Source organism: Ambystoma mexicanum, chromosome 6q (assembly GCF_040938575.1).
Source record: "Ambystoma mexicanum isolate Mex_15411 chromosome 6q, UKY_AmexF1_1, whole genome shotgun sequence".
In the NCBI taxonomy this organism is placed as follows: domain Eukaryota; kingdom Metazoa; phylum Chordata; class Amphibia; order Caudata; family Ambystomatidae; genus Ambystoma; species Ambystoma mexicanum.
In genome coordinates this window covers 22,584,960-22,657,048 of record NC_090937.1, presented here as the reverse complement: position 1 = coordinate 22,657,048, position 72,089 = coordinate 22,584,960, and positions in this window count along the sequence as shown.

Sequence of the window (72,089 nt, the reverse complement as noted above, 5' to 3'; positions counted from 1 at the left end):
CTTTTCAGCCAATATTGTCAACATTTTTAAGGAGTCCTCTCTACATTTACTTTCGTTTGTACTGCAAATTATTATGTCATCCACATACTGTAACACTGTGCTTTCCACCTCAACGTTACCCAAATCCATCTGTATTACTCTATTGAAAATTGAGGGTGATTCACAATACCCCTGTGGTAATCTGGTATGTTTCCACTTTGTATTTCGGTAAGTGAAGCTTGTCAAATCTTGTGAGTCTGGGTGTAATGGTATTGAGAAAAAAGCATTTTTAAAGGTCAATCACTGTAAATCGTGATGCTTCTGCTGGAATGCCACACAATATTGTGGCCGGGTTTGCTGTTACTGGATACTCTGCTTCTACTATGTTGTTCAAGGGTCTGAGGTCCTGTATGAAGCGCCAAGACCCCCCTTTAGCCTTGCGCACCGGGTACACAGCTGTGTTACATGGTGATTCTGAGGGGACCAATATGCCATTGTTTATAAGGGCCGTTATGGTTTCATATATGCCCTCATCTGCCTCTTTTGACAATGGGTACTGTTTCACTCTTGGTAGTATGGCACCTTTTTTCAATTTTATCCTTACACCCCCTATGCTTTTTATGCATCCCACGTCATAAGGGCTAATAGTCCATAATGATTTGGGCACCTTTGACATATCCTCCTTAAAAAATGGGACTGGGGTGCCTGCGGGTGCCTCAAGTGCCATTGCAATTTTCTGTGCTACTTGTTTGTGAGCCACTCTTAGCCATATTTCTACACTCATCATGAACACCATTTCATCTTCCTCCTTTTCTTCTGAGAACAGCTCTTCATCTGACACCTGGGTCAGCCTACATCCTTCTGCTAGTGCTATCACCGCCCTCCATGCTCTCCCTTCTTTATCTTGGGCGTGCACAGCAACATAATCAGCTGTTGCAATAATGCTCTCAATGTCCATTACAAACACCTTCCCTTCCAGTTCATTAACTGGTGTTTCTGGTCGGAACAGATAGGCTGCTGGCCTCCTCCATATTTTCCCTTCTATCCCTGGCATCCATGCAAATGCCATGTCTGTGCCATACTGGAATAGCTCGCCATCTACTGGCTCCGCCCTAATCGCTGTCTGTCCACAGTATGCTTGCAAAATCTGTCGTGCTGCGAGCATGTTAATCCCTGGAGTAGAGCAAATTATGCCATCCTCTGTAAAGGAGATCGTCATATTCAACCTGTTCATTATGTCTCTCCCCAGTATATTTACTGGTGAGGCACTATAATACAAAAGTGGGACTGACAGATCATAATCTCCAATAGATAAGGGAACGTTATCAGTAAATGGAACCAACCCTTTAGCCCCAGAAAATCCTTGGGTGTTCATGGCTTTGCCTGACATCTTAAATTTACCTTCCCTTATGCAAGACCGGGTTGCCCCGGTGTCAACAAGGAATGATAATTTTTTGTCACCTATCGTTACCTCTATGCGTGGTTCCTCCGCACTATTAGGTGTTACTGACAGGATGGGACACACCAAGGCCGTCTGTGGGCTGACCTATTGGGGGTACAATGATTGGCCATTCCCTGTGTAAGGGTTGTGTCCCAACACCGTCACCCTACCCAATTGCGTTTGTTGAGTTTGGGGTGGTGGTTGTATTAACGCTACTTGTTGTTGTGGCGGTGGCAGTTGCTGTGTTATTTGTTGTTGTGGCAGTGAATAGGTTTGTGGCTGTTGTGTTGTTTGTTGTTGTGGGTCACTCCCTTGTTGTGACATCTGCTGTCGTTGTATGCCCTGCTGTTCTTGTGAGGTCCTAGGTTGTGCTTGTTCATTCCATGCTGGTGTTCCTGGCCTGACCCTACATGTACGTGACATGTGTCCTAATAGTCCGCAGCTCCAACACACGGGTGGTTCCCTGCTTTGCCATGGGAAGCTCCCTGTGTTGTCCTGGTATACGGGTTGCCCTGTGGGGTAGTAATTTCTAAGTCCCCCAGCCTGTTGTTGGGTATTATATCCGTATCCTCTCCCCCTCATAAACCCTCCTCTCCCTCTGTTATAACTATAATACCCAGTTCCTTGCATTGGGTACCCTCCTCCCATGTTTGGTGCGTGTAATTGCAGATGCGGCACTTGCTGTATTACACCTTGTGGAGGCGCTATTTGAGCGGGATCTTGTGCAGCCACTACTTGCGTTGGGCTTTGGGCCACTGGTGTGGGCGTAGTTATTAGTGCCCCTTCCATTGTGTATTTAGTAAGTTTTTTCTGTACTAGTTTGGCCTCTTCTGTTTTCCTGTCCTCTTCCTTTTGTTTCATTTTTCCTTGCCATGTCCTGCAGTGATGTACTATAGTCAGTTGTATTTCTGGCCATGGTTTTGCTTCCATCCCCACTACTTTCTTTAGTTGTTTCTGAACTCCTTCTGGGAGCCCTTGTACTAATATATGATAAAATATGGCTGGTGTTTTGTCCCATTGTTCTCTAGTTTCCATGCGCCACTTCTCTTGAATATCCTGGATATAATCAACAGGATCCTCATTTTCACCCATCTTACGGGAAGTAATGGCTCCTATGTCTGATGTGTCTGGGTACTGCACTCTCAGTGCCTGCCATAGCGCATGTCTGCAGTTTGCAAATGGTGCCCCATCATGCGATGTGTTCGTTATTGTTACCCCATGGAATCCCGCTCTTTTCCAAATGTCATCCGCTCTATCCCCTAATATTGATATTAACAGGCCCTTCACATCTCCTACTGCTAGTTTCTGTCCTGCAGTGTGTTTTTCCATTTCATATATCCACTTACCCGCACCTCCACTTAGTGATGGGAGCCTACATTTTATATTTTCTTTATCCGTATGTTTCCAAGGTACATACTGTGGTCTAACCCCTCCTCTCTCCAACAGTGGCATTAAATTCTGTCTTGTGTCACCCTTTACGCTCCATAATATTGAGTCTTCACACCCCTCCTCTTCCCCCGTTTCCTTTACTACTTCAAATTCTTCCTTACTACCTCTGCTCCTACCTCCCTCTTCTTCCTTTCCCCTTTTTTCGTCAATTCCTGTGTTCAATATGGGTATGTTTATTTGTCTGTCTTGCCTGCGACTAGGGAGGTCCCTAAGCCGACATGCATAAGGTGTAAGTTCGTTCATGAAGGGCGCGAGCTTTATTCTGTGCAGTGAGCGTGCGGTGGTTGAACATGTAGGGTGTGACGTGGGAGGGCGTGATGGGGATGTGGGTGGCGTGGTTTCATGGGTTTGTGTTTCCCCTATTCTTTTCACTCCCTCCTTACTTCTCTCCAGCTCCTCCCATCTTCTACTCATCCAGGGCGAATCTATGTTTGTTCTAGTGAGGTATAGCTTATCTAAGCTTTCCCTTTCACTCTTTCTTCCATCCTTCTCCACTCCTTCTTCCTCCTCACTGCAAAAGTCATTCATAAATGGCACCCCCCACTCTGCCTTTTTTCCTTTTATTGTTACTGTTTTTAAGTCTATTAGGTCTCTTTCTCCCCTTTCGTTGTTACCAACTGTTCCCCCTAGTGCTGATGTTGTTGCTACCTCTCTACTTTTATATACATCTCCCCACCTTTCACTCTCCCTACTCCTCCCCTCTCTTCCCCCTTCACTTCTCTCCTCCATTTCCCTACTATTTTCCTCCCTTTTCCTTTTCAATTCCTCCATTACTTCGTTGCTCATCTGTTCCAATATTCTTTCATCCTCTTTCTTCCTTTCCCATTTCACCCTTTCTCTTTCTACTATACTCTCTATTACCTTCCCCTCTTCATATTTCTTAGCTGTCTCTGATAGTACTCTCCTCCTCCATATTTCCATTTCCTTTTCCTTTTCTTCTTCTTCCTTCTTCTTCTTTCTCAGCACTACTCTTGATACCCTATCTGCTGCTGCTTTTACCCTTTCAGCTTCTCTCTTTTGCTCCTCATTTCGTTCACTTAATTTTTCCAATTCGTTCTTACCTTCTTTCCTTTTCCTCACTCTCTCTCTTTCCTCCCTCTCAAGTTGTTTGATCAATTCGTTCTGCTCATCCCTTAGTTTTGCTAATCTTTCCTCCAAAATCTCTTCCTTCTGCCATAGTAGCTCCTCTCCCCTCATTTCACTCTCTCTGGCACTATCCTCGTTTGTTCTCTTTACCGCCTCCCTTTCTTCTCCAGTTAGTGAGCCTCGTAATTTCAATAATATCTGTGCAGCTACCCACTCATCGTTTCCTATCTCTACAGTCTGCTCTTCTCCAATCCTCCCTTCCCCCATTGGTATCTTCCTATGAGCCACATATGGTGGAGGGCTGTATGCCGGGTTCGAGTATCCTTCAGCCGCCCTGAACTGTCCTTCTATTTCTCCTAATTCTCTTAAAGGGTACAACCCTCCTCCCTCTGTTTTCACTCCCGGTGTTATGGGTATCTCATTGTTCGGTTCCTTTTTTATGTCGTTTGATTTATCAATCTTTTCTCCTCCCTGTCCTTCATTCCCCGTATTCTTTGTCCTTTCACACCCCTTTTCCCCATCCGTTCCTTCTTTCTTAATCTCCTTTTCTTCCGGTGTTTCCCCCATAGTGAACATTCCATTTGGTCCTGGTCGGGACCCCTGGAACATCCTCCATAAGTTAAACACTTCCACATGGTTTGCCAACTTCTTCCCCTTGTACGTATTGTGCAGATGGTTTAGTAGTGAATGTTGGGCATATGGATCGAAACTACCATTAGGCGGCCATGGTGTTAACATTTTGTTGTCTGTCCCCTGGGTCCACTCTATGCTGTACTTAATTAATTTCTCCCTATGTGGTGGCAGTGTGGTGCATATGTGTTGTAGTGGGGTAGTGAGGGTATTCCCCCACCCTCCCGACCCTCTCCCGTATGACATAATGGCATACCTTGTTACCCTTCCCTTTACTAGCAGTTTACAATATACAACCTTATATTGCTTACCTTGCCCCGCAAGTGTGGGGACTTACGACAATCCTTTGACAAATTATGCAATACTAATAATAAAAAAATAAAAAAAAAAAATAAAAAATAATAATAATAAAAACAAATATATATGTATATATGTATGATGTTAGATTATATTCCTTCCCCTACGGCCCCCTGCGGCCGAAGCGCACGCAGCCCCCCGCGGCTGCGTACCCCTTACGACGATCTTATACAGTCGTCCTGTTTCTCCGTTCTCCTCCCCCTTTTACACTTGCCGTGGCCGGCGTTCTCCGTGCGCAGCCACGCCCCTTTCCCCTTCTCCTCTTTCGATCCACTCGTTTATCGTTTATCTCCGTATCCGCTCCTTTATCATGTTTCTCTTCCCCACCACTCTCAAACCCAAAGTTTCTTGTGCTCGCGATATCTTATTAAATCCCTACTGGTGACGTCACCGATTTCTTCGAGCTACTGGTACATTCTTGTTATGTTCTTTAAGTTCAAAATACACTTGCAATCTACCCCGCTAACCCTACAGCTGTCTTCCTGTCTCTCCTGGAACAAGGTAATCTCATCAATAATATAACCGGACTGCGCACGCTGCGTCGCCTCGCGTGTGATACGCCCCTCAACAGGAGGGCTTAACCAGCCAATTATCTTCCGTTTTGGGCAACTATGTAACTAGCTACCGTCCACAGGGAAACGTCATCTACCTATCGAGTTTCTTGCTCGAACAATAGGGAACCTCATCTACTCATTGATCAATAAATGTCAAATCGTAGGAAACCACACACACCCACCCTCACACGTAGTCGCAATCTAGGCCATCAGTGTCTTACGAGCGGCTGCACGTGATGTTTTCGTGCCCCGCCCCCCCTCTTTCGCGTAACTTAGCCGACTGCTCTCGCACTCGTCCGCTACCATTCATTCCATTGGCAACCCTCAGTTAAACCTTCGCCGCACATCTGTACAATACCTCCCTCCTCCCTTATTTACTTCCTCCCCCTCCCTCACAATTTCGCATTGCTTGTTGTGCGTGTCATGCTCACCAAGTTCTCTCGATGCAGGGCCGCTCGACTGCGTGCACCCCTCCAAGCGGCTCGCCACCTCCCCTCGTTTGGACCACGTCTGGACACTCGCCGACCGCGGGCGGGATACTTCTCAACCGGCTCCCGAGGGCCAATATCCGGATTGCGCTGTCCGGTCTTCTCGCAGCTCCGCGATGGTCCTGTAGTCCTCAGAAGGGGGCAACGGCAGAGGGGGCCGCGCCGCCGGGCCTCCTCGCAACGGGAGTGCCTGGAAAAATTAAAAATAAAAGTCGATCTTAAACAGATCTCAGCAGTGCCTCCAACTTGTCGGGGGGAAATTCTGCCGGGGTCGGCCGGGCCGTCCGCAGACCTCCGGGCAGGGAGGCCCCAACTCCTCCCGTATATCCCAGATGAGATAGAGTATGAGACACACACAAGGAACAAGGTGACTCTGCTGTTTATTTAGACAAACCGGCAGGGATGGGTCAAGGAGCGTACGCGTTCGTCCTGACACACACACAATCGTGGGGCTCGCAGGCCCTTTTTACTGCATTATGACGCGCTACTTGCGTCACTTCAGAAAGTTAACAAAAAACCTATCGCCACTCTTAATTGGTTGCTCGAGTGGTAGGGTTAGTATAGTACACATATAGAGAATGATATTAGTGGACAAGGTGTAGTCAGGTGGTATATCTGGGTTGTCCCTACAATTAGATACATAAGAATTGTTACATGAAGACTCCTGAGGATTGGCTAATATTACTGACGTCTGAGATAAGAGCCCCATGTTCTGATTGGTGCACTCGTGAGCTTCCCAGCCTGGGACCACCGTTGTTCCCAGCTCTCGGTGTACCTGTGATTGCAACAATGTTTCAATATGGGTACGTGCAGACAATGTGAGGATTTATTCATAGGTGGAAGGCTGACCGCTCCCACTGTAGCAGATGTCCATTGATCCTTTCAAGTGTATCGGCCTGTGTCTCGTAGCGAGGGACCCAGACGCCTTTTCTCTCCTGGGTTTTGGCATCTCCTCAGGTTCGGCTTGGTCACGTGGGGAGGGACCGTGAAAGAGGCAGAATTCTGCACAATTAATATTGTTTTTTATACTGCGCGTCTGGTTTAATTTGCCGGCGTGACTTTATCGTTTGGGGCGCGGAGTGCGAGGTTGCAACATCGTGCCTTTGATGATTTGTTCTTGGAATGTGGGTTTGCAACATTGCGACCTTGGCTGGTTGCTCCTCCGGGTTCTTTCTGCAGGATCAGCAACCTGACTCTTGCTTTGTTAATGTCCATGGGAGCTCTTGGTTGAGGCCTACTTGGGCCTGGTGCATAAGTAGTCCGTTTGGTGCATAGGTGCTTTTAGGGTATAATAGCATATATTTCCATGACCAGTATCGTGTTTCCATTATACCTCTCATGGTGGTAACGGGTTTCAAGAGAAGCGTGAGCAAGCGTTATAGATGAGTTCATGATGCGTCTTGCGTTTCTGCATTCTGAAAGCCTATGTAAAAATAATAAAGATGCACGTCCGTGAATATGCCTGTCGCCTACGTCAGAGCACTGAGTATGTTCTTCGTGTAGATTGGTGTGGAGATGTTCAGTGTGTATATTTGTACAGATGTGCTTCCCGTTGTCTAGGTCGTCATGGCATCTCTAACGACGTGTGGATTTTAGTCTAGCTGATCCGAGCCGCAGGTGTCGGCATGGCCAGTGCGGGCTGCTGGGCAGGCAGATGGACACATCCGTATGTTCCTGTACCAGGGTACCTGGTCGTCTGGTAAATGGACAAACTCTTCTCGCGGCGGGTGTCTGGGCCGTGACCCTCTAGGCCAAGCGCGAGAGGTGAAGGACGGGGGCCTGGTCTTCCATTCTCCCACTTCAATACTAAAGAAAGAAAATGTCCAGTTTACCTGTCCCATTGTGCTATAAATCCAAACCCCAAACCTTTCTGCTCATATTAACATTCATCAAGTTGGCTTTGCCCAAAAATACCAGAAAAACATGTAAGAAAATGTCCATGCTCCAGCCTTGCAGGCATACAGCCATACCCATTTACTCACTAGTCACTCAGCCATTGGCGGCTCATGAAATCTATTTAATTGGAGGGGTGTAAACATTTCCCACAAATATGCCTGAGCTGACTGTGCCCATACATGCCAGTATTACCATATATGGACCGACTAATGTGTGATTTGTGCATATTGCCAGTAATTATACTATAAGAAAATATGTCCAAGCTGACTTTGCCAATATATAGCAGTCCCTCCATGTAAGGACATACTCTTTTTAGCTTTAGCATTCAAAACACCAAGTCACAATAATAAAACATGTCCAAATTGGCAGCATCAAAATGCCAATCCTAGCCAAGTAAGGACACATATCATACTTGGTGTATCATAGAAGCCCAGAATATAAAGGTAATGCCAAAGTAAGAAAGGGAAAGACTGGCTGTACCAAACTGCCAGTCTAGCCAAGTAATAACAGATATGCCACAGTAAAAAATGACTGGACTGGATGCACCAAAATGTGTGTCAAGCCACAAATAACACATACCATTCAGACACAATTTACACATGCACCATATACTCACAGACATGCACACCCAGCCACCCATGCATCATACACTCACTCATTCACATATATACACCCCTACATGTCCCCTCTTCTTCCCCAACCCCCATAACAGCTACTTAGGCCAGCATCATACATCATACACTCACATTACACAAGATGCATATACATCGATTCAAGTGCCCTCTCCCTGCCATGAGCTTCTGAAGCACAAATACTCTCCTCAGCACAGTTTTAAACACAAGCCCACACAAATTCACACACCAGTCACAAATGTACCTATTCGCCTAAAACTTACAGAAGGGCACACCCAGTCACCCACACATCATACGCTCACATTAAAATATACATATGTTCCCTCCACATGTCCCCTCTCCCTCCCACCCCTTCCCCAACATAGCTCCTCAGCCCAGCATTAACCACAAGCATGCACTCATTCACACATGCACCAAACCCTCACACAAGCACGCCCGTACACAATACACTCAAACATTCACATACATTACATAATACACAAATACACCCCCACACTCAAAGAAACGAACAGCCATCCACTCATACATCAAACACTCACATTACATAATATACATATACACTCTATGCATCCCCTCTCCCTCCCGTCCACTCCCCAAGCCTCAAAAGGTTTCCCAACCCAGCCATAAAACATAGAACACACACATTCATACATTCATCAATTCACCATAGACTCACAGACATGCACACCCAGCCACCCACCGATCATACCTTCACATAACATATTATACATATACACCCCCACACGTCCCCTCTCCCTCTTACCATTTCCCAACACAGCTGCTCAGACCAGCTTTAAACACAAGCACACACTCACACATTCACACACCAGTCACACATGCACCTATCCACCATATACTCTGAGACACGCACAGCGAGCCGCTCATACATCATACACTCACTAATGTGCATTACATAATGGAAATATGCACACACCCTTGCATGAACACACACACAGACATTAAAAATAAAAAATAAATGTTCTTACCTTTTTCAGGGCATGCGTCACTCCAAGGGACTCATCCTCTGCAGGCAGATGTCAGGCCTTTAGGTCCGTGCTCCATGCAAGACAGGAACACTTCCTGTCATGCATAGCGCAGAGTAGCCGAAGGCTGCCATCCATGTCCTCTGTGTGGGGAGTGGACTCTGAATTATAAAAGAAATAATTTCTTTTTTAAATCTGTCTGACTTCAAAAAGAGATTATTTCCATTACGGAAAAACAACAGAGTGACTTCAAAAAGAAATCAATGTAAAGAGGCTTCTCGTCTGAGTACTCTACCTTGGGTTTCTCTCTGCCTCTGCAACCCATAACCAAGGGTGGTAGAGGCAGTGCCAGTGGCCGTACAGGAGTTCCCCCAAATGACGTTCCTGGTGTAGCCATCAGTTGGTACATGTTTACAACGGGAAGATGGGCAAATGTATAGAAGTTCATCTTCCCAATTATTTGGTGGACACTGAAGGATTACAGGAATGTGTCAAAGTTACTTTTCCAAATTAAAATATACCCAGTTTTATATATGTTTCTACAGTTTCAGTGTCTGATGTTCACATCAGAAACAATTATAAAATCACTAATGACGACCACCATGCACATGTGACAATGATCATGTGGACCAGTGGATAGGCAACAGATACATTTGCATCACAGCTCATTGGGTTTCTTTAAAGGAGCTGCACAATGTTCAGGAAACCACCACTACCTCAACAGTCATACCTAAAAACATTACCAGCAAGGAACTCTTTCAATGTTTACCATGAAGAAGGCACACAAAGAAGCAAACATCCTGGTCTTATTTAATGTCAATATTTTAGGATATATTAGACCAATATCATTGACTGTTTGTTTTGTTGTGAGCAAATATGGTAGAAATATTGCACCTGCAATGTAAAATGGCAATTACTACAATGTGCCCCATTTTGTGCATTGTTTGAACTTCACATAATTCTTGAAAAAAAAGACAGAGATTATCAATGTAATGGCCATACATACCAAAATCAATGGTCAGTTTACCCATTTTGTTAAAGGCCAGGAGATGCACAGAATATTGCATTCTTTCAATGGCCTTCCCCAAATAGGATACATACAGAAAATAACAACACAATGGGCCTCATTATGACCCTGGCGCTCCCGGAATGAAGAGGGCTGGTACGGGACGAGCCCCCTTCATTCCGGGAGGGCCAACTATGAGTTTCCCTTTGCGGGACCCGGATCAGACGTCTGGTGAAACCAGACGTCTATTCCAGGTCCCGCGAGGGGAAGAGGGAGGTAACAACGGGACACTTGTAATGTGCCCGTTGTTACCCCCCTCCCCATTCCCATTGAGCCCTATGGGGGCTCAAATGGGAATGGGGAATGGTTCCTGCAAGGGGGAATTACCGGGTCCTCCAATGTCGGAATGACCCGGTTAATCCTCAGCGCAGGAACCCGGTAAAGGAGCCCAGTTTGGAGGCAGCCATGGAGCTAATAGCTCCATGGCTGCCTCCAAACTCGTAATGAGGCCCAATGAAATTTGACTCTACATGTCCTTCAATGTCTCTTAGACCAGCACAAACCAATTAAAGGGCAAGCAACATCATGAATGTCTTTGACTTCTTGGCAATGGAGTCTTGTGAAATGGCTCATCCAGCGTATAGCACATTTTGAATATAACATGAATATAAACACGCCTGCAGGCTCTTCAGAATGCAGCTGCTGGTCTTGCATTGGGAGCCCCTGGACTGTCACATTCGTGGGACCCACTTCGTCAACTGTACTGGCTTTTGGTTAGGAGCAGGGTCAAGATTAAAATCCTGTGTCTTGTACACTGAGCCACTCACAAAGCTGGTGCAAAATTCCTACGGTCTAGGCTCACCGCCTACATCCCTAGTAGGCTTCTTCATTCCACCAGTCAAGCTCTGCTGTGTATCCCCAAGTTCTGCTATGCAGGGGCTGAAGGAAGATCATTTACAGTGCTGGCCCCTAAAATTTGGAATGCTCTGCCACCGGACCTCTGCAACATTACCAAATATCTAAATTTCCAAGAAGGTCTTAACATCCCACACATTCTAAACCTGCTTTGGGTCTATCCTCATCTGCTCCTCACTAGTGCCTTGATGCCTTTCTGGTCTTTTTCTGCGCTCTAAACATTTTCATACAATACAATACACACAGGCTGTCAGCAATGATGATCCTGATGATGGGGCAGGAAAGTAGAGCAGAAGATTTTGAAGCATTGGATCTGGCAATGGCATACACCACTGCATAGCAACACATGTCTGGATCAGCACAAAATGAGTTGCCTTCGAGGGGTATTCTTTGTTACCATTTTAAACATATGCAACAGATCTCAGCTGTTTGATTTGTTTGCCTCTTTCCGAGGATGATATATAAAAACACATGCAGATCAGAAATAAATAACAGCACTGAGAGGGACAGTTCTCACTTGCAACTTCCCATGAAACAATTTAGGGGAAGCCCTCTCCTGACGCCTCTACAAAAGGCAGTCCTGGTGGGATCACCATTACCCCTACCACTGCCACAACACCCCTGGAATAGTACAAATGACTAGGCTCCCGATTGTCTCCATCTGTTACCAGTGAGCACAGCAGCAGAATTTCAAGCCTGCCATCTACAGGAGATTATCAGGTTCGGTCAAAAGGTCAGAACCCAATTTGCAAAGGCTTAGCCAAATTGGGTAAATGATCAAGCAGTATCTTGATGACAATGTACAGGTGACTACAGATTGCAAGCCTTATTTATACTGCTAAATGGAGCAGTGGTCAATACTAAGTAGGCTGTTCATCAATTATATATTGTACCCTACCACCAGTGGGAACTCTGAATGTGTTTTAGTGCAGCATGGGCAATCATCCACAACATAAGGACAAGTCAATCAGCCAAACATTTAGAAATGCTAACCATGCTCAAGATGAATCAGGACTTCCAACCCTATACATGTACTGTAGCACATCAAGCAAACTCTGAACATGATCCTGCTGCTGCAGATTCCAATTAAGCAGATGCAGAAGAAGGCAATCACAATCTATTAGTGCTGCTTTGGACTGGATACACTAGGGTGCTTTAGGACTTTTTAACACCTGTTCAACCCAGATTGATGAGTTGATAAACCTTCCCAAAAAATGATACTCTCATAGAGAACATTTACCTTGTAGGAAATTGTTAATTTGTTCATGGAGAAATGTAGAGCAGTGCCCTCTAAGAATGACAACACACACTGTACGACAACCAAAGAGGACCAACAACCTTAGGTTGAGTGTATGTCTTAATCTATCAGGATTCTTTATAGAACTCTAATGTACTCATCTTGAAACAACTACATTCTACATATTTGCCTCAATGTTTTGTTACAATACATTTTTTTAATGCACATTACACTTTACCCTACTGCTTCAATTCACTTAGTGATCTTGGTAATGTTGTGTGGAAATGGAAAATGAAACGCACCACAAAAATAAAAATATGAGCCTTGTAGAACTGTGGAAGAAGTGATCAACATTCACCACTACCACAGCCCGCATGACATAGTTGCCATAGCCTCTATGTTACCCATACCTCCTGCTATTCACTCACCTAGACAATGAGGCACTTATCTAGTGGCCCGGCTGAGCCAAACAGCACTACTTAACATGACAGTTTCCTCAAATGGCTGCAAAAGAATTTGTATTACAAAAGAAAAATAATAGAATCTATTACGTCACAGCAACAAAAAAGCAAAAGCAAAAAACAGTGTCCAAATATGATTAACATTCAAAAAAGCAACATAATAAAGAAAAAAGAAGAGAACTATAAAACCATGCAACTCTTGCGGAATACTATATCTAGCCTATTTTTTTTGTTTAATTAAACGTACAGTTTTAATACAAAAACGTTTGTTTCTCTGTTTATATCCAAGACTCAACATAAAATGGGAGTAAAACAATGCACATTTTTCACAAGAACACAGCTGTCCACATCTCAACATATTAACTGGCAAAGTTGTTCCGATACCAATCAGATCTCAAAGGTTAAAAGAAAAGTAGTTAAAAGAGAAAAGAGGTTTAGGAATCGACAGAGTAAGGAAAGATTATAAGAATTACGATCTTCCCAGGTCATCCTCGCTATTTGCCCCACCCCCGTTTTATGTTAATTGGAATGTTCCATGCTCCTTGCAGGGATATTCTCAACACATCCTGCCATGTCTCTGAATTCCTTCTTCAATATTCTCTCTAGAAATGTTAACAGGCACCTGGTTATGGACTGGTTAATGCCCCCATACAAACACACACACCAAAGTTCAGCATCAGTTCCAGCTATATTCTTCATTTTTTTGTGTAGTATTAAGGTTCTCTCTAAACAGAGTTCCGGGCAGAAGAGAATCAAATGTTCCAAAGTTTTCTTTTGGTGGTTGCATAATCTGCAGTTCTTATCCTTAACCCTTTTTCCATATTGATACAAAACTGATTTTGTATGGAGAACATTAAGGCAGAATCTTAGAAGCATGTCACGAAAGCCAGTATTTGGAGATTTCTTCAAATACTGTGGCACTATGTTACTGTGATTAATCACATGTTTTGAGAGATTATGATGTTTTGAGGCTGATCTTTTTGCCTCTGTTTCCGACCAATCAGCCGCCCATAGCATTTTCTTGACCAGTAATGGATTTTCACAAAGGGTTTTTACTGACAGGTCCAGTTGGGTCAGGATTTCTTGATAGTTTGAATTCCATTAGTTGAAGATCCATTCGTGTGAGCCTTCTGCCCTCTTTTTGATGATATCGTACTTTTTGATGATGTCGTACTGTGAGGGGCAGTTCCAGGACTTCAGTTTACCAAATTCCGAGAGAGATTTCCAGAGAATTCTAGCATGCATAGCAGTCAATCACAATTCATGCCTTATGCTTGCTATAGGTACAGTATTTGGCAATCTTAGTAATCTTTTCCAAAATGTACTCTCAAGCTTTTCCCAGGTTTCCCATGCTAGGCCCAGTCCTGCTTCCCCACCATATATTAAAGCTGGCACAACTTTATGGTTGTAGAATTGGATCACTGGCAGCAATGAAAATTTGCCATATTTTCTACAGATCACAAGAGCTTGCGCTGTCAGCTGGTCAGTTTTCAAAATCTATTTTTTGACCCAGGTCATCTCCATTCTACTGGCACTCTTCATGATTCCCAAATATTTGGTGGAGTTCGTTTGGGGTATTATGTTGTTTCCCAGGCTCCATTATAACGAGCTTCTCCTTTTTCCACCAGAATTATGTATTAGCAGGATTTTCTGTGTTTATTTTTTGGTTATTCAATGTGATATATGTCTGTAAAGCGTCTAACTTTTTTTGTAGCCCGAGGAGGTCCGACCTAGCAGAATTAGATTGCGTATAATAGCCATCTGGCTGAGCTTGTATTGATTTTTGGTGGGCAAGATCTTTGTGGATCCAGAATATTCAGCATGTCTGTAATCAAGAAATTATACAGAATGTGTGCCCCTGCTTTAGGCCCTTAGTAGTTGGAATTTCCTTTGTAAGGCACCCATTCTTGTTCAGCCGGATTTGTAGAGTTGTTCCTTAGTAAAGATCTTTTATTGCTGCTATCAGATCTTTCGGGCAGCCTCTTTCCATCAGTTTTAACCAAAGAAGATTTCTATCTATGGAGTCAAACGCTGCCTCCATATCCACACAGCCACATAAAGGCACTCTTTTGCTTTTAATGATTTGGCTTTTAGTAGACTACGGATTGGCAGGTTTAGGCCACAGTCTGCACCACTCACGAAGCCTGTTTGCCTGGAATCAAAAGATTCTGAGTTTTTGATCCATTCCTTTAGTTGTTTGAAAAGGACTTCAGCGAATACTTTTCCAAAGATGTCTATAGGCCTAAAGTTCCGGGGATTCAACCTGTCTCCCTTTATAAATATTGGAACTATAATTGCCCGCCTCCATTATGGTGGAACTTTTCCCCTGTACTAAAATTTACTCAAACAGCTTCATGCAGAAGTCCGGGCCATAAGTTAGGGGCTAATTTCAACATTGCATTGGTCATTCTGTCCGGTCCTGGAGCTCGGGACGTACCAACTTTTGAGATGATATATTTGATTTCTGTCCTATCAAGCTTGATGTTACATGGGGCGGGCGCTGTTTGTAAGGTGGAATACTCTTTGTTGAACTGGTGGGTGAATAAAGTCTCAAAGTGCGAAATTCATCCCGACTCATGTATAGAATTGAGTTTGAGAGCACCATTTGATTCTTCCCTGCCATTCAGCAGTTCCCAAGTGTTCTTTCCATTATTGGACGTGATCGCATGTAGCATGTTTTCTGAGTCCCTTTGAAAAAGAATGGCTCTGTGAGAAGCGGCCCAGTTTCAAAATTGTTGTTTCAGTTTCCTTTTTTCCTCTAGTCTACGTTGAAATGGTAATTTGCCCAGTTGTTTGAGGTCTCTCCTTAATTGGCTGTTTTTCTCTGCCATGGAGATGTCATATAGATGTTTAGGTTTAAAGAATGGTTTATCATTGTTTCCTGGTCTTTCTCTAAAAATCGTCAGGGAAGATTCATAGTACAAGCCCTCCGCCCAGTTTGAATGCCACCCACTCAAGACATTGGTCAAGGTAGGAATTGATTTCTGATTGATTCGTAACCTACCTCTATTTTGTTCCAGGGCTATGTTATAGGGCCCAATTGATCTAATGCTCTTTTTGGTATATGTTGTTATTGTTCTTTGGCAAGTTAGCATCATTGGGTTATGATCACTCTTGTTTGAGTCATATACCTGTAGAGAGACAACCCTAGAAAACTTCCTTGAGTCAGCAAAGAAATAATCCAAAGTTGCACAGGCCAGGGGCGAGTGCCATGTTATTGCTCCCTCTCGGTCACCATTCACTTGGCCATTTAACATGCATAGGTCTCTAATTTCAGCATCATCCCACCAATGTTGGGCCCTTGATGTTTTTGACTTCTGTGACTGATTCCTACACTTTGGAGGTCGTTTTGTGGCCAGTGAGAGACAGTTTATGTCTAAATCTCTGCACAGTATGATCCAAGAGTCAATGAATTATGCTCTCTAAGTTTGGCTATCCATTTAGTTATTTCTTGGATGAATGTGTCAGATTCTTTGGTCTGCGGGTTCCATTAAAGGTTAAGGAGAATTAAAATTCCCTCCTTCTCACTCGTTGAGTCCATCAGTTTTATGAGCAGTATTTGAATTAAGGGGTTCAGGTGAATACGCTTGATGGCCCTGCCCATGGAGTCGTTTTTGATCATAGTTAGAAGCCCTGAGCTAGGTCTTCCCCTATTTCCCTTTAAGGCAGCATTCAGTTGGTCAGTGTAACTGTCCAAGAGAGGGGTTTCTTGCATCCATGTTTCCTGGAAGCAAAGAATTTCCAAGTAATTCAGCCTGGTATCAATTGCTCTCATCAAGTGTGTATATCCCCTTGTGTTACATGAACCTATTCGAAACACTTCACCCTTTTTCATTCTAGGTTCTCATGGGATCTGCCAAAGTTCTCGCCATCCAGTTCCATGAATCCTCGTTGGAGATTTTAGTAATCTGGGGCAGATTTTTCTTGGTTCCCGTTAAAGCCTGGTATTTTTTGTGAATCCGTTGATGGTAATTTTTAGGGCCTCCGGTCATTGCAGATCAAAAGAAGTGTCTCTGGTTGGCTTTGAGAGGTAATCTTTGTCCATAGGAGGCCCAATCCTGTACATCATCTCCATCTATTTCCTTTGTGCCGAAACCAAGGGCCCTCAGCTCATCTGATGTGTTAAGCAGCAGAGCTATTAATAGTGGGGATGTCATATGCAACAGGAGCCTGTCATCCTCTTCCTCACATGAAAGAGCCACTATTTTTATATCATCTGACAAGATCACCCTTAACTGGGCGGTATTGTAAAAGAGGTTTATTACATTTGTTTGATTTAATGTCAATCCATCATTAGCTTTCAGGACTCGATCCAAAAGAAGTTTATCCTGAGATTTGAAACCCCTAGCTGGTGGTCTCACACAAGCTGGCTCGGTGCTCCTGATGGAATGTTCCCGCCTCATAGTCTTGTTGGATGTTCTAGCTTTCATTGGTGCATGAAGACGTTTACTGCTATCAATTTTAGATCTTTGGTCCATTTGAAGGTTAAATTCCACCACGTTTTGTCTTTTCGCAATTATTTTTCTTCTTCTTTCCTGTAAAGTTTCAAATGTCCCTGATTTTGTGTAGAGTCTACAGAATATATTATCTGCCCATTTCTGTCTAGGAGATTAAACAATTGGGTACTCCCCTATTTTTGTTGACGGGGGGTCGGATCTGTGCATTGGGAGAGAGTTACACATGAAAAATAGCAGTAGAGACAGACCGACTACCCCTCTCTAGAAGTCCCATTTGCACAACAGGCAGGGGGATAACAAACTACTTTATAATTTATTAGATGAACCACCTATTGCCCCTTAGCATGTCTCTATGTCACAACATTTTACTACAAAACAATTTTCTTTATTTTCATTTTTTAAAACAATGTAAAAAACATTTCAACTTAAATTGACTACACAACTTTTACCACTTTCATACAACAATTTTCTTCACATAAGGGGTAACTTAATTTTGCTTTTCTTTGATAACACAACAATTATTTGGTTATGCATAGGAGATAGGGAAAAACATCTCAGGTTCCCTAAACGGTCAAAATATGTTTCGCCCCTTTTGATGTGCACTACACCCTCTCGAAGGTTGTCACTCAGTATAATTATTGGGCCATCTTCAGGACAAATATTGCTTTGTCCTGAAGATGGCCCAAAAATTATAGTCGGTAGTCGGTCTGTCTCTTCTTCTATTTTTAATTTCTGTCTAGGGTCAAAGATTGTTCAGGAGCCTGGTATAAGTCCTTGTCCTGTATTTCCTCGTCGTGCTCTTCGTAAGTAGAGAGCAACAACACATCTTCTTCCTGTGTATCTGAATCTTGAACCCCTTCCTCGTCTGTGATATCCAGTTCAATGTCCTGTTCCCTAAGGTTCTTTTGGACAGGTGGGAAATCCCCCTTCTCCTTTATCTTATGTTTGACCATACAAGGCTGTTGAACAGGGTGGGGTCAGAGTGATAGTTCTTACATTTGGAATGAAGTTTGTGGAGCCTCCTCCTCGTACTTCTTTTGTTGAAGGCACATTTTTGGTATTTTTTTGTCATGTTAAGTTTTGTTCCTTTAGTTTTAGTAGGAGCTTTCATGTTGTTCTTTCAATCCTTAATGAAAATAGAGAAGTGTTCTGAGTTCTCACGTGCATCTTGGTTGCACTCCACAGATATAGTCTCTATTATGGGTGCTCTTTTCCAGGGTGTTTGTCCACTTAAGGGCATTGTGGAGGATTCCACGATGATTGGTGGACACTGCTCTACGGTGTCCCTCTGTAACCCACTACATGAAGCTCTCATAGCTTCCTCTTCACAGGCTGCCATGTGAGTTACTCTTAAGGTGCTCTCTACCATACTTGCATCAGGCCTGTTTTGTTAGGCAGGTGCTGGTTCGTTAAGTCAATCAGTGCTCTTTGGGGCAAGATTTGAAAAAAACGAATTTATCTTCTCCTACGTCTTCTATCAGGTCAATTAGGGTTTTAAAGATAACCCCCTCAGATTCTCTTTCTCTAGATCTTTTTTCTCTTGAGGCTTCTATGTACGTTTCAATGAAAACCAGCTTTGAGTGCATCAAAGCAAGCAGCGTTGATTGAGCCTTGTAGTTTTCACTTAGGTTTTCGTACAGTTTTAAGAAGGTGGAGAGTGCTATGATAACCATAGATCCAATTGACGCTTGTAATTGAGCACACTGCTCCGGCCACTTTTGTTAATCAGATGGTAGGGTTTGAGGTTGAGAGGTTGGAGACCTTTGTATATCCTTGTTCGCGGTAGCCCCTGTGTGTAAAGTTCCGTGATCTGTGTAGAATTCCTCATATTCTGATTCTGAGTCATCCGACTTGTCTACCGATGATGGTCGTTGGGCCATGGGTTTGGCAGTCTGGTTGTTACCTGAAGGGACAGTATTGCTTAAATTGCCTTTTGGCCTCTGGGTCCATGGGACACATGAACAATTCAGTGAAGTTATCTTTTGTTTTTTTGTTGGGGCACTTATGTCCCTTGGGTCGTCATCTTCGGACTCCATCCTACATCTTTTCTCGCCTCTGTTTAAGTCGGTAATGGGGGGGTGCTAGGCAGAAATCCAGCCAAGGTTGGCAGCAGTCCTTCCACTTTTTCCCTCAAGCCAGGGCCATCTTTCTGTGCTTTGCCATGTGCAGTGGGTTGGAGAAGTAGATTTGTGCTTGCTCGTGGGGATGGCTGGACCACTGACCCTACCTGGGCATCCAAGTCCCTTGAGTTCTTCGATTTCCAGTGATCAGTATTTTAGGTGCTGTTGTATGGATCCTCCAGGTGACAAAGGGCTTGCAGCTAATTCTTTGGACAGGTCAAGGTTTATGGCTTCTTCCAGTATACCACTATCAGTTAAGGTCTCTTTTATAGCAGCGATAGGTTCCAAGAAAAGATCTTGTGATATTGCCCCCTGTGGAAGCAAGCAATGGTCAGAGCCCTCAGTAGGTCCAGGTCTGAGAGGGGAACCCAGAAATCTTTTCCTTGTTGGTGGGTTTCCTTGACCAGTTGGGAAGTGGCCGTAAATTTTGGCTTAAAGTTCCATCTAATAGTGCTATTTTCTGATAGTGATTCCGCTTGCTGTTTTTGTATTTTCATGCCACTTTCCTTTACTTTTGGGGCCTCAATACCTTTAATGGGTGAGGTATTGGGCCGTAGCATCAGTAGAGAGACACCCGTTAGAGGCACAACGCCCCAGTCTATTATGTCCTCCTGCATCCTCTCGCCCGCCGTCAGGTGCCTCTCCAGCAGTCATAGCTCTTTCCAGCTCATGCTGCCGGTCAGACGAGATTGAGACTGCCAGGCTCACCGCCTCCATAACTCTCACAGGCGCCTCCCCCCAGAGCCCGACAAAGATAGGATACATGCTGTTGAGTAAATTGCATCTTGAAGTATGTCATCTGTCTGGTCTGTCTGTTCCCTCACAGGATTACGGATTCCATTTTTGGGGTTCAGCTGGCTCATGAGACTCTCCAGCCCCTCGGTCTGTCATTATCGGCCGAATCCACCTGGTTCGGGACACTAGTGGCAGTGCACCCGGATGGGTAGGGATGGGTGTAGAATGTTTTTCGCAACATAAATATCTTTAAGCTAAGTAAGTGGTCCAGGTTTCAACTAGGGTCTGCCCCCCACCACCTTTACCTCCAGTTAGCAGCTTTGCTTGACTTTGAGTCCGAGATGAGGCTCCTGCTTCTGCATCACAGGGCGGGAGCCGCTCCATGTTCTTTACTGGAGGTTCTCACCAAGAAAGCTCCTGGGCCTTGACAAAGCTGTGCACCCCAGGAACACACGGTAACACACTCCTCCCGCACTCGCTCCACTTTGCCTAATACAACAAAATAGTACTAGTAGTGTGTGCTTTGCCATAAAGTTTTATTGCATGAATTGATGTCAAAGAACATGCACCCTGACTTTGCAGTGTGTTGAGCCTGCATGTGTTTCTACACTTTTTCAAGGCTGACAATGAATGCAGGTAGTTACAAAAGTAAAATATATAGGCATGAATTTGATGACATATCAAGATGAATAAACAGATGATAAAGAAAACAAATAAATAAATGTATATACATACCAGAGACAGGATGGGTACGCAGATAAGGATTACAAACGAAACAAGGACAAATAGAAACTAATATTTTAATGGTTGTTAACATGATTAGCTTAAAGCATCAAAAGATTACTTCATGTCTCATGTTTGAGACTTATTGACCGCTGGACTTGTTAATATATAACATGCTTATTAATATTTATTGTGCACATGTGGCGCAACCTAATGCTAATACATGTAAAACCATTAAATTCTGTGCTGGATTTCCCCTCATCTAGATTTATCATGTGTTTGTCGACTGAATAGTGAGTACAAATTGTTTAGTACTTCGTTAGAACAAATATAATTCTTTAGAATGACCTTCATTGGGCTGAATTGTATGAATGAAACTCACCCTTGTATCAAATTAAGGTGATCTGCAATGTGAATTGAAAAAATGATTAGTTAAAGTTAATTGTACTGGCTGTATTAAGGTTGGTAGTAGCCGATAAAAGTGCCTTATAGCTTACCTCATGCGGTGATAGCTTCCAGTATGTTGCGCCCATAGAAGTTTCTTCGTTAATCATTAATTACTGAAAGAATGGAAAGAATGGATATTATCACTGGTATGGTATTGACATCATAGTCCCCCTCTGCCTAAGTTTTTGATTGATTGATATTTTATTTCTATTTCGCTCGTACACAAGTGTTTCAGAGCGCGACAAGGCAAGGGAGGGGAACAGGGGAGAACAAAACAGCGATCTTACTAGGCCCAGTGACATTGAGAACGCGCAAGTGCATGGGAGAGGGGGGAGGGGAAAAGTGCATGGAAGGGGGAGAGGTGGACAGTGCGAAGCAGAGGAGAAACAGATAAATAACAATAAATAAATAATAAAGGCAACAAACAGTGGTAATGCAGCCAGCAATTTGCAAGTGCTAGGTTTAAGGCAGCAGACAGGGTAGGTCTGATAAGTGCAGGAAGAAAAAAAGGGGGGGGCTGTATGGGTGCCGATACAGACCCCAGTGCAAGGGGTGGCCCGGAGGCAGTGCGTGAGGGTGGCAGGATGAGCGGGTACCTGGGGTCAAAAGACAGAGGATGGCCAGGTGCACGGTGCCAAGAGAGAACAGATCAGCAGGGGAGAGAGGGAGCGAAGGCAGAAGAAAAGAGGAAGGTCTTGAGGTGCTTCCGGAACAGGAGATGGTTCTCCTCAAGTTTTAGAGTGGCAGGGATGCTGTTCCAGAGGAAGGCCCCAGCCGAAGACAGAGATTTACCCCCAGCTCGTTTCTTAGAAAAACGACTGACCCTGAGTGAGTTGGAGGTAGAGGAGCAAAGAGCTCGAGAGGGGAGGTATTTGCGGAGGGATAGCTGAAGGTATTTTGGACCCAGGCCCCAGAAAGCCTTGTGGACAATGCAGAGGGTTTTGAATTTAATCCTTGCATCCACTGGGAGCCAGTGGAGAGATTTCAGAGCTGGAGAGATACGATCCCAGGGCTTGAGGCCAAGGACAAGTCTCGCAGTCCTGCTCTGGATTAGTTGCAGAGGGCGGAGAGTAGAGGCAGGTAGATTTAGAAAGAGGCTGTTACAATAGTCCAAGCTAGAGAGAACCAGAGCTTGAGATACCATGAGCTTAAGGGGGAAGGAGAGGAAAGGCAGAGTACCTCTGAGGAGGTGCAGTCGGAAATTTGACTTTTTAGAGACCTCAGCGATGTGGGCAGAGAAGGAAAGGGTGGAGTCAAAGATGACCCCGAGGTTCTTAGCCTCGCAGGTGGGGGTAGGAGGAGGGCCAAGGGAGGCCGGCCAGAGAGTGAGGGGAAAGGATGGTGAAGGTGTGCCGATGAGGAGGATCTCCGTCTTGCTGGCATTCAGACAAAGATCATTGGCGGCACACCAATCTTGAATGGCAGTTAGGCAATCCGAGATGAGAGAGTGAGAGGAGGTGGCAGAGGGCAGCTTGAAAAAGAGTTGAGTGTCGTCAGCGTAGCACTGGCAATTTGAGCAGAAAATGGCAATGCAGTGGGTGAGAGTTGCCAGGTATTGGTTGAAAAGCCAGGGCGAGAGGTTAGACCCCTGGGGAACACCACAGGTAGAGAGGAAGATAGATGAAAGGAAGGACCCAAGTTGGACCTGGGAGGGTCGATCTGAGAGGAAAGAGGTCAGCCAGGCCAGAGCCTGATCAGTGATACCCAGGTTTTCACGGAGACGGTTGAGCAGGATCGTATGGTTGACCGTGTCGAAGGCAGAAGAGAGATTGAGGGGGATGAGGACAGATGGAATGTTAGAGTCAAGGTTGGTGAGCAGATCTTCACGGATGTTTAGGAGAGCAGTTTCCGTGCTTCTGGCAGCTCTGAAGCCAGACTGGTGGTCATGGAGACAGCCAACAGAATTGGAATGAAGGTTAAGCTGAGAGATGGCCAACTTTTCCAGGAGTTTGCCAAGAAAGGGAGTAATGGAAATTGGGCGATAGTTAGCTGGACAAGAAGGATCAGCTGTGGGTTTCTTGAGAAGAGGATGCACAAAGGAGTGCTTCAGAGGGGAGGGGAAGGATCCAGAGGCAAAGGAGTCGTTGCAAAAATCAGCACGGGCCGGAGCGAGGGTGTCAATGTGGTCCTTGATGGTTTTAGAGGAACATGGATGAACCTGTTTTGAAGAGGCTTTCATAGATCGGACTAGTCTAGCAACCTCGTCAGGGGTGAAAAGAGGAAAGGACGAGAAGGATGGTGGGAGGGTGGCTAAGGAGGGTCAGCAAGCACAGATGGAGAGGGAAGAAGAGGAGAGTGGGTGGAGAGGGTGGACAGGATGCCCTGGGTTTTTTAAATGAAGTGAGAGGCAAGGGCATTGCAAAGAGCCTGGGAGGCAACAGGAGGGGTAGAGACTGCAGCATGGTTGGCAATCTCTTTGCAGATTTTAAAGAGTTCAGCCGAGTTGTTAGATGCCGCAGAGACACGAGTTTGAATGTGGACTCTCTTCTTGGTTAGGACAGAGAGTCGGTATTGCCTTTGTAGCAGTCGACAGGCCAGTTTGTCAGAGGATGAACAGAAAGTCCTCCATTTCCTCTCAGATGCCCTACACTTACGTTTAATGTAGTTGGTCAGGGTCATAGCAGGAATTGCACTTGGCTTTGGACTTCAAACGGATCCTCATGACAGGGGCAAGAGCAACAAGCGTATCAGAAATTGAAGAGTAGAGCAGAGACAGGGCTGTCAAAGAGACAGCCAAAGGTGGTGGGGGGGGGAAAGTGGTGGCAAAAGCCTCAACTGACACACGCTTCATGGGCCGGATGTCCGAGAAGGTAGGTGGCAGTGTTGGGGTAGGCTTGGCTTGGGGGGAAAAGAGGGAGAGATGAGATGAGAGGAGGGAGTGATCGCTCCAGGAGAGAGGAGTGGTCAGAGGGATGAAGAGGGGGAGGTCAGAGGCGATCAAGACATCGAGTGTGTGCCCTACAGAGTGAGTCGGGCCAGAGGGGAGGATGGACAGGGAGAGGGAGTCGCAGATGTCACGGAAGAGTACAGAGGAGGAGCAAGGAGAGTCTAAATGTATATTTAGGTCACAGAGGAGGAGGAGATGAGTGGTAGAGGCCAGGAGGGAGGAGGAGAGGTCTGCCCACTCAGAGAAAATTAGGTGATTTGACCAGGAGGCCGGTAGATGGTAACCACAGTAAGAGAATGGGTAGGCGAGAGAGAAAGCCTACAGACAAGGCATTCAAAAGAGAAGTAGGTCTGAGTGGGAATGATAGAGGCAGGAATCAACTTAGGAAAGATCAGGGCTACCCCCCCACCGGACCAGAGGATTTGGGTGCTGAGAGGATTTTGTAGCCATTAGGGAGGAGAGTGTCAAAGCTCGTGACTGAGCTGGCCGTGAACCATGTCTCAGTAAGACCAAGGACATCAAGGTCTAATTCTTCAAGGAGGTGGCAGATGTCAGAGGAGTGTTTGACGGCAGAGCGAGAGTTGAGAGTGTCAATATGAAGAAGGTTGCCAGCCTTAAAGACCTTCCAGGAATGGTTACAGATCAGAGGTTCGCCCTGTGGAGGAGAAAGAGCCCTCGGAGGTGCAGAGGAGGAGGAGGAGAGCGAGGGCAAGGTAGCCAAGGAGGGAACAGCAGGAGATGAAAGGAAATTGATGAGGCGAGGGAAGCGCCTATCAAAGAGGAGGAGATTGGCCTGAGGGCCTTGGACCATGACAGTGCCATTTAGGTAGATATTAATGATGACTTCAGAGGAGTCGAAGGAAGCCATGAGAACTTCCCAGCGAGTGCCACCATTAATGGGAAAGGAGGAGATAGGGCAGAGCACAGAGACCATATGAGGAGTCCATAGATCTGGCGAAGGAACGACAAAGAGGATGTCGGTAAGGGTCTGTCTGGTGGAAGCATTGGAGTAGGGGTCGGCGATAGGAAGACCAGGATTAGAGGCCAAGATATCCTTTTTGAACTTCTTCCTACCAGACTTAGTGAGAAGGGAAGGATAGTCAATGGAGAAGCAGTTGGAGAAGATAGGAGAAACAGAAAGTGCCATTTGGGTGGGACTAAGGATAGGATGGAGATACTGGGGGGGCTAAGGCAGGTAGGTGTGAGACAAAAGAGAGTTGTGAGATCACTGGGCTGGCAAGTTACAGAGAAGAAACAGTATACAAGCAAAATACAGAGAATTTCGCAATGGGCAGCAAGATTTGACTTTGTTGCACAAAGCAGAAACAGCAAGATTTGACTCTTTAGTACAAAGCAAAAACAGCAAGATTTGACTTTTTAGTACAAAGCAAAAACAGCAAGATTTGACTTTTTCAATCTTGGAATCGGATGTTAGCAAAGGGTTTTCAGAAGCACTGCGCAGCAGAATGACAACATGGGAGCAACAAGCAGAAAGAACAGTGACAGTCAAAGGCAGTAGAAGTGAATCCATAAGGAGGGAACTAACCCATAGTTCTGGAGGTGGCAAAGTCAAGGGAGAGGTGATTCAGCACAGCCTGCCTACACAACAAAGAAAACCACGGTGGCCATCTTGGAAGGCCCAAAAACAGTCAAATAAGCAGCAATGGTAGGAAAAAACGAGTGCTTTCAAAATAGCAACACAGCTCCAGGTATTAAAAAGCTCAAAAAATGGCTGCACTATGAAAATGCCAAATAAAACAGTCCTTTCCAACAATATTATGCAAATGTTCTCTATTTTTCTTTTTCTTCCTTTTTTTCAAATTTCGATTTTTCAGGTTCAATAATTCCCCAGGAGGTGCAGTAATGCACAGAAAGTGCACCTACCTAATGGAATGATCAGCAGCCAGGCACAAACTCCACATGTGCAAGAGAACAACAGATGGCCAGGAGGGTGGCAACAGGATCTCACTCCTAGTGAGAAGCAGATGAAAGAAAAAGAGCTTTCCCCTATCTTACCTCGATTTAGTGTATACTTTGATTTCCCGATCAGTATGTCGTCCCTATTTTGTCACCAGAATGGCCGGTCCTAACTCAAAATTTGAAAAGAATATTGAAATAAATATAAGCGTCCCATCAGTGCAGTTCGAGTCGAATAGTATTGGCTAGATATTGAGATTGACTAAATCACAATTATTGTTCGGTATGCTGACACTTGGTGAGTTCACATAATATAGGGAATCGGGACCTATATCTTAAGAGTGATGCTTGTAGCACTTTAAAGAAAGTGAGACTCACTTACTATAATTATATGGCAGATATCCTGTCGGGAGTCATCTGCAAGGGCATCCATGTTACTCAGCACGCGGGCGCCATTGAATTAAAATGTTTATACTTTTCGTGCGTGCATTGTGACATCACAGAGTCATTGCGCCTGACGTGCCCCTGCAGCTAGAATGCTTGAAATGTTGTAACTGGACCGCTTTGCGTTGCAGATTAATGACATGTAGTGTTACGAGTGTGGGATGTTTTATAATTAATTAGTATATACATTTCTGCTACATGATCGAAGGCAACTGGGAACTAGTTTGAATCTGGACTAAAGTATAGTCATGCCAAATAGGTTGTTCCATGTCTTGTGTAGTGCACATGAATTAGCCTGCATTTTGGGTGTGCAACAGTGCAGTTTTGATCTTTAATTATAACCTGAAACAATTAATATTTGATAATTGGAGATTTTCATATACTCATACACTCATATACTCATACAAAATAAGAATATGTCCAGGGACATGTCATCTCATTGTTTTAAGTTTTCCATTACTTGTGTTTTACTTTACTTGTGTCAGATTGAAAGACAAAAATAAGTACATCAAAATGACAGTTAAATCAGAAGGTGGTCCTACTGCAAAAAGACATGCATCTCATGTTCTGAGCTGAGACCCTGAGTAATACACCATGATAAACAAATACATATGGATTCTAGGCGTTTCAGTAGATGTTTCAGATCACCTCCACGTTTATCCAGTTTTGCTTGGAAAAACCCTATGAATCTAATGTCACATTTGTCATGCATCTGGTGACATTTTTGCCAGTGTTGTACTAGGGTTAGACTAAGATCGTGACTACTGAGACTGTGTAAATGTTCCCCAATTCATATTCTTAGTGGTCTAATGGTACTTCCCTCCCACGTATAATTTTGTACAAACACAGATGATGATATAAACTACATATGTCGTTTTGCAGTTGATAAAGTCTTTAATCTGAATTGTGATACCTTCTTCATATGTGAATTGGTCACTGTCGCAACTAGCATATTGGCACATGGTGCAGGCACCACATTTGTGAAACCCTCTCAAAATCTGCACCCAGTCACTGCCCTTGATTACGTTTGTTCTGGTGTTATCTATAAATGATGGGCACAAGAGTTTTCTGATAGTCAGTGCCCTACTGTATACAAATTATGACTTTTCAGCTATGTGCATTTTTAAGTATGTGTCCATATGCAAGTTGTGCCCATGGCTCGGTTCAATTCTATATATAATATGTGCATCTTTGGAATATTGGGTTACAATATCCACAATCTGAATGGTATCTTTGTCTTGTTTCGGGATGGATTGTAACATATCTGTCGTGTTTTGATTGAGAATTTTGTTACATGATTCTGTGAATTTGGTGTGTGACTACCCCTTCCTTGAAATCTCTGTGTTATGAGGTCACATTCTTTAATAAATTTGGCTCTTCACTCCAATTTCTGTGTGCTCTGTGAAATATCCCCCCTGGTATATTTTTAATAGTGGTTCTCCGCTGACAACTGCTAGCATTTAGTACAGAGTTGACTTCTGTCGGTTCACAAAATGAAATGTAGTGGTCTCTATTTTCCCATTTTAATATTAATATGCAGGTCCAGAAAATCAATACTGGTGGGATCACAATGCCCAGTAAGACTAATACCAAAATTGTTGTTAAGATAATCAGTGTATTGTTCCAAGAGATCCGGTGATCCCTTCCATATAATTAGGATGTCGTCAATATATCGTTTCCACACAACTACATTCTGATCATAAACTTTATTAGCTAAGGCATGAGTCTCTTTAAACTATGCCATGAATAAATTGGCCAGTGATGGTGTGTATTTGGCCCCCATAGCAACAGGTGATCAATGGAAGTATATAGAGCTGTCACATCTAGTGTGGCTAATAAAAATTCAACTTGCCATTCAATATCTTGTAAGAGTAGTAGTACCAGAGTGCTGTCCTTACGTAGGATGGTAGTTTGAGTACATGTTCCTTGATGGCGTTATCTATATATTGAGACAACCCTTCAGTTGCCCAACCTATGCCACTAACAATTGGCCGTACCGCTGGTAGGTCTTTAAAAGGTTTATGAATCTTAGGCAAAAGATATAGGATTGGCATGGTCAGTTTTTCAAAGAAAAAGACAGACTTTTCCTCACCCAACAGTAGCCCTATTCTATGCCATTCCATTATTAGTTTTTCTAATTCTTGTACTATTGTTTTGGGGGTTTAGAGAGTAGTTTTTAACATCTTTGTGTCTCCAGGTGCTTGAGACCGATGTGTATATAATCTATTCTGTTCATGATAACAACATTGTCTCCTTTATCAGCTTCCTTATTTACTATATTCCTTGTCTAGTCTATCCCCATAACAGCTAATCATTGCCTCCAAGAACTTCCCATTCATTTGTTTCACATTCTTACACATGAGTGTCTAAAAGATGTGTTGGTAGGGGCGGTCCTGGTGGTGCACTTTGGGCTTTTCTTTCTCCTTGTCATTCACAGGGGGACACTGCAGGCTGCTCTCTCATCAGGTACAATTCCCACACCATGCAAACTTACTTTTCTACAATGATTTCCTGTGATTTCCCTGTGCTGCTGGAAGATCCCAGCTGCATTCCTGCTGATTTCCAAATGGAAACAGGTATAATTTAGAATTTTATTTGATATAAATCTACTACATAGTACAGTATAGTATGGTTTAATATAGTACAGCATAGTGTAGTATAGTACAGTGTTTCTAAAAATACAGTATAGTTTACATTTTGGAGTCTGTATAGTGTAGTTCATGGATCAGGAGTTTGAAGTTGGAGTTTAGAGTTTGGAATATTGAGTGTGGCGTTTCACTGAGTTTTGAAAAGTTAAAAAGGAAATGGTAGACCGATAGCACAATATACTTGCTCCAACTTACTGACACCTTTAGCTGATGTTGCAGGCATGGGTTTCAGAGCCTCCCATACCTGCACACCCAGGCATGCAAACAAGTCTGTCCCATGGTGCAGCACATTGCCCCAGAGATGACCGGTCTGTTAAGATATACTTTAAATGCCAGTTCTCGAATGCATATGTAGGACCAACCTCTCCCACATACATGTATGTGATTTTGGGCTGTATATGGCACCAACCTAGCTAGTAAGTAACAGAGCACTGTACATGCAATTTATGGTAAGACATGAGGTAAAGAGGGGGTTACACTATGTGGCCTGGGTTTCTCGGGCAATGGATTGGGATGTGCAGTAGGAATGCCTTTCTTACTTATCAATGGTATGACCCCACCCAACTTCAGATTTCTGTGCATGTAATGTGGCACATAGCATGTTTGGCAAACCACCTCCATATCATTAAACCTACTACTCTTACAGGCTATATCCCAAAAAAGAAACAGAAACTCGCAGACATTCAACAAGAGAGTGAGAGCAAGAGTAGCCATGCTGAAATCAGACTTGTGTGTTGTGTGCAACCATGGACTTGCACGTCTAACTACGTCATGTGCACTAAGTATGACCAAACACACACAAATGATGTTATGAGTGTTTTCTTTTCTACAAAATGTGGTTTAGCAGAAGAAACATTTCACAATTGTAGTGCATGTTTTATTTCCTGCTAATTATACTATAGGAATTAATTGACTTTGCAAATAGAGGTGTGCTTCTCATTTCTTCAACAAAGCTGTAGTTTACCGAAAAATGTGAAGTACATATATGTGCACATTGGTCTTTAACAGCTAAGAGGGTGGGCAGGAAACTACCTCCACTTTATAACTTAAATGTTTGGCATTCAGCCCCCATTTACAAAGTTGTCATATCACCAATGACATTAGAAATCACATAACTAATAACAACACATAAAATCACGATGCATTCATTACATGTTGTCGGTCATTGCATCTGTATTCATTATACCATTAGAAAAATTGACTGAAACATATCCGGTACCGATTTCTTCTACATGTAAGCTGATGTCAACTCACCAATGCACAATGGATGTAATGTTGCTAAGAATATTTTCAATAACAAACACAACCTACACATGTACATCTGTCACTTTATAAGGCACATAATATGTTTCTTGTTACAGCAGCCAATATCTAATATATTATTCCAATAATGGCCATACACCCCCATAGATAGTGCAGGCTGTCACAGTGAACCTAGGTAATTGCTGTGAGCCATTGCCCCAGTGCACTGACACATGTTGAAAACTACCCACATACATTCAACAACTAGCCCTTTCACGGTCTGGTGACATTGTGTAGCCCAAAACTGGAAGTGAATGTCACCTTAATGACAGAAATAATGGACTATAGGTCTAAAGAATGTCATCAGTAATGCAAATGTAATTTGTGATATCATCAGAGAGGGCATGTATAAGTATATGAGCAGGTCACAGGGCTGATAAGGTATGATTGTTATCTTTTTTGTTGATGTGTGTAACTTTTAGATATTCTATTACAAACTTACCATTACATCAACAAAAGGCTTTTTAAAGAAATGAAGAGATTTCATGCAAATAAATCTGACTGTAATCATGTAACTCCAACCGTAAATTCACCTCAACATTTTTCAGTCAATTTCAATAGTACTGAATGCACATTATTGCACTGTAGTCTTAACTGTACTGCAACTAAAGTGTTTTGCAGTGAATTTCATTTTTGTAAGTTGTAACTCAGCACATATTAACTTTACAAATACAGTTGTGTTCATAACAATTACTAAGTTATTATTCAATTAAACTCAATATAAAATAATACTATACACTTAAGTGTCATGTTCTTCGTGACTAAATCCATCACGGTATCATGGAAATTAAAGCAGGATTTCACAATACTAAAATGAGTTTTACATACAAATGAACTTCATATCCTTCAAAATCAACATAGATGCACATGTTTAAATCAACCTATAGTAGTTGAACAATTTTCATAAGGAAACAACTTATGAATGTTCGCACATACCAGGCTCTTTATCTTTATTCCTTACGGAACAGGAAATTGTATTTAAAGAATTTAATTAATACAAACCTTTTGAAGCATTAGCTCCAATTTTCAAACACGTTCATCTTAAATTGTACCTACTATCAAAAACCAGTCCTCACTGTTACTTACATGTTTTATTTTTCGTTCTTTGATTAGTTTGAAATACATACAAACTACAGTCAATTTATTATCTCCAACAGTGACCTTTATCAATTTTCTTACTGTACTTCCGTCAGTATTCTGTAGACATACTTGAGTTTACAAAGCCCTATAGATAGTAGCACTGCTTGACTCTTTGTGTTATCATATGTTTCTTCTTGAAAATGACCTGTAAAGCTTAATGCAAATCACAAAAACAAGATTTCAATGTTCAAAATAAACTATTTTCCAACACAGCAATTTTCTGCTACATTTAAAGGTGATAAAGTACAAAGTACAATTCCAACTGAAAGGTTTTACATGATCCCACTCAGTACTCTATTGAAATATTTGATGGAATATTACTCTTGAACACACAACAACGATTGCCTTCTTCCAGTCCATTGAGAACATTATAACCAAACCTTCACTAAGAAACACAGAAACAGAGATTAAAATCCTGCAGTGTTACAACAAACCACCAAACCACAAGAAGCTTTAAATGTTCTTACATTTCATTTTTTTAAACTCTTGCGATTGTCTCAAACCACCCCCCCAGCATACTCCCAAGATGATGGATGCCACCTACTGAACCTGCTCCACAGACCATACCCAGATGACATCACCGAAGTAAACATGAAAAGGCGACATGGCTGAACACATGAGCAGAGACGTTAGCCAGGTGCAAAACAACACACATGAACTGCTTGCTCACAACGAAACTTGCTCCATCAGCAAAATGCAAGCCAGATCTCCATTGAAAAGAATTGGGAAAGCTCAAAACACATGGCTGAGGCCTGATACACTGTTTTTTTCCGAGAGATGGGAAACAGGCCTGGCAGCATGAACGGCCAACCAAGGACACTGGGGAACAGGGCTTGAGTCAGCTGAAAAGATGCAGAACCTACAAGGACAAAAAGGCTGTAATTCCTCATAAACGCCAGCAGAGAAAATCATTTTTATGTAACCTAGAGATGGAGAACAAAGTCTATTCAGACAGATAAGGTCGTTACCATCAAATTGAAGACAGAAGATGAAACAAAATGCAACACAACATGAAGATGGAGAATGGAGTGTCGTTGCACAAGGTCTGGGACGTCAGAGGGGTAAGACAATAGTGAGAATGAGCCAGTGCTCTCAGCCCACCTTCCCCCACCATCATTTTTGCTCACATGCTGGTACATTTCCTAAACTGACAAGGCTTGCACTGACTAGGGGGTGGTGCCAGGTGGAGCTACCAGATCTAGCCAGACCAATCAAATTATCTTTTGGCATCTCAAAAACTGAGCAGAGAGTACATTTGGAGCTATGAAATCCGTGCGCATATTCCTGCTTTGACTAAATAAAGCAGCAATGTGTCACATTTCTGGACTCCTCCGTTTCTGGGTATGAGGGGATTTCTCTCAAGCCTATCTCTGTTTTCCTAACTACAATTCAAGTGGTAGCAGGACAGATGGTTGCTAATGCTCTCGCAGGCAAATCGCGTCCCGTCCCTATCCCCCTGCATTCCTGCAAGCTATGGAGAACAGAAGGTGGGGTTGGCAGGCTGGGGGGAGTGACAGCGAATCTGAAAGCTGCAGCAGATCAGCAGAGATGTATGTATGAGTGCAGGAATCTGACAAATACAGGGGGAAGGAACAGCTATGGGTTTGTTGGTCTTTTTGTCAGCAGATTGTGGAGTGTAATATAGCAAATAGGTGAGCGTATGGACAGGTTCCGCTTGATGTTTGTGTTAAAAGTTTCATTTTATATATATTGGTGTTAAATATTTTACAGGACCGGAAAAAAGGGGGCGGATCACGTTGAGGGGGGACCCACTTCAGGGGAGCACAGTGATTTTTATTTACATAATTTATGGTAGAATTGTTTAGCTAGGGAAGACACAAGAGCATGCCAGTAGGATGGGAATATTTTCACAGTAAACGCACACACAGCAGGTATGACCGGAAAAAAAATGAAAGGCATATTTTCACGATACTAACTTATTGAAGGGAAGGGCACACACAGAGAAGGAGAAATTGACAAATAGCTATGAGCATGTTTCAAAGATGCAATGGTGAGAGAGGGGAGAGTGACAGCACTGACATGAGATAAGGATGAGGGGGAAAAGAGGAAAAGAGACAGCTTTTGATGAAGGGGCAGGCGAAGTGAGTAGACAACTGGGGCGAGTTTATACCAGGGTGAATAAGTGTTCAATATAAGAACAAACCCAGAGAAGGGGATGATTTGACTTTAAAATGAATTATGCTGCGAGCTGGCAGCAGACACGATAGTTACACATTAAAGGCAATACGTTTGGAGGAATGGGAAGAGAGGACACAGTACATTGCTTAAAGGGGCCAAAGCTGTGTTTTATCAGGATTTGTTTTTTGTCATGTTTTCTTTTTGGCTGAGAGGGAACGGGGCAACCATGGCAGACGGTATTATTGAAACAAGAGAATAATAGCAGAACAGGTGAAAGGAATAAGGAGTTTAACTGTACACAAGATAAATGCCAGAAAGGAAAGGCTACAGAGGGAAGCACAATGTGCAAACCAGGAATAACCAGCAAGTAATGAATGAGCGTATTAAAGTAAGTAAGACATTTTGCATATTATTAATGGAAGTTTCAATGTTCTAATGGATTTAGAGATTACATTATTTTGTGTAGCATCATTGATTGGGGCAAGGAAGCAATGCAAAGAGAAGGACAGCATTGAAGAGGTAGGTACTTGTAGAAAGTAAGATTAGGTGAATAGAGATGGCAGGTAAGTACTGGGGGAGGATACATATACATATATAGGTAAAGAGAAGGAGAAGCAGGTAAGTAACAAGTAGAAGGAGAAGGAGATGAAGAAAGTGAAGAGTATCTTTTTGTACAGGACAAGAGGCACAGATGAATCAAGGCACTAGGAAAGGGGCTCTCAGCAAGAAGAAAAGTATTGTTTTTTAATGAAATATACACAGGGCTCTGGTTATTTGAAGTGTAATGTTTATGTGTGACTGTTTATTAATGACTGGAAATGTAGTGTTTATTGAGATGCATAACCTTTTATTGAATAGAAGCATGGGTATGTAATGTTTATTTGAGATGTGTAAGCTTGTATTGAATAGAAGCAAGAAGCAGAAAAGCATGCGTAGGAGATGCTAGGCAAACTTGGGGACACATATCTCACACTTGCACGCACTAACACATTACCTTCGCTTGTCTCAGCATCAAGAAAGGTTAGGGAGGCAGCAGCATTAATTTGCAGGAACACCACAGCACAAACAAGATAGACAAGGGAAAATGCCAAGGAATGGACAGCTCATACAGGCCTGCCAACAACCAGCAACCCAAAAAACAAGTCCAGCTTTAAAAGGATAAGGAACGCATTGCGGATATTTCGGGGGGAAAAAAAGAAATCAACATCATATTGTCCCCCAGCACAGATATCGCTAGCTCATCACATGAAGAAATCATCCAGCAGCAAGGCCACGGGAGAGCTCATCAAAAGGGGAGTACCGTTCTGTCCATTACTGTATTATTACTTTTTTCCCCATCTGGTTTCTGACAGGACAGCTTAATTAACCCTATTAGTGCCCATTGGAAAACACTGAGTGCCATGCTATTTTCTCTGATTCTTAGCGGTTTCATCTCAAACTGCTGTAGCTCACTAGAAATCGATAATAATATAGGATAATACATTTTTTTGTTTCAGTACATTTTTCTCTATAAAATGAGCCAAAAAGCACACGTTGGTGTCACACCCTGAGGTCACATGACATAATTCAATATGGTGGACACATATCACTGTAAAGAGTATATATCACTGACTACAAAGGTAGAACTTTCAGAAAAAAAAATGTAAGTAGGTAGATGGGCAACTTTCAAGTATATTATGTTTGCTGCTCAGATACAAAACTGAAGTTTCATGTTTTGTTTTATTTATTTATTTTTTGGGGAAAAGCATAAGTGCATTCCATGACTGTCAAATGCAAACCTTTTTTCCAATCCACAAATATTATGAAAAAAGGAAAAGGAAAAGACCAATAATTTAGAATTATCATTAGGAAAATCAGGTTTTACTTAGTAGCAATATGATGCAAAGGAAAATAAATATTCTCAGTGGTTCTGGGTAGTCTTACATACATTTCAAAATGGCCGACATTGTTCATTTCCCTTGCTGTTTTCCATGCAAGAATCTCTGTTGCAGAACTGGAATTCAATAAAGTCTAGTAAATGGTTTGTTCTGGTATGTATGTTTAGTGATCAGACAATTTTATGACGTGTTAGCGCTATATCTGAGCCAATGGGTCAAAGAGTCTTTGTATCTGACCTTTGCACTACATTAAATGTTTTTGTCATCATATTTGTGTAACCCTAGATCTGTTTGTCGTAATTGCGGTGTCTTTTGGAAGTTAATGACATGTTCTCCATAATCCATTGTCTAATATGTTGAGAGGTTATGACATTTGACCTTTGACCTCTCAATAATCAAGTGCAAAGTGCTTTTTTGTTAATTGTTGTACAACCGTGGGACCGATTTTGACAAGTGAGATGTCTCTTCGAAAGTCCTGATTTGTGCTTTTTAATTTATGGATCAGATTAGGCCTGGGGCTTTGTTATTTGAGCTTTGACCTTAGAATCTCTCAACCCAAGCGTGTTTTTTTGTTGTTGCTCTGCTACCATTTGGCACATTTATGTCAGAGAGGTCTTATTGGAACATGTTGGGTACTTTGTCTTGCAGGCATCAAGTAGGATGTAGTGGGTATGACATTTGACCTTTGACCTTAGAATGAGCAGTTCCAAAGTTTTTTGGAGATTTCTCAGCAACCATTGATTTAATTTAGATGTGTGGGGTATCACTGCAACATACATGATATGTGATACACATCAATGGGGCAGCTCGTCAAAGTGGCCTTTTCGTTTGACCTTTGATCTAAAAGAAGAGGATTGTAAACATGATTTGTTATATTATGATAACTCTTGAACAGTTTTAGAAAAGTTTGAAGCCAACACTAATGTCTTTCTTTGTATTATTACATGTATTGGATATATAAGTCAACTGGCAATTATCGTTGACCTTTGACCCTTAGAACAATCATTCTCAATGCGTGTTTTGCAATTGCTTTGTAACTGGGTTCTATATAGACAAATGTGATTTCATCTCAAACCCATGACTCAACCCATATTCTTTCGTATAAAAGTTACAGATAGTTTGAGATGCTTTGTGATTTGACCTTTGACCTCTAAATCATTCAACTAAAACTTTTTTTTGTTCTGCTACCATGTAGAACATTTATACAAGAGAGGTGTTGTTGGTATGGTCATATCATGTACTTTGTCTTCTATGCATCAAGTAGGGCATGGGCGTAGGAAATGTGAACTTTGACCTTAAAAGTAACATTTGTAAAATTATTTTTGTAATTTCTTAGCAACCATTTGTTTGATTTCAATGAGTGGGGTATCACTGTAAAGGTTATGGTATGTGCTATCTCATAAATGTTGTAGCTATTCACACTGGTCATTTAATTTGACCTTGGAGCTCAGAATATTCTATTTTTGATTATATTTTCACAACTCTTGAGCAGATTTATAAACATTTGAAGCCATGAGTAATGTGTTGGTATGCACTATCCCAGGATTTGGATATCTAAGTTAAGTGGCAATTATTATTGACCTTTGACCTTAGAACAGAAAAGTGATTGGCTGATATTAGCCATAGAGCACAAGGGGAAGTAAAAAATTCCTCATCACTGTCTCAAAGCATGCCTGCTAGAAATAGGGAGGAAGTAAGAACAGACCTCCTATCCATTAACAAAGATCGGAGAGTATGCTGGGAGAGCATAATATTAGGTCCAGATGCCCCGATTCCGAACCACAGAAATGTAATGAAGCTCCTGCAACATATGCCAGCCTTGAGATATATATCAACGGATGATATCAGGGTGGTGGAGTTTGTAACTGAGAAGCGTACGGATTGGGTTATTCTCCATCTGGACTCCCAATTAATGAGGGATGTGCTTTTGGGATATAGCGACAAACTTCTACCATTAGGCTACGAATTAAGTGAATATCAATAATACTTCAACCCAAGTCCTAACCATACTGTTGAAAGATGAATGTCCAAGCCTACCGACAAGAATATCCAATTGAACGTAAGAGAGGAAGTTGATGAAGAGAAACTATTAAAGGAAAAACAGCAGTCATTCTTAACAAAAAATCTCCCACCCCACCCTTAAAATTCACTGTTGAAAATCGAACCCAAAATAAATGGAGTGGGCCTGTACATCAACCTCAACAAGAACAAGAAAGGAGGTCAAACAATTGGGATTGGCTAGCAGGGGCTTTGAGGAGGTCCAAACAAAAACAGATCGATGGGAATCAGACAGAGAATAGAATCCTCATCGGCTCTTGGAACACAAGGGGTTTTAAATCCCTCTTTGCTGGAGAAGCTTTGACATTGGGTTGTAATGACATTCTGTGTTTCCAAGAGAACTTGATGAGGACAAAACCCTCATGTGAAGGTTATGAGTCACTCCTGAATCCAGCCTGTAAAGGTGCTCTGGGTAGACCCTTCTCAGGCCTGTTACCATTGATTAAGGTAGACAAAGGGTTTACTATAAATAGTGAAATAAAAACAAACCCATATATTCAAATATAAAAATTGAGCAGGGGGGCTCCTCTGTGGAAAACTAAATTCCTAATAATAAATGCTTATTGGAGCGTCAACATGTGCTAACAAGAGGATTTCACCAAAATAATAATGGATACAATGTATGAAGCTCTAATTGAATTGGGAGATCCTCCAAGTATTGTTTGTGGTGACCTAAATATTTGACTATTGAATAAGGAAGGTTGGCCATTAAAAGACTCACAATTGGAGTAAAGGGCCTGTAGATGGTCAAGGAGACAGCCGTCCGAGAACTGACAATGTTAAATGCACAAACTGATGGTGACAGGCCAGGAGCTTGTACATTGGGAAGCAGAGTGTATAGAACATGCATGGACTACTGTTTTGTTACAGGAAATATGCTGAAAGTGTGGGGAAATTTGAAGTAGTGAAGCAAGCCCTAAGTGATCATGACCTTTTAGCCATCACCTTACGAGACACCACCTTTATACAAAGCAGGAGAAAAATGCCCCAAGTTGCGGTAACCTGGGGGAAAGATAGGCTAAGGATTAAACAGAAGGAGGCTAATAAAATCTCCAAAATATTTGCACAAACCTGCCCAATAAGGCTCCATTCATCTGTCTTTTGCTGCTGCCCCTGGACCTCCACCATATGTTCACCTAACTCGTTTGCATCTATCTGTAAATATTTTTTTCTTGTCGTCAGACCCATCTGTAACCATTGGTCTTCCTAACTGTCATTCTGATCTTGTGTATGTGTGTATGTATGTATGTATGTAACTACTAAGTTTTTACAGCGCCCAGTTACCTCAGGGTTGGTGCGTGATATAAATAATAAACAAATACAAAAATAGGGAGCCAGTGAAGGGAATTCAGCACCGGAGAGATGCAGTCCCTGGGCTTGGGGCCAAGGATAATTATTGCGGTTCTGTTCTGGATGAGTTGCAGAGTGCGGATGGCAGAAGAAGGGAGGTTAAGGAAGAGGCTGTTTCAATAGTCCAGCCTAGAGAGAACCAGGGCGCTGGAAACAGTGAGCAGCTGAGGGAAAGTGAAAAAAAGTAAAGTACAACAGAGGAGGTATTGCTGATAGTTAGACTTTTTAGTGATGTCAGAAATGTGAGAAGAGAAGGAGAGAGTGGAGTCAAAGATGATCCCACGGTTTCTTGCCTCGCAGGTGGCGGCGGGCGCAGGGCCAAGAGAGGCTGGCCAGAGTTCAAGGCGTGCGGTACAGATAAGGGGTAGTCAATGATACACTAATCGCTTATATGTTCTATAAATGGATATGTTCCCTTCACCAATCCCTACCCTTGATAGGTTTTGTATTTTGCCACGTAGAATGACGACGTAGATGACGCATATTGTGGTATAAGCTACTGTGTGAGTGTGCACGCATGAGTCCCATGTCTGCCAGTTGACCCTGCTTTATTGAATTGATAAAAAAGTAGTACTTTGCCATATTCCTTGAGTCTGTCCAATCATTTGGTTTGTGACCATTATTGTAATTCTATCTAGCACAAAAGATGTTTCAATGTTTCAAGGTGCTACAGCACATTGCATTTTGTGAAATATGGATAGAGAACCATTTACAAATCACAGTAAAAGGATCTTCACCCTCCCTGGATATGGTACAATAGTCTGTTCTCCTCCTCAAAATTATTTTACTGGTACATATGACAATGTTGTTTTGCCTGCGTTGTGTGTTTTGAAAAGTAGGATTGATGATTTGTATAGCACACCATTCTTTCTGGATGTATGCGTTATAGGCATGGTGCAACAATTATCTGCATGCGTAGGGGCTTTTTGTGATGGATATTTTATGCAAGTGTTAATTATTTAAGCCAATGGTGCTCATTTTACAGCGTTGTGAAGAGTAAAAGGTGGAGTTGCAACGCAGGGATTACGCCCTGTGAATTTCAGGCAGCACCCTTATTCCTCCTCATATGTATTATCCACTGAACAATTGCACCCTTTTTTACTGGTTGTCACAAGGCCCAAACATGTTAAAATGTACATAATTAGGCAGGAGAAAGCTCTGGTTGCGATTCATAACGTCTGTGTTGAGTAACAGGCAAAAGTGAAGTGACCTACATTTAATACAATTTTGTAACAATGGGTGCACAGAATATCTGACCCAGTAAAATTAAAGATGTCAAATGTGTTGAACTGTAGTGTGTAGCGATGAGTGAGCCATGCAGCCCCACATGTGATATACAACCTTTCACTAGTATAGAAAATGTGAATGTCAGATAGTGGGTACATGGTAAAATTCGAATCATTCATGTGTTAAATAAATGCAAAGGTTGTGAGAAAATGTTGTCAGAACTACAAATTACCATAACGAGCAACTGTCTTTGTGTGTGTGTTGGTGTAAAAGGGCAGGTGGACGACAAGAAAGTACCTCTACACTCAGTGTGTCATAAATCAATATGCATTCACAAATGATAGCCATTGGGTTAATGTGCCTACTGCAGAGATCTATGTTTAAACTGCTGCCCATGGTTTCCAATCACCTCAGGTTTAACCCTTCAGAGGTCAGGTTGTTGTGTTGTGCTGTCACTTCCTCTGATGTCATTTTCAAATTAAGCGGCCCCACAATTCCTAGGGCTGGCCCCAATCAACAACCTAGCTTGGCATATTTATTGTGTCTGACATTTTAGGAATGATGCATCCTAGTTTCTTTTAATGCATGCCAATTTGCTAAATTAAATAATGTATTCAATCAATGAATTGTAAATATGTGCATAATGCATTCGATCATTTTTGATGCGGAAGGATAGCTCAGGGGCAGTTTGTTTGTCTTGGAAGCAAGGCAACACAGCACAACACAGGTTTGAATCCTGATCACGCGCTTAGAAACCACTCACTGGTATTAAGCGTGTTATAAATAAAAAATAAATAAAGTGAGTTCATTTACACAAGAAGTTGGAATACAAGAGGTTTCATGCACTTATTTGGAAAGGGTGACCTAATTTACAACTCTCATGACATGATTTGCCTGCAAGAAACGTGGCTGAGGTAAGTGCCCGTTTTAGAGGGATATACCATTTAGCTGAACCCTGCAGTAAAAGGTCTGAAAGGCAGACCAAAGTCAGAAAGTATTGACAATGGAAAACCCTTGCCTCTACATTCAGGTCTTAACGATGGAGTGAGAGGGGTTGACACTTTAAGATCTAAAATACTGATAGTGTTTAACCTTTACTGGAGTAGGTCAGCACCGGAGACAGTTAAATTTCCTCGGAAGTCTTGGACACTAAGATGAGTGATCCTAACATGCTGAAGCTAACCTGTTCAGTCCAGAATTCGGGGGTCACAGGGCTTTATCTAACGACGCTGTTAGTGGCACTTGGGAGAAAAAGACTGATTATCCACCCTGAGAAAATAGAGCACCTGACTAATAGGTTCATGGTGCAATCCAATCGGGCACTGGGGGACCTTGTAGAACAAGCCATACACTATCCTAAGTACTGAATTACAGATTGAGGAACTCAAAAGGATTGGGTCACAGGAAGTGTTGCTTCTCATAAAAAAATGTAAACTAAGACTTTGTAACTGGGGGTGAGATCACGTAAGCAATGGATGTTGCAGCAAGACTCGGAAACCATGCTGAAAAACAATGTGATCAAAAATACTGATGAAATTTGGCAAATGATCAATTCCTTAAACGCCCCACATTAGATAAATGCTACCTCGGCCCAGTGCCTGAGTGTATCATTTCTCTTCGCTATTTACAACAAACAAATTGGCAAAGAGAGATGGTGTCACGCTGTAATGTGAAGCATGGACCTTTCCTATTGACAAAGAAGACATCCTCGATTTGATCAGCAATTCAAGGGCCAGGGCCCGGACGGAATGACAAATGTAATGCTCAAAAAACATCCAGAGCTATGGGCCACCTTTCTGTGGGAATTGTTTGACTGCATAAAAAAGTCCAGAAGAGTTCCTTTGTCATGGATAACCTCAATCGTGGTCCCAATATTTAATAAGGGAGATAAATCAATTCCTAAAAACTATCAGCCTATCACCCTCCAAGACGTGGCAGGGAAGATCTTTGCCATGCTAATCTTAAAGGCCCTTTCAAGCTGGAGCAAGAAAACTGAGAACTTCGACAAGAAGCAGTCGGGCTTCATTAAAGGAGTGGGCACAGCCTTAAACATCTTCTTGATTAACATCCTAAAAGCACGAACAAAGGAGGAAAAGACGTTAAAATCTACTTAGCTTTCATAGACTTGACCCAAGCTTTTGACATGATTGCAAAGCTTTGTGCCAAGCTAAAAGAGTGATAGTGCCCGAAAGACATTGTGGAAGCAGTAAAAGACCTGTACATCTTTAAGAGTCAGACTGGACAGAAGCAGGCTCCTTTCTGAATCAATAACCACAAAGAAGGGATTGAAACAAGGCTGTTCACTTGCCCCACTTTATTCAGTTTGTTCATCTCAGATGCTCAAAAAACTTTAAAGAATGCTAGAAACTGCCCCCCAAAACTAGCGGGCGAGCTTTGGACAGATTGCTGTATACAGACAACCTGGTATTAATAGACCAAACACTGATCGGTCATAAAAGACAGTTAGACGCGCTTACGTTCTGGAGAACGGCCTTAAGATCAATGCTAAGAAATCAAGAATACTAATAATGGAATCTATGAGCAGCAGGAATGGCAGCAAATATTCTTGTTTCTGAACAGTGAGAAGTTAACAAACATCCTCATTTATTTGGGAATGTGCCTGAACGCTAGTATAAAAAATGCCCCCAGAAAGGCCAGATTACGAAGCAAGGCCAAGAATCTAGCCGCCCGCATGGATAATCCTAAAAATATACTGTGAACTCTCCATCTCCCCAGTGATATAATTTTATCGCATGAGGTTGGTGCCAATTCTCACTTATGGAGCAGAGGCATTCTTTGCATTAACGGCGGAAGTTTGGCCGGTCTTGGAAGGCCTAATCTGGAAAAGGGTGTTGGACTTACCTAGTGGCACACCAATAAAAGCAATAAGGATGGAGCTTGGACTAACATCAATGTATGCAACAGTAGTTTGGAAGTCCTTGGCCCTTTTCCGTATATGCATACTTCCCAAGCCACCACTGGACTTTAAATTATTGCAAGAAGCCATTTTTGAGGGCTCTGAAGGCATTCTTCGAGAATGGAAATGCATTTGCTCTGCAATTCTACTAAACCTGGAAACATCGGATGAAAACTTGATCAACAACCCCACTGAGGTCAAACATAAATTGTGGACCCAAGATTGGATTAAGACGCAGCAAGAAATACAGGTATACAAATTGTATGGAAAACCACTTCCTGAAGCCCACGGACTTAACACATTACCCAAATACCTGCTAAAACTCCCAAGCAGATATCACCGCTCACAGTTCATTTGATTTTGCCTGAACCTATGCCCAACAAGAGAAATCCTGGGAGTACGGACAAAAAAGAGTGGGACCGATTTGATCTGCAGATTGTGTATGTGAATTGACTCCAGGGAATCTTCACAGCACTTAGTATTATTTTGCCAGGCATTAACAGAATCGAGGACTAAAATGCTGGGAAAATGTATTGACAAGCAACCCTCAATATTGACTGATCAGTGGTGGATCTTACTGACACAGGAAGAATGAGTATCATTGACTTTGGCTTTGATTCATTTTTGAAGGAAATTTGTATTCTAATTGACTGTTCGCAGAAAACAAAGAACGAATAACTGTTGTAGGAACATTTCTACTCGCCTTTTCTTTCTTTTAATTGATAGTCACTGGAAACATTTATTGAGAGTTGTTAAAACATTGTAACGTTGGCGATAATTGTGTGACTTGGTAAAGGTTTTTTTTAAAGCCAAATACAAATAAAAGAGAACAAATAATAACAATTAAATTGAGTTTCCATAACTATATTTTTGAGAAAAGGCCACACACAGACTGCCTATTAATAATGCTTGCCTTCTCTGCATCGCTGGACAGCCAGTGGGCGAACGGCTGCTTTCCATGACAGTGTGTGCATCCTGGAGAGAGCATAAACACGTTCAGCCCGAGAGACCGCACAACATTTATGAAGACCTGGGGTGCCTACTTTACTATTGGTGCCTTTTGAGAAATTCTACCCCTGCCCTTTGAAGAACATGCCTCCCCTTGTCTCGCTCTCCGACTATTTCGGGGGCATAGACAGTATAATATTGTCTTCCAATATGGAACTTCGGCCTTTGAAGTGCAACTAATATTCCAAACTGGGGCAGCCATTGAGTCGTGTTGGAATTCACAAACGCGACGGCGTCTGCTCTACAAATAAACGTACTCTGGTGAACCTGCTAGCCACTTCGGTCTGCTGACGTCAGCCCGTCTCCGAGGGAAGGATTCCGGCAGCAGAAGCGTCCTGAAGGAAAACAGAGTCCTCAGCGTGGAGCCCGGGGAAAAGAAAACAGTCAGATATTTAAACCTACGCATTTCTTTTTCAAACACGTGGGTGTTCCTCACGTCGGGATCTAAGACTGTCTGCTCTCCTTCTGCATAAGAGTCTAATGTGTGTTAGTCATATTATTTACGGAGCTTTGAAGTTTACGTCGGCTTTCAAGATGGCAAAGGTCTTAAAGTTTTCCTTTTCGGCTGTGAATATTTAAAGCAATGCAATATACGAATACAAATGTTCGACGATTAAAACAGAGCATCAGCACCCCGAAAATATAGTGTAAATAAACCAGCTGACTGAGCACACGCAGTCTTTGCCTACTGCATGCGAGAAACCGCGCGCTCGCACCCTGCCAAATAAACCATGTGCGCCTTTCTCAAAACTTGCCAGCTGCCTTTTAGAAAATCAGAACTTCCCACAACATAGCGTCAGCAATTTGAACTGAAGAAGCATGCCGCTCCATAGCATGCAGGCAACCTTGGCAACGAGGCCCTTCCTGACAACAACTGCCCTTCACAGAAAGAACATCTTGCATATTTAGGCCAAATACCTGTAAAGCCCTTGAACGTAATGTGCATGACCACGGGTGCAGCCTTGATGGATTCCGCTCTAGGTACAGTAATAGCTTAAGTGGAGCTAGACAAAATCCCAATAATCAAAACCTGCGGCAGGGTAATTTATGTAATGGTTTTAAGCAATTTGCAAAGCGTTAGTTATGTTTTGTTGGCTGGTACCCTAGATTTTTTTCCCCATCCATTTTTAGTAGTCAATCAAGTATGCTATGTTTCATTGAAAGCACTTCAGTACACGGTTGAACAATTTTAATGGCACATTTATCACTCATTTGGAAATTAGTTTTTTTTTGTCATTAGAGCTCTCCTCGACCACCCAGTTGTGCTGGCATCAGAGGTTATTTTTGGATGGCTCACAGTAGGCCTACATTCTCGATGCCACTCTGGTTTTGGAGCTCAGGTGCCACGCAGTAATGCCTTGATTGCTTACCAGTGATCTTCGCTACATCAAACACGTTCCTCGGCCCAGTCCTATGTGCCAATGTACTCTTTTATATCGACCTCTGAATGCAGCACTTCATCACTGTCACTGCCTCTGCTGGTTGTATTACATCAAGGTTTGTAAAATGTGTCGATTTCGTACTCACCATTCTATAAAAACTCTTATATCCAGCCTCAACTGCACTCCCTACGATTTACCGAGAGCTTCCCCCGACTTCAACCTGCCAACACCATGCTGTTTGGCTCTCGATAGGCAACCACTTCCTTTTCAAGTTATTTCTCTTAGTCAGTGGCGTAACACAAAATGTGGGTGCCCCCCTGCGAGCCATGCTGAGGGCCCCCCCAACTCAGTAACAAATCACTGGTCGCGCCACACTCTGGGCCGCCATAGATCATCACGCTTGCGCAATACCCAAGAATGTGCTGCCGAAGGTATATGCCACACACTGCACTAGCAGAACGATATAAATATGTGTTTTAATGCACACACCCTCGCTTCAGCCATGGCCGATTTCTGTAATCACACTTTCACCACTGGCACGTTCCCCTCTCCTCTTAAGCACTCCCTTGTGCATCCACTCCTCAAGAAGCTGTCTGCCGATCCTGCCTGCCCGGCAAACTATTGCCCAATCTCCATCACCCCTTTCCTGGGTAAACTGTTGTAAAAGCTGTCCATCTCCCAGCTTACTCTCCACACGGAATCTGTTGGTTGTGCTCCATGACCTTCAGTCTGGCTTCAGAGCTGCCAGAGTCACGGAAACTGCTCTCCTGAACACTTGTGAAGATCTGCTCTCTAACCTTGATTCCAGCATTCCTTCTGTCCTCAACCTCCTTGATCTTTCCTCTGCTTTCGACACGGTCAACCACGCCATCCTGATCAATTCTGATCAATCGACTCCATGAGTACATGGGCATCACGGATCAGGCCCTTGAGTGGCTGACCTCCTTCCTCTTGGACAGGCCCTGCCAGGTCCAACTTGGTCCCTTTCACTCTGCTCCATCCTCTCACCCTGGTTTTTCAACCTCTACTTGGCCCCTTTGGCCCACCTGATCTCTACCTTCGCCTCTAACTTTCAATGTTATGCGGATGACACGCTGCTTTCCTTCAGGCTCCCCTCAGACTCCTCTCCTCTCTCGCTCATTCCTGACTGTCTATCTGCGATTCAGGATTGGTGTGCCTCCAATGATCTCTGCCTTAATGTCAGTAAGTCGGAGATCCTTATCATTGGGACCCCAGCTCCTGCTTTCCCTCTCTCACTCTGGCCACCTGCCTTGGGCCCTCTTCCTTTGACATTCTGTGAGGCAAACAACCTGGTGTCATCTTTGACTCCACTCTCTCATTCTCTCTTCATATCTTGGACGTCGCCAGGAAGTCCCACTACCAGCTGCTCCTCTTCAAAGGTACTCTTCCCTTTTTCACTTTCCCCCAGAAGCTCACTGTCTCCAGAGCCTTGGTTCTCTCTAGGCTGGACTACTGCAACAGCCTCTTTCTCAATCTGCCTTCCTCTACTCTCCACCCTCTGCAACTAATCTAGAACAGGACTGCGAGAAGTATCCTTGGCCTCAAGCCCAGGGACCGTATCTCTCCAGCCCTGAAATCTCTCCACTGGCTCCCAGTTGCTGCAAGGATCAAGATCATTACCCTTTGCATTGTCCACAAGGCTTTCTGGGCCTGGGGCCCACACTACATCCAACGCTCTCTTCCAAAATATCTTCCTTCTCAAGCCCTTTCCTCTGTTACCTACAACTCTCTGAGGGTTAAACACTTTTTCAGGCAGAGAGTGGGTGGTAGATCTCTCTCCTCTGCAGGCACCTCCTTCTGGAATAGCCTCCCTGACCGTCTCAAACTTGAGCTGGACCACCTGAAGTTCCGGAAGCACCTCAAACCATTCCTCTCTCTCCCTCCCCTGCTGGCCTACCTGACCTACCTGTCTGCTGTACCGACTGGTTGCTTGGCTACCCTCAGAGTCTCACCGAGTCCAGACTCTTTCTTGATCAGTCACCCTTGCACTGCCTCTGGGCCTACCCCGAAATGTAGATTTGTTGCGCCCCTGAACGCAAGCACACACACCATTCCCCATATACAAACACGTGCACCCAGCCATCCATATATTTAAGTGTGCATTCTTTCACCATACAGGCTCACCCAGGCAGCCACCCGTACATTTAAGTGTGCACCCTTTCACCATAGAGGCACACACTACCAGGCACCCACCCATACATTTAAGTGTGCACCCTTTCACCATATGTTCACACAGGCATCCACCTATACATTTAAGTGTGAACCCTTTTACCATACAGGCACACCCAGGCAGCCACCCGTACATTAAAGTGTGCACCCTTTCACCATACACTCACACAGGCAGCCACCTTTACATTTAATTGTGCAGCCTTTCACCATACACTCACACACACACACACACACACACACGTCATGGGGTTGAGGGGAGCCCTAATACTTCCCAAAAAATTGGGCCTCATCACAACTATGCCGGTCTGGAAACAACGGTGCCGATAAGATTACCGGCACCGTTGTTTCCGGATCGGCATATTACAGCTCTGTGGGCGGTTGCTATCCCATCCGGCAGGTTAGAACAGACCTGCCAGGCGGAATGACACCCACCCGGAGAGTTTTCATGGAAGCACCGGCACCATTATCAACGGTGCCGGTGCTTCCGTGGACCCCAATCCCATAGAGTCCAATGGAAATGGGGAATTACCATTTGCCGGCGCCTGACTTCCCAGACCGCAGGCTTGTAAAATGCCTGTGTTCCCGGGAAGTTGGGCACCTGTAAATCATTACGGGTTTGGCGGTAACCCGTAATGAGGCCCATTGTTTCTTTTTGAAGTCACTCTGACTTCATAAAGAAATTATTTCCGTTAAGGACCGAACCATAACGGCATTAATTTCTTTGGGAAGGCAGAGTGACTTCAAAAATAAGCAATTTCTTTTTTAAGTCATAGGGCTCCCCCCACCCCATGACACGGTGGCCTCCAGCCTAGGGTCAGCCATGCCATGGGTGGGGCGGAGCCCTCGGACTTCAAAAAGAACATTTCTTTTTGTAGTAACTTCCTTCATAAAGAAATGATTTCTATTACAAAAATCATTTCTTTATAAATGCAGAGTAAATTGAAAAAGAAAAAAAAAAATTGAAAAAACATATTTTTCTTTTTTTTCTCCAGGGACCCCCCCCCCCCAAAACAACATGTGCTGGCGGGGCCCCCCGCACCGCGGGGGGTCCTGTTACGCCAGTGCTCTTAGTGTACAAAACTATCAATGGTCTTCCTCCTGAGTACTGACTCTACTCACCATCCTATTTCTTCTGCTCCTCCGCAAGCTTCTTCCCTGTCTCCCTTCTTGCCCAACTTAACTGGAACCCACTGCCAATCATAATTAAAGCTAGCCCAACCATGGAGCTGCGCTTATGCCTCACCTATGGATCAAAGAGGGTTCTTACTCCACTCCCGACTGTCCTACCTGACCCCACCGCTCCCACCACTGGCACTTGATTATATAATTGTGTACATTTGTACAGTACTACTCCTTAGTTGCAGCACTGACTGCTCTATATTGTTACCGTTGTATTTTTCTTTGTTTTGTCCCCAGTTTATATCCAACTTTGTTTCCACCCTTATAAACTGGGTCATAAATTGTTCTCATAATTGTGCTATTTTAAAGGCAGCCTTCTGGGAAATGCCACAGTCAACTGTAAATGTGTTATTGGAAGTCATTTCTGATCAAAATTGACATCCCTGTTCTTCAAATAAATACAAATGCAAAATATGGCAGGAGGGCTCTTTGCAACAGAGCAATTTCAGTCAAAGCATAATCTAGTAATTCTGCATCATACGTGCATCTTTTAAGGTGTGTCAAATTTTAATAACATACAATTGGTACATTTTTAAATATACAACTCAAGGAAGATGAAGGCTTTTTCCTGAATAAGCATGCAGGAATTGTTAAATCGTTTGGAATTGTATTGTGCCACACAACTCAGTTTGTTTTAAAACAGGATTTTCTTTGCTATATCTGCTATTTTATATAACGATGACCAATAAATGTTACCCAACTTCAAAATGTTATATGCTTGCTTATATCCTTTGTAATGTTCAAAGACAATTCTCATTGCACAATCTACAGGCTATACAAACCAGTAGAGCACACAGATTGTTCAGAACGCTGCATTTCAAGGTTACCAACAGCATCTGAGTACCCACAGACAATGGTCTGTGATGCCCAGGCAAATTATATGAACTATGCACCATGGTTACATATCATGTGATCCTCCAAATATTTATTTTAGACTACTACTCCTATTACTATGCTGGCTACAGAGCATAGGAGTTGAACTCCAAAACATCTGGTGCACCACATAATGAGCAACCGTGCTATATAGTATTAAGAGTGAGGCAGGTTATTTAAGCTTTATAGATCTTGGCCAAGCACCATTCCAGGCGTTATGAGCCCAAAAGACTGAATTAAAGGCCCGAGCGCAGCAAGGGCATTTAACAAGATTATAAGCCCCGAAAGCTGGGTACGGCTCAAGGATGATGTCCATAAAGCTAAAAGCTAATATAACTTGCATAACTTGCACCATCTTGAAAGTGTTAAATGTATATATGTATATTCAATTCACTGAAAAAACTTTGTTAAAGGGACGTTATGGTTAAGTTGCACTAATAAAAACCTCTGAAATTCACTTGTTAAAGGGACGTTACCAAACCCTAAGGAAAGTACTTCAAGAACATATGACAAGGTTAGCTTTTAGATATATAGCACCTTTTGAAGTGTACTAGTCTGACTGTCAGTGAACAAAACCACCTGGCCTACATATGTCGGTGATCAAAAACAAGTGGCCCAGATATGTGATGTCATCAATGACATTTGTGATGTCATCTTTGATGTCCTGGGTGTTAGTCTTGGCAGTGCACGGTGGCGGCGTGAGTTATGGTTGCTTAGTTTACCATAACTGGCGAATTTCTGAGGTTTTTCAGTTTTACTTGTAACCATAACGTCCCTTTAACAACGTTTTTTTCATTGAATTTCATAGGTTTTTATTAGTGCAATTTGACCCTAACGTCCCTTTAACAATGTTTTTTTCAGTGAATTCCATCGGTTTTTACCAGTGCATGCTATTTTCCTACAACTTACTAATATCATACCTACCCCACTATAGCAAATTCTTTGCCCAATTTACAAAGTTTCACCTTAAATCTCTGCCATTTCCCACGATCTAGCATCATTTTTAACACTTCTGTACAATTTGTACAACTTTTCCCAATGTTTTTGCATCCATCGACGTCCGCAAACTTCTGACGTCATCACAGACCTTCCGTACAGTGCCATGATGCGTGTGGCATGATGTTGTGTCCGTGAACGCGTCTGCACTTTGCGATCGGGTCCGTGCTTCGAGGACATTTCAGAACTGCATTTTCTACTGATCTAGGAACTTTCAAGCTCAAAATATACCCTTGCACAGCTCCTACGCCTATTCTTACTTATTATCCATTAACAATCTAGTACAAAGCACATACTTGGAAGAATATTAGTAAAACTGCTATTTATCTTAAAAATTGCATCAGCTCTTGCATCCCTCCTCCCCAAGAGCCACTAGCACCACCAGCTATTTGCCTTTTTAAGATGTTATGATTTGATTGCTGAGTGCAGTGCTCAGGATATAACTTGTAGTTAATATGGGCTTTGATTCTGATGCTGTAGCCGTATACTATTGATCCGGTCGAGTGCCACAGCGGTAGAGCGCTCGCTTTGACATTGGTGCAGAGTCTGCTAACGCAAGTTCAAATCCCGGCAGGGCCAAACTCAGCCTTTCAACCTTCCGAGGTCGATAAATGAGCACCACACACCGTGGGTAATAATAAGCAGAGGGTTTGTATTATTATTTTATTACCCTAGTGCTAAAAATTCTACCCATTGCCATGACTGTAAATATATATTACTAGTCCCACAGCCAACTCCCTGTGACCACCCAGACCTATATTTAGTATTATTCACCACAGCCTCCATCCAATCAGTTCTCCAGAACCCCTGCTCTCAATGGGACATTGTTGTGCGATTTAATTCCACATCTCTAACCACAAACTTGCCTGGATTTACCCAGCCCCCAGCCATAAACTATGACCAGGGACAGAGAAAAGGTGTCCTCTGACACCTACAACAGAGCCTCAGAAACAAGGATCCACCGACCAGGCAAACACAACATACCTCACACCAGCCAGAGAATTTCTCTTGGAGATCCACATCTGTGAACCACCAGGACAGACACGGCCAGCTCATCGGGTTCCTGAAAATAACCAGGAACAGGGGTCTCCTACCAGTAAGCACAGACACTCACCCCTACTAATATGCTAACTCTCCTCTTTACACCAACACACAATAGAATGCAGCTATACCCCTCGATCAATTTCCACCTGGCTGCACACATACCTACACTACCCCTGGAACACCTCAACAGTCTGTTAGAATGCAGTTATACCCCAGAACAAAATCGGCCCAGCTGCACACAATCTCTTACACAGGCTCCACGGCCGCCATAATGCAGACTCTGAGACCAACTTCTTTGCTGCACACATTCCACTGACCTCTCACAACCACTGCAGCGTTAGAATGTGGCCACATCCACGCAAACTGCACTGGCTGCACAGATACTGAGTGCACCCAAGCACAATATGCTACCCTACTCACTCCACTGACCTTGACTACGGTCCCCAAGGACGTTCAAACCACATTGCTTTGAGATCATACCAATGGTATATAAGACAATATACAAATGCACAATAACATAACAATAACATAACATATGTTAGCCTGCAAAAAAACATGTAATGGGGTAAATGGGAGCTCCCTGATTGATTATATACTAATCACGGCATATGATTGGGCTAGGATTGGTGATTCTGTAATCCACAATAGACCAGAGAGCGATCAATATCATCTAGTAGCAGAATTCCTGGGCCACTGTAGGGGGGAGGTCGGGCCACAGTGTACCATGCGGACCAGCCGATGGTATATACCAGACAAGCTCGAAAGGGAGTAAAATGGTCTTATCTGTTAAAAAAGGGTTTGAAACCCCCTATCTATGCCTCCATCCTGAATAATATCAAGGCAATCCGTGACACAAAACTTAGCAATGATATGATTTTGTGTGAATTTGAGCAACTGAAAAGTAATAAAGCTCCCCTTGTGTCTTTCCCTGTGGGTGAAGCAAAGAAGCACCCTCTTCCTACGGTTGCCTGGTATGATGTGGCCTGTCCCAGAGCCAAAAGGGACATGATATCATGCGTAAAAAAGACCAGAGGGGGTTGATAAATCCTGTCAGCAAGCCTTAAGACTAAAATAGAAAAGAGCTAACTGGAAGGAAGAAGAGAGAGTTTGTGACTGAATAGTGCGGCAGGCTATATGGAGAATTGCAATCAGGGGATGCTTGCTCCCTTTGGCAGCTGGTCTCTGCTAGGGAAGCGAATGGGGATGGAGACCTGATAGGCAACATTGGAGAGCGTAAATGGAGATCCCATTTTTCAAACCTCTATCCAGCCTCAACCAACCCTGCCCCTAGTTTGGAAATACATAGACCACCATCACCCGCCAACTTTACACTTTCTGTTGGTGAGGTGGCAGCCTCTCTCAACACTTTAAAAAACCACACGGCGGCAGGTCCAGACATGATCCTAACAGACCTCTTCAAGGACGAAGTAGAGATATGGGCTCCAGTGTTATGTTGGCTTTTCAATGCCATCCTGCGCAGTGGCGAGATTCTAACCTCTTGGCGAAGGGCGATAATTGTCCCCATTTATAAAAAGGGCGGGAAAGCCAACTGCTGCTCCATCTCTCTTCTGGATGGTGTTGACAAGCTCTTTGGGAAGCTCATTCGCACATTTTTCCAAGGGTGGGTTGACCGTGATAATGTGGTTAACTGCCTTCAAGCTGGGTTTAGGTCAAACAGGGGTACAATAGACCATTGTTTTTTGTTCCTTCTGATTATTGTTAAGTATACCATCCTGAAGAAAATTTACCTTTATGTGGGTTTTCTGGACCTAAAAACTGCTTTCGATACTGTGTCGAGAGATCTACTGTGAGAAATCCTGCTGAGGTGTGGTTCTTCTCCTGACCTGGTGGCAATCACATGCTCACTGTACTCTGCCAACAAAGCTTCCGTTAGGGATGGCATAGGGCGGGGTGCAGACTGAGGATTTTGAAGTGAATGTTGGAGTAAGAGAGGGCTGCACCCTGACACCCATACTATTTAATATCTACATACAGGAAATTATTGATGCCCTCTTAAGTGGGTGCCAAGTCTGCCCAAAAATGGGAGCGGATGTATTCCTGGTGCTATTCTATACAGATGATGCCGTTCTTATGTCTATTATGACCCACAGCTTGAAGCATGCTCTTTCTATTTTTGCTTCCAAATGCACAGAATTGAATTTAGCTTTAAAAATCCAAAAATGTAAAGTGATGGTCTTTAAACTTCCTCATGTCAAAGGGAGAAAACTAAATTTGAGTATATGTGACTCGGGTATTGAAAAAGTTAACCACTTTGACTACCTTGTAGTGCGTTTTGAGGACATGGGTAGTTGGGAGCCTCAGGTAGCTAAATCAACACTCTCACTGACCAAATATTGTGGTGGTATTTCATCCTTCTTTCCAAGCATGGTAGAGGTGCAATTTCCCCTTGCACTAGAATTATTTCACAAACAAGCCATACCGGGAGCCATGTATGTTTTGAAACTGTGGGGACATGTTAATATTATTGATTTGTCTACTACCTGTGAAAACAAGTTCCTAAAGAAACTACTGCTTTTACCGGTGGCAGCCCCTTCAGCCCTGGTTCACCTAGAACTTGACAATACTAGGATAGCGGACCACACCTCTTTTAAACCAATATTGATCTGGGCAAGGGTCTGGAAAGTAGATGAATTAGAGACATATTGGAATGCACTATCACGTGTCCTGGGCCTCGAGGGGAAGACAAGTTTAAAGTGGTTTACACATGTAAAGGCTTGTCTTTGCCGCCTTGATATGCCTGAGTTATGGAATAACCTGCAGGTGCCCCAGGTATGGGACCTGAACAACTTGAAGCTTAAGGCAAACATATGAACACCTGATAGCTGATGCCATGAAGCTGAAATTTGGAAAGGAATACCTTGAATCCACTGTAGAACTAGGGTTCAAGGTTTACTTGGACACCATTCTATCGGCAAGGGAAAAGTCTTTTTATGTCCGATTCAGGCTTGGGTTTTTGCCAATATAACCAGAGGGTGACTGACAGGCGACACAATTAGATCTCTGCCCAATGTGTGGAGCTCAAATTGAAAATATTGTAAACTTTTTACTAACCTGCACTAAAACCCATTGTCTAAGATGTTTGTACCTGCAACCGATTTTGAACAATGCAGGTATTTGTTATGTAACCACTGCAGTTAGGTACCTAAGAAAATGTTCCCTCCCTGATGTGGTTCTTGGAACTGCATGTTTTCTTTATAGGGCATGAGAAACAAGATCTTGAAGAGTGGTCTTGGCACCATGGTCAGAGACAAACAAGTGCCTGATGCTGGGAGCTCCTCCTCTCCTCAGTCACCATTATGACAAAAACCACCTGTCAATTATCTGTTTATTAATACTCCCACTCTAATTAATGTTTAACAAACTTATGCCCAGTATGTAGGAAAAATCCTGATTGCTATGCATGACATGCTGACGATTTGCACCCACTGGCTTGTAATTTGTATGACGTTTTTAGCCTGTTGAGATAATCCCGAGAACTATGCATGATATGTGGCTGATTTGCAACAACTACTTGTAATCTCTATGAAGTATTTAATCTGTTGAGATAACTGTGTATTTCATATTGAATCCATTGACAATTTTCACTGATGCTTTTATTGCAATGTGGACTGTTTATTGGAACTTAAAGGCTAAATGCCGAATAAACGTATGTTTTGACTGACTGATAACATATATATGTGGCATTGGCGGTACTCCCACGCTGCCAGTATTCTCTTGGAATGTAGTGTTCTGAACAATCTCTGGGCATACTGGTTCTTATAGCACACAGATTGACCAATGAGAACACTAAACTGACATTCCAAGGGCTATAAATAAGCTTCAGCTCACAGGGGGCAAGAAATTCCTGGGAATTAAGTGCCCAGAAGCCCGACTTAACGTTCCGAGCAAAGCAAGAGCATTACAAAGGTTTTGGTACCTAATGCCTAGGAATTCGTGCCCCCGTCCGATGCTAAGACTTCTACCATCTTTGGCCATTGTATACCCAAACAATGAATGTGGATTAACGGCAACCACAGCATCTAAAGGTCTCTGCCGGCCTAAGAAGATCACTGCGGGGGTGTATACATGGAGCATTGCCTCAATAGCTGCAGCATATGCATTGTGCTGACATTCCTTACCGACACCTTAAGATTGCCACCACCCCGAGGAACGCTCTGCTTTGTCCCACCCTTCCCTGGGCCTGCTACAGGATAGATGGCTACTGAAAAGGTTCATCCAGCCCTCCTCTTTGATCCGGGAGGTGATGCCGGCCAGTGCCAAGGCCAGTTACTAAGGCCTGCACTCGTGGTCTCTGCCGGTCTAAGCCAGAGTTGCTGCCAAGCCGCCAAACTCCTAATCTCCCGTCCATTCCATGTTGCCGCCATGTTAAGTGCTCCACCAAAGGTAAGCCTTCCTCACCGCCTGTGGCGGTTGCTTTTGGCTTAGTGCATACATTTACAGACATCTATCTACCCACTGTCTAAGTAACGGTCTGGCGTATTTTAGCTCTGTTTTATCTTTACTCTGTCCCTGTTACCTTCTACAGCGTTAATGATGTCTTTCCTCCAATGTTCTACCCTCGTTGGCTAGCATCACTGTTGTAGCCCCCAGTATGCAGCTTCTCCGGGTCATTCTATTATGATGGCATAGTTATCTATCTCCGGGGTTGCTAATACTCTGTCCTGTGACGCACCGGGTTTCCTATACCTACACATCCATCTGCTCACTCCAAGAGGGGCCTCTGCTTTGCCTCATGACCTTGTCATTACAATCTTTACGTAATCCGTGTTGCGATTATATTACACCTGCAAACTACCCACCTGCCTTGTGCGGCTTCTGATGCTTAAACTACCTATCCATTACCTGTAACTCACCTTTTACGCCATCTGCTGACATGCTACCAGCATGCTACCCATCTATTATGAGTTCCTAACTACCTTATAATGACTTTCTGCAGCTCTATGCGGAAATTGGACCTTAGCTGTAAATGAAACATGCTGTAATTTACCTTAAGGGTTTAACGGCGCCGTCGGCGCCGTTAACCCTTAACGCCTGATTACCATTTTAACACCTGCTTTTAGCAGCTGTTAAAATGCAAGGTGCTAACCTGCCTTGGTGCTAATTATGGCACCGTAATTTACGGTGCCGTAATTAGCGCCTTCCCCACTCCCATTATGCCCTATGGGGCAAAAATGGGAATGGGAAAGGGTAAATGGGGAATGGGGATTTACCGCCCCACTAACCTTGGAATAGGGCGGTAAATCCGCCATCCACCATGGTGTAAACAGAGTTTACACCATGGTGGTAAAGTAGGGAACTTACCGCCTGGGTTGTAATGAGGCCGTATGACTTTGGAAGACCTGTGCTGTAACTGGAACATTCTGGAACTTAGCTATCTATGACTTTGGCAGCCCTGTGCTGCAATTGGAATTTTCTGTAACTTACCTAACTATGACTTTGGCAGCCCTTTGCTGCAAATGGAACATTCTGTAATTTACCTTATAAAATGTACCAGTGCCGTAATACCTATGGGTTTGGGCGATGTCAATAAAAACATATTTTACAAAAAATCTCCTTTCACATAAACGCCATGGCAACATGGCCACATTAGGGATGCAACAGAAGCAGGGGAGATTGTGCAATGGCATGTGCCATCAAATGTAGAAAGGCATTAAGACAAAGGGGCAAAGCAGGTGTGGATGCTTCACTAAATACAAACTTATGGGTTCTCTGCCAGCTTTCTCAGATGCTATGTGGAACCCAGTGGTTTCTTTTCTGGTCCAAGAGCACACAAGTGAAAGAAAATACAATTTGGGAATTTCTAGATGTAGCTCTGCTTCCAAGAACTGCTAGCGGTACGTTGCTGCTGGTTGTTCAGTGTCAGTGATAGAAGATGTTCTGTGGGTTCAAGTAGAAGCTCCTTTTCAGACACACCAAGTAAGATTAGTTGTCATCTCATTGAAACATGTTCTAACTGTGCAGTGCACAAGTGGGGCAGAAGTGGTCGGTTGTGAGAAGGAGCGACAAGGAGAGTCTATCTTCACTGACTACTGGTATTGGAGGCGGCGCTTTGGAGGAATAAACTCCAGCTCAGTGTATAAAACACTGATTGCAGCATGGAGCGCGGCGCAGCTCGAAGGTGGGGCAGAAGTGCTCTGCCGTGAGAAGGAGCGACAAGGAGAGTCTATCTTCACTGACTACTGTTGTTGGAGGTGGCGCCTTGGAGGACGAAACTCCAGATCAGTGTGTAAAACATTGATTAGAGTGCAGTTCAGTGCGAAAGTGGGGCAGAAGTGGTCTGCCGTGAGAAGGAGCAACACAGAGAGTCTAACTTCACTGACTATTGTTGTTGGAGGCTGCGCCTTGGAGGAAGACACTCCAGCTCAGTGTATAAAACACTGATTACCGTCAGAGTGAAGCACAGTGTGAAAGTGGGGCAGAAGTGGTCTGCCGTGGTCCGTTGGGGGCCGGAGGATTTGGAGGAGTGACCTTTTCTTTTACTTCCTCGCAACCTGAGAAACTCCTAAGAGCTGCAGTTACAAGACTTCCATTACTGGTTACGTGTTTGCAAGGTAAGCAGCAAACGCAAAGTGTACTTTATATATTCGAATCAGCTAGACTCTGAACATTTAAAGACCAGGGGCCTCATTACGAGTTTCGGGGTAGCCACTCGGTTCTGGGTCTGGGTTCACTGAATGGTGAAATACTGGGCCATTCCGACCTTGGAGGGCCAGGTATTTCCCCATTCAGGGAACCCGTACCCGGTCCATCCCCATTCCATTTGAGCCCGCATAGGGCTCAATGGGAATGGGGAGCATGCTAACAACGGGCCCGTTAATGACGAGCCTGTTGTTTGCATGCTGGGCCGCTCGCGGGACCCGCTAAGGACATCTGGTAAAACCAGGCGTCCTGAGCGGGTCCCGCGAGCAGACCTCGTAATGGGCCAGTAACGGGTTAAAGGCTCCGGCACCTTTACCGGCGCCGTTAACCCCTTACCGCCCTCCTCGTAATGAGGCCCAAGATCTTTATCATGCTGGGGAAAACTGTAAATAGATTTAAAGCATGTAATTTACAAAAAGCAAAACCATATGAAAAAAAGTATATTAATTCAAAACAGGACCCCACTGACTCCATTGCTACTGGAGTTCATGAACCCATTGAAGCAGAGTAGAGAGTGACCGCACAGCCTGAAAGGCAATTCCCAAGGGAAAATAACTGCTTTTTTAATACCCAGAGGCAACGGTAATGCAGGAATGGACCCGGGTACATCCTGGACCCGGGTACGTCCCGTGAAACAAAGGCTAACTGCTCTAAAAGAGGGGACCATTCGAGAAGCACAAATAAATCAAACCTTGACATTGACAATAATTAATTACTTGAACTTTGCTATTCGCTTCAGGGCATTATGCAGCATCAAATGAGATGCCTTCTCAGATTTCGCAGCGTATAGATCTGCAGCAGTCAGCGCCCCAACCACCATCCAGCTCCGCCCCCTGGGTAAATCAAACTCCACAAAGAAAGTCTGTAACTCCTATAATCTGTATCTGGAGCTCAAGGATGACATTCATGGCAGGAACATCATGGACTTTAATCATACTGGTGAGGGAAATGTAAGTACTTTGGGCACAAATTCTAACTTGTGTCAGAGTGCTGCAGTTTGCAGTAAAGATTCTCCTTAAACTATGTGGAAGGATCCACGAAGACTTAAAACAGCAGGGGAATTCTATAATCCACCTGACCAGTTTAATAGAGCATAAATCAGTACGTAACAAAACGAACCACGCACACATTGTTTTGGAAGGTGCAAGTAGCATTATCTCTAAAGATGGAGGTAAGATACAGGGCACTCTGCACAAAACCATGACTAATGAGGGAAATGAGGCATCTCTTATTAATTATAAAACGTGAATGGAGAGGTATCATGCAAAGCATTGAGAACGCCTAGCCAAGAATTTTACTACCTGATTTGAACTCTCATGTGGATGATCCTTTGAATTAACCATTACATTCAACCATTATATCAATTACTACCCAAAAGTAGAGTAGTATCAGGTAGAGCAGGGGAGTATTACTGTGTAGGCAGGGAGTAGGAGTGTGGAGGAGGGGTGTAGTAGTGTGGAGGGGTAGCAGTAGTGTGGAGGAGAGCAGTAAGTGTGGAGGCGGAGAGTAGTAATGTGGAGGAGGGGAGTTGTAGCAGAGGGGGGAGTAGTGAAGTGGAGGGGGAGAAGTAACATCAAAGGGTGGAGGCAAGAACTAGGAGGACTGAACCATCGGAGGCACTGAGGATTGGTGGGAGGAGTAAGGTGGAGGGTGAGACAGTAAGAGTAGGAGAAAAGATGTGAGTGTGGATTTGAGTGAACCAACTTGAAACCAAAAGGGCAAGGCACTGTCTCAATTCCACATTAGAACACTAACCCTTGGATAGAGTAGGAACAGTTAGGAATGTCTGTGAGGAAGTTTAGATAGCCAGCAGTTAGGGACCAGCTATAGTATAAGGCAGTGATTAAACAGTATGGGTCCACATTTGGTAGCACTTACCGGAGATTATGTACGCCTGGGTTAGGGGCATCACAAGACAAGATAAAGAGGGACGGCCTAGATGCCACAATGAAAAAGAACAACCCAAACTCTTGAACTGTCTATAAGTGTGAAGTGAATTCTATGCCATCAGTGACACTCACTTAAATAGCCTTTTCATTCTTTGTTTAAATAAAATGCAGACTATTGTTTTTGCATGGTTAATATAGTGTTGTTTACTTGAAATGTATCAGAGTTTTCAGAGAATGCAGTAGACATTTTTTATTTAATGTAAATGGACAAGCAGGTACCCCACACCCTGCACATTATAGTTGTTTTATAAAATAATTCTTATAATTGTGTATATGTAGCTATAGTGTTATTAGAATATAAGTAAAAGAAAAAAGTACATTTATTAATAGTCGATAAAAACAACTTTGTGCATAAGTTGGGCATAACAAATTAAAGTGAAGACTTCCTTAGAATTGATTTTATTTTGATTGTGTGTAAACGATAAAGGCATATAATTTCAGAATTTCAGAACCATCGAAATCATGCATTTGCGTGCATTCGCAACATTCGCCCGATGAAACAAGGGTCAGCCGCTGCCTTTGCCTCTACCTACATCCGCCCTTGCCCCTTAGCTCAGGCTCCACCACAGACTCTGCTCTCAGCAATCTTCACTCAGCAATCACCAATAACCTGGCACGCTTGCCCCAGTCATGAGGATCCACCTGAAACCTGCCTCTAAGCGTAACACCTGGTATGACTCTGAACTTGCAGCCCAGAAACGAAAGTGCAGATGAGGGGAATGGAAGTGGCAATCTCCAGGCTCACCCTCTGACAAACTGGCCTGCTGCCTGCTCCAAAGGCAATACAGACCGGCAATCCGTGCCAGGAACAGGGTCCACATTCAGGCATGGGTATCAGGTGCATCTAATAACACGACTAAACTTTTTCAAAATCTACAGGGAGCTGGCCAACCCTCTCATCCTCCTTCCCAGTTCCTATGCAATGCACTGGCCACACACGTTGCCACCAAAACTCAAGACATCTTGAACACCCTTGTTACTCACCCACCTAACCCATACCACACCCCCTTGCCTCCCTTGGCCACTCCCGCTCCTCCTTCCGCCTTCTCCTTCTTCACCCCTGTCATTCCTGAAGAAGTTATCAGAGTTGTCCGCTCTACGAAGACTTCTTCCAAACAGGTTCCCCCCTGCTCGTCCAGAACTTTGAAGGACAACATTGGCTCCCTGGCCCCAGCACTCGCTGATTTCTGCAACCACTCTTTTGCCACTGGCTCTTTCCCCTCCTCCCTCAAGCACTTCCTTGTGCGCCCACTGTTGAAAAAGCCTTCAGCAGGGATCTGCATCTGCTATGGAAAAGTTTGCATGAGAGATGTGCGAACCACAAAAGGTTTATACATTTCCCATGCGAACACGCATTTAAAACCCCTACAAACCCACACCCTCACCCACACCCACAACAAATCCACGACACACCCCCACCAACACCCTTAACACACCCCACCCACATCCCCAACATAACCAAACCCTACTTACCTTTCCTTTACGCTGTCTTCCTGCGGTGCCAGTTCCCTTTCACTTCTGTGATCGGTAACCAGAGCCGCAGGGTCCTTTTCTTTTTTTTTCTATTTTTTTTGGAAGCTGCAGGGGTTTCCCCCGCAGCCCCTGCTCATTATACTGCAAAGTATAGTGAGCGGAGTGTTGGGCGGGACACCCCCTGTTTTTTTTCTCGGGTGTGCTATGGGGGTGCCTCCACTGACTCCAGGTTGCTGCACTGATCAAATTCAAATCTCTCTGCCTCATCCACAAGGCTCTCTGGGGCCAGGGACCACACTATCTGCAACTCTCTCTTGCCAAATACTCTCCTTCTAGACCTCTTTGCTCCTCTGGCACCAACCCTCTGTGTGCAAATCATTTTGCTAAACAGAGAGCAGGAGGACAATCGCTTTCCTCAGCTGGATCCTTTCTCTGGAACAACCTCCCCCTCCCTCTGCATATTGAGCAGGACCTTCTGAAGTTCCAAAAGCACCTCAAGACTCTCCTCTTTTCCTCCACCTTCACTTCTTCCTTCCTCTGCTAATCCCACAGTTGCTGAGATTGGTGTCCTGGACACGCATGCATCCTCTGGGCCTCTGACCATTCACACCCAATCTCCCCAGCATCTGTCTCCCTCAGCCCTTGCCTCAGCACACCCTCTGCACTGAAGATTCTCACTTACCTCCCAACATGGCTCCTGGCCGCACAGCACATACCATACCTTACACTTCATCTGTGGCTCACCCTCGAGCATGGATACCACAGCACCTACCCCACTGCCCTCTTCCTTCCTGAACTTGCACGTCCGTATTTTTGTATTTAATTGTACTGCTATCCTATGTTCCCTCCCTGCTGCTCTGTGGGTGCTTTGAAACAGAATTCTAAGCACCTAACAAGCAAACAATGAATAAAAATAAATGCAAAACAAATTTGTTAAAGTGATTTTCAGGTTACATTATGTTTGTAAAAATAGGGCATTTTAATACGTGATGTTCTGCACAGTAACATGAACACCTTCAGTTATGAAACCTTATGACATTCGGTGAAATCTGTTGAGTTAAAGGGGCATTATGGTTACTCTTCACTTTGGATGAAGGGATACTATGGTTACAAAACAAGCTCTAAGGGCCTAATTCACAGAAAGTTTAGCGCTGTGCAAAGTTACTTTGCAATGAAAAAATACACTTTGCACCTGGCCTAATTCAGAGCAAAGTGACTTGACTTCACACTGCAAAAGTACTCTTTGAACCGCGCTAAATGGGCCTTATTCATAGAATATTTTTCGCGCTGGGAAATGACTTTGCCCCTAAAAAGTCCACTTTTTGGCTCGGAAAACTCAGCTTCCTGACTCAAGGATCAGACTTTGCGTGACTTTGCGCTACTATGCGTGGATTCCTCTTGAATTTGCGTAGTGCTGAGAAACAAATAGGGGGCGGAACATGCATATTCCCCATTTACACTGCAAAATGAGGAAGAACAAAGTATAACATGGGTGTGCTGAGGGACACACCACAGGAAGAAATTACATGCCCAGTGAAGGGCAAACCTAAACGAATTCATGGATTACAAAGCACAACTTCACGTCAGGAAAAGGCACATGCAAACCTTGTGATCTTACCGTCACATGATCTGAGACACAACGTACAATGCACAAAGGAACCAATGCGCAAAGGAAACTTAGATAAAGCACGCAATGCACACCATTCAAACGTCGCTCTACCAGGATACATCCAGCTATAGCGGCAGCAATCATACATGTCCATGGAAGGAGGAGGAGGAGGATGGTGAGAGACAGGATTTTTCATCCATGTACAATGCTCTTTGGGATGCCAGATGACAAGGTATATGCAAGGTACAGATTCCTTCCCCATGTCATCTTACATCTGGTGAGGGAGTTGGAGGAAGACCTTGCATCACCCACCATCTGCTCCCATACTCTCACGCCCCCGGATAAGGTGCTGAGAGCCCTACATTTACTAGCCACATGCTCTTTCCAGCACACCTCTGTCATTGTTGGGGGCATATCACAGTCCACGCAATCCCGGTGTCTATACGAGGTATTGGACTGCATCACATCATGTCTTTGTAGACGCATATACATGCCACACACACTGCAGGCAAGGCAGATAATGTGCCAGGAGTTTTATGCCATAGCACACTTCACATGGGTCCTGGGAGCTGTTGATTGCGTGCATATTTTACTACAGCACCTTTGAGAGACTGAGCACATTTACCTCAATCAGAAGCATTGGCATTCAATCAATGTGCAGGTCATCTGTGACGCAAAGGGAGTCATAATGTATGTCAATGCAAATTTGGAAGCACACATGACAGCTTCATTTACTGCCATTTACCACTATACCAGTCCCTTGCATCAGGAACCTTTGGCAACACCTGGCTCAGCGGTGGGTATTAACTGTCATGCACATGCACGCAGTCATGTAACACACTGAATAGCTGACCATGACAAGCAATGCTACTACAGACATTTAGATGTTTGCAGTGGACATTGCCTTCCCGCTCTCACCATTCCCGCTCATGCCATTCCGGAATCCTGCCACACCAGTCAAGGTAAGGTACAATGCAGCATACACAGCCACTAGGGCATAGTGGAGCGCACATTCGGGGTGCTCAAGTCACGTTTCTGCTCCCTTGACAACTTGGCAGCGTATTGCTATATGACACACCAGTAGCATGCAAGATCATTGTGGCATCTTGTGCCTGTACAATTTTGCCCCACATTGTGCATACCAGTAGAGATGCAGGAGGGACATCGCACAGAGCCACAGGCAACACCAATGCCCTTGGCCGGCAAAAGGACACAGAGACAAGATGCACGCAATCAGCTTGTGCAAACCTGCTTCACATGAATACCAGCCCCTGTAGAGAACACACAGTGAAGCCACATCCCTCGTGCCCTTCAATTATGAATCAGGGCCAATCCACCGTGCCCATAACAACATCTTGAGAATGTGTGTCTGGGAGAGGCAAACTGCGTGTGTCCATAGCCATAAAACCAACTGCACCAACCACTGACAAGGTCATAGCAAGTTGAAACAGCAGTATACACGTTGCTCAGATAAAAACACACAACACAATCAACGAAATACCCTACCACTTTTATATTGTGTCTATAGCTAATAAACTTTTACAGGAAACATACAAAATCATTAACATTCAATTACATAAACAACATATAAAATAGCATTTCATCCTATGATTACATAGAATTACACATCCACAATTAAGACCAAACTACTATAAAATGCTAAAATTCATCAATTCATAAGATCTGACCATAATGATACAATTCTTCAAACAGCATGTACTATAACTATTTTATTTTTGGCACAGCTTTCCAGACTTACACGATAGCTATCAGCAGTCCATTGCTATAGCCCGATACACATCTTAGCCAAAAAAGATTATTTCAAATATCAACTAGCGCTCTACATGCTGACTATAATAGTGCACATAAGATCGATACATTGCTTCACATTACTTAGTCACATGTCTAATAGATTCAATGTGATGATCATCAAGGCAAAGCTGACACAGGCGATTCTCTTCCAGCATTTTCGACCACACACCAATAACATCCAGAACTTCAAGTCTATTAAATCAAAGCAGCATGGATAATCTTCTCATAAGAGGTGATGGGGTAAGTCTTATGTATGGCTGTGGTATAAAACACACTTGAGCAAACGTAGAGAAAGTGATTTCAGTTTGGCAACTTTATCATGGCTATTCGCCTAATCCCATTTTTCTGCACAGTTCTTAGGCATTTTTTGCAATAAAGCTTCACGAAACCACTATTTAGGTTTCCAAACTATCAGGAAAAAGAAGTCTTCATTTTGCTTTTTGAAGACTTGTAGTACAGTGCTTTTATTATTTACCAGGGCAGATCTCACAATACCCAATAAAGTGCCATCTATTGTGCAACACGTTTCTATATACAATTTTCCACGATTGATCTTTATCATAGTTGACAATGAAATCAAGCCTAACCCAAGACGAATAGCAGAAAGCAGTGTATAATTAGACAACCTGTGTATCTTCCTCCAAATATTACCCTCAACTCTGTTTGCCCAGTTAGTGAAATCACCATAGGAAGATTCAAGAGCATATAGCAAGGCAGCAAACAATTTCTGTTTGTACACATTTAAAATTACAAAAAGACTATAACCTGCTGTACTCTTTGAGAACTGTATAATAGCAGCCATAGAGGCCAATGCTTTACTTCGTTTCTGTAGATAGGTAACTGTAACTAGTTACCATCTCTACCAGACCTAGAATACTAATAATATTATAGCATCCCGCACATTTCTTCCCCACGGCCATAAATTGCATTTTTTTTTTAATATTTACAGTCAGATCATTCTTCTCGGCATAGTCTATGGCTGCTTGGGCACTATGGGGGTCATTACGACCCAGGCGTTAAGGGGTTAACAGCGCTGTAAAAGGTTGCAGCGCCGTTAACCCCTTACCGCCTTACTACGAGGTCCCTTGCGGCTCCCGACCTTAACGGCTGGTCTGGACCAGCCGTTAAGGTAGGGACCCGCAAAGGGACCTTGAAGGTAATTACGGTACCGCAATTTGCGGTACCGTAATTACTGCCTTCCCCTTTCCCATTGAGCCCTATGGGGCAAAAATGGGAATGGGAAAGGGCCAATGGTAAATGTGGAATTACCGCCCCGCCAACCTTGGAATGGGGTGGTAATTCCCCATTTCACCATGGCGGAATCGTTAAGTTACTGGCATTAACCGTGGCGCTAATAGCACCATTGCTTAACGCCGGGGTTGTAATGAGGGCCTATGACTTATTCCCAGGAAGGTATTATCAAAAATAAAGTTATGCGCATACTCAAGTCAAACAATTTTATTTGCGCCCAGCTTGGGAAAGGCATTCTTAGCTTGTTCCAGGACACTATCAAAATCAGAGACAAACACGTTAAATAGAAGGAGGGCCGAAACACATCCTTGTCCGACCCGCCTAATGGGTATTAGATCTGAAAGTTCCCCAAAGTTATTCAACCTTACCCGAGCCCCATTATCGTTGTATAAAGGTTGACAGGCATAGAGAAGATGATTGGGAATACCCATATATTCGATCTGTCTACAGCATCAAGTGCAGAGGAAAAATCTACAAACAGAATATACAAAGGCAGCACATTTTTTCAATTTTCCTTTGCCTTCCCGCTCATATTAGTGGATAGCCCGTTTCTATAGCGGGAAGGAAAAAAGCTCAAAATGTCATTATTTTCAACCCAGCAAATTATCTCCTGCAATAACACAGTAGAGATGATTTTTCTAGCTACTTCAGTGAGAGCTAATAGTCGATAATTTGCAGGGTTGTCACTCAAGCATTTTTTTATGTTTAACAAGCTCTGAGGAACTAAATGTAAGACCAATCTTTGTTTTCCTAAGTAATACCTGATCATTACAAGCAAACATTTCAATGAAGAATTCAGACCAGGTTGTACTGCATTGTATTGTATTGTATGCCTTATTGATTTAGTGCCATTTCCCCATTTGTGTGGCCTCAATGCGCTTTGTGGTTGGAACACCCTCAGTGACCGCAGTCCATGTGCAGGAGGTACTAGGAGTTTAAATTAAATATGCATGTGTGCATTTTTGCCAGGTTAGGACGTAGGTGGGATGGATAGGATCCTGTAAGCAGCCCAGTAGTCAGACACGTGGGTGGGTGCTGTTGGTGGTTTAGGATAGAGTTCCATGCTGAAGATTCAATGTGTGCCCAGTTAGACTGAATACTTTTTCGTTGAATGTCGCTGTATATTAATGGCAGAGGTGTTGAGGTACGTCAGGCATTTCAGTGTGGACGGCTTGCGTGCTGCTAAACCGAAATGACATAGCCATAGCTGTATTCTACTGTGCATGGAGGGGTGGCCGTGCCTGTGGCCTGTGTCCACAGTCATGGTGTAAGGTATATGTACCGTAGGCTTGGCTGGAATTCGACTGCAGTGTTCTTTTTTCTTGGTCCAGTGTGATTGGCTGGTCTCGCTATTCGTTGTCTCATTGGAACGAAAGCCTGAGCAGTGGGAGAGGGGCCCAACGGAATGATGGGGCAGGGAGTGAGGAGAGCATGATAGTTTGTTACAGTGTGACTCTGTGAATGTTGCCAGCATCCATGGGTTAATGGTGGGTAGGAGTGTTGTTGTGTTTGAGGAGGGTGATACTTTGCTACTGTGTGACTCTGCGAACACTGTCGGCATCCATGGGGACATGGTGGGTAGGAGTGTTGCTGTGTTTGGGAAGGAAGAGTTTGTCAGTGTGCCGCTGCGAACACTGCTGGCATCCACGGGGTATTGGCGGATAGGAGTGTTTTGTGTTTGGGTCAGCATTTCTGTGCGCCTTTCGAGAGAGTAGAGTGGGGGAGGGTTTCAAGAGTTGGGACATGATGGGTAGGAGTGTTGTTGTGTTTGGGAAGGAAGAGTTTGTGAAGGTGTGCCACTGTGAACATGCCAGCATCCCTGGCATGTATGATACCATTGGTTGCTTCAGTAATGCAGCAGAGTATATCCTCACTGCTTTTATGGGTGAGTAACCTGAACGAAGACCAACGTTTTTTACTGTTTCCAGAGACAAGACATTTCACCATAGATTGCCAAACCACATTTAGGGAAGAAGCCTTATAACCTTTTACCCAAATTATTTAGGTATTCCTTACCTTTCTTTTAAATATTATCTTTTCTATATCAGTATAGTTAGATACCATGATCTGATGTATGTCCTGATGCATCTTCTTTTTCGAAGACTGTATCTCCTTATCAAAGATCTTCCCAGGATTTTTCCCATCTTTAAGAAACTGACAATCACCCATTGAAAGTCATATATATGTGTATGCAGAAATTCAATTGCCCAAATCATTGACACCATTGAAATACATGCCCTAATCTTGAACACTATCCATACACTTTTTACCTTTTCTAAGTTCTTATTGGACCAGCCAAGTCTGTTCCCACCGGCATTAACTCTCACCAATCCAATGTTATCATACAGCCTATTCTTTGTCGAAGGAAACCTATAGTTCAGGGTCAACAGCGCATGGTCACTGAAATTCATGAACAACAATACGAGGTCAGTAAGATAAACATACTTGAAAACACTCTTACTAGTGAACATATAATCAGTGGTAGATGTTCTAGAGCCACACCGCCAGAAGGTGAGGTGAGCACATCTCCCTTCAGAGTACCATTTAACATGATTAGTACTAGATCTTCAAAAAACTCTGACCAAATTGAAGCTCTTTTCTTAGAAGAGCTTCTGAAGGCACATCCAGTGGCATTTAGTGACAAACAGACCCTAGATTTCAGCAAGAGGCGATTTGTATTTAGATCCTCACCAATGATTATACCAACATCCTGATGACATTCGCCTAAGGAGCACAGCATTTCATACATAGAATGCTGGATTTATTCGGTATCTTTTCCACCAGGAGGGCCATATACATTCACCACTGATAGCTTCCCATAAGGTATAATGTGTACTTCCACCATTTACACGTTCATATTATCTCCTTGTATTTCTCTCGATTTCAAACCATTAGACACTAAGATAGCTAAGTCACCGAAAGGGGGACCCTTTTCTCCCTTGCTTGCATAATGCAAATATGCTGAAAACCCATCAAACAGTGCATCTCCAAGCAACCATTATATCAGCTGAGGAATGAAGTTTACTAGAACTGTCTTGGCTAAATAAGTGTGAATGAGGCCATATATTTCAAGATTTCATTACAAGGCTGGATCAGGATTTTGTAGTAATCAGAGGTAGAAAGGAGGCGTGGCCAGCGCGCATGGAGTGAGGACGTGCTTTCCTCGTGCTCCTGCCCGAGATCCTACAACGGACCGAATCGTTCGGCCTGCTTAAGCTGAACAAGCACACTTGAAGTAGTTACGGGAAGAAGAACCATTTCCCTACCCTCGACGAAGTTTCTGCATGAAAATCGGACCGGGATAACGGTTATTCGAGGCGAACAGAGAGGAGGCCCCCGCCCAACAAAATGGCGGCGCCCGCGGGTCCTATATGAGGCATACTGTTGGAGGGCGGATAGCCTCTGGAAGCGAGAGAGAAGGGCCCGCTGCATCCAACCCAGTGACTCGGGGGGACTGAACCCCGCTGATAGCTGCGGCCTGGGTCTCTGCCTCTGAGACCGCGAGCCAAGAGGAGGATATGAATGAGAGGACCCTCCGTGTGAGACCGCTGGGTGTGCCATCTCCCGGGACCCCGTGCACGCAGTGTGGAAGAAAGGCCCCGAGCGGTGCCGGCTGGCGGGAGACCGCGAGAGACACGGAGAGACACGAAGAAGGGAGAAGGTGACGGGCGGTTCCCTCCAGAACATCCACGAGCTGACGACTCCCCATCTGCGCCAACCGCCCTCGCAATCGACCCTACATACACGTCCCCGCTGAACGTGAAAAGGCCGTGGAGCACACCCAAACACAGGCGATGTCACCCCCCAAAAGCAAACTAAAAACCGCGACCATGGACTCCTTCACCACGGTCAGGGCGAAACAACAGCAGGGAACAGAAGCAGCAGACAACACAACGGCTAAGGAGGATGATCCAACAAATATGCAAGTGCTACAAGCTATAGCAGAGCTACGAACGTCCATTGAAACCAGGATCGATGAAATCAAGTCGGACATGCAGCTGATGAGACAGGATGCCCGTAACCTTACTGAAAGGGTGACCACAGCGGAAGCAACGTTCCAAGACAATGTTACCGACACCACAGAACTTAAATCTAAGGTCCAAGACCTTGAATTGCAAGTAGCGCGGCTAGAGGCGCGATCAGAAGACGCAGAAGGACGTGCCAGCCACGGCAACATTAGAATCCTGGGGGTACCGGAAGACACGGAGGGCCCAGACCTGACTGAATTCATAGAAACAATGCTATTGCAAGAAATTGGGGCCGGCAAACTGGCCCAGGGCTTCTCGATAGAACGGGCCCACAGGTCACTTCAGAAAAGGCCCCCCGGGCTCCCGACTGCGCCCAATAATTGCAAAAGTCTTGAACTTTCGCGACAGAGAGACTATATTAAGATTCTCAAGAGAAGGAGGGGAAATCGAGAAACATGGCGCCAAAATAGTCATTTATCCAGACTATACCCCCGCGGTGCAGCGAGCACGGAACTCATTTGTACCGGTGAAAGCTAGGTTACGCAAGCTGAATCTCAAGTACATGCTAATGTACCCTTCCCGCCTTAAGGTACTATACAAGGGGAAAGCTATCTTTCTTGAGACCCCGGCAGCGGCAAATATGTGACTTGAGGACAACAACCATGCAGATGAAAAGGAAAGCACTGCGCAAGAAGTCACAGGCCATTGAATGCACCAAGCAACAGGAAAAATAAAGGTTCGCACAACTGCCGAATGAATACTGGACCGTTTGAGATTTACAACTCCACGAACGCTACGACGGGCAGGAGCGCACCGACCCATGCGTATAACAACGAAGCCGACGCACCCCCCTGAAACACGTGGAGGCCGACTGCCGACACACCACCCGCACCAGGAGCCCCGGAAAGGCCTGGAAGGATCGGGTGCCCCCGAGCACTGCAAGTTTAAAGCAACTGCTGGGGGCAGTTTTGAGTTGAAAGGTTTGTTGCCCTCATTCACTAGAATGAGGATTGTTAATGTTAATAAGTCTCCAAGTGACACTGAGAGGGGAGGAGGAAGGGAAGGAGGAAAGGAGGTGGCTCGCTCCCCAACCCCAACACAGACCGACCCCTGGATAGCAGGTCCAAGCCCGGGGGCGGCAGAGATGGGGAAAGGGGGGGACAACGGATCTGTTCCTGAACCCCTATGGCTGC